This window comes from Pelmatolapia mariae, linkage group LG7 (genome assembly GCF_036321145.2).
Source record: "Pelmatolapia mariae isolate MD_Pm_ZW linkage group LG7, Pm_UMD_F_2, whole genome shotgun sequence".
Lineage (NCBI taxonomy): Eukaryota > Metazoa > Chordata > Actinopteri > Cichliformes > Cichlidae > Pelmatolapia > Pelmatolapia mariae.
This window is the reverse complement of record NC_086233.1, coordinates 35,928,563-36,000,651: the sequence shown is the minus strand read 5'-3', so window position 1 is coordinate 36,000,651 and position 72,089 is coordinate 35,928,563. Positions and strand designations below refer to the sequence as shown.

Sequence of the window (72,089 nt, the reverse complement as noted above, 5' to 3'; positions counted from 1 at the left end):
GCGCCGCAGGCGGCGCTATGGCTCCTCGTGGAGGACCTGCTGCTTCTCGCTGCTCCGCTGCAGAGGACGAATCTCATCTCTGGTTGCACGTGCTGAGGCCGTGGTGCTGAGGCCGCCATTGTGCCGGCACATCTTTGTCCTCTCTCGCTGATTACTTTCTTGATTTGCTTAAAAAAAAATGTGGGGATTCCTTTCCTTTTTTACCTTGAACTCTGCAGAGGAGCCTGCGGTTGAAACATTTCCACTTGAATTGATGGTGACCTGATTTATGGGCCTTATTGCGCCGTATAATTAATTTTATGCATATGACTTCCTTTACAATTACCGCGCGGGCCGATTGGAGAAGTTCACTGCGTATATGAAGCCATCAATAACTGCAGATTCATCAGGGGCGGGCTGAACATCTGCAGCAGATTTCCTGAGAAAGGGCAAACGCTTCAGGATGACTGAGCGCCCTAAAACAGCCGACAGAACAAACGCGAAGGAGATTTACAGACTCGGAGCACCCGCCGCTCGGCTTAAAACACCAAACGTCTGAGATTTGGATTCATTAACCTTCTATATACAGCTCGTTGTGACATCACATCAGCAGCAGCTGTGAGACAGACCAGCATGCTGAAAACACTGTTACACCAAAGATGCTGATTTTAATTATGACTGATTTTATTTGGAGGGCCGAAGCTGCCAATTCTGACAATTGTAAAAAGGAAAATATATGATGTACTAATAAAACTAATCGCACCATATACAAATAATAAATAAATAAATAAAATAAAAAGTTTAATTTCTGCTTTATTTTGTATGTTATCATTATGTATACATTTATTCCCCTAATAATTTAATAATTCCATTTTTACTTTTTAATTCATCGAATTTTTAGTTGATGCCTTGTGTTTCTTTTGCTCATTGTTTTTTGTTTGGTCATAAAATATTTTGAAGGACTCACTTCAAATGCAAAATTAAAAAGTTGGTGTAATCATCAAGTGAAATGTCAGATTTCAAGGTAATTAAGACTCACTCGACCCCGTGCCTGCTACAACAACAACAACAACAACAACAACCACAACAACAAAAAACCCCTCCCAACTCATTTGGATGCATTAAATGGTAATTAATATAATGTTTTAGTAATTTATTGTGTCATTTTTTAAGCCCTATTATTTTGCCACTTTTGGACCTCCTTAATGTTGACATAAAGAAATCTGGACTGGAATTGTGTATTTAACAATCTTCAAACATTCTTTTTTATTTATTGGGACTACATGAAGGTTAGTTTACACCGGAATTAGTTTGATATCGAACATCTGTGGAAAACGCCGCTCTCAGATTTTTGGAAGTTGTGGTTGGAGGTTTGAAGGTTTTTTGCATTTAAGCCCCCGTACACTGTCATTGAGAAGATGCCATAAGTTCATTACAAATTCACATTTTACAGCCACAGTCTGAAGACTGAACCTGGTTCCTGTGAACTTCAGTGTGATGAACCTATCAGAGTGTGACGTAGAGGATATTTCTGTTGATTCACAAGATGCATTCTGGGAAAGCTGGAAAAAGGTCTGATTTATGGCTACGTTTAGTGACCAGGATCATCTTTCAGGGTGTGATGGCAAAAGCATTTCAGATGGTTTCTTTAAATATATTAATGTTATTGCAGGCGATGGAAGTTTATCACCTGATTTAAATGATTAAAAGGTTGGTTAAAAGGTTTTAATTGTTGGGGAGTGAGCCAGACTTCCTGTTTTCTGAGTCACCTGAAGGTGAAATGAGTCACTGACAGGTACGCTCAGACCGCTGAGCGTCACAGCGACAGGTGACGCTGATGTGTCTGAGCGTTTCCTCTCAGGTGTCACTCAGGAGAAGCCTGCCTCGTGATTGGACGTGAGGGCCGGCAGCTCAGGTCCAATCCTGAGACACGCTGAGTAACAAGGTGACGAGCAGACAGATAGAGAGGTCAGGAATAATGAAGAGCGAGAGATCCACTCAGGTACAACACGAAGAAAAATACATCAGCTCCAAGTTTTCAGACCAAACACTCGATCATTGCTTTCATTTCTAGAAATCGGTTTATTTTTAGTTTATTTAGAGAAAAATCCCAAACCGGTGCTAATGTGCTTTTTGTGCATCAGATGTTTGTGATGAGGTGAGCTGTCAATGCTGCTGGCGTCACTCATTCCTGCACAAGGTGTCCTCAGGTGTGCTTTTTAACCCTTAACCTTGACCTTAAACCTGCCCACCTGCTGGAAGCAGGAAGAATGACAGCAATAATGAAAGTACCTGAAATAACCCCATAAAACACAGAGAGGAGGCTCATCCAGGAAGCTCATTGGCCAACGAGCGACAGTGTTCTTCAGTGTTACAGCTGGATCTAGCCCTCACCTTTCAGCTTGAGCCTTCATAGCGGGATTTCATGGGTGAGGAGTTTGCTTGACTGTTTGTGTCCTGCTTCCGAGCTTTGAAGCTTTAAGTTTTGTACTTTGTTTTCAGTTTCATGGAAAAAATGTGAAATAGTTGCAGAAAACATCTGTGTGTTTACGTACATGGACACTTTGTAAGTGGTTGGGTTTTTTGTCCATGTCCAAATATTTTTGTACTGCCTAAAGTAGAAATTATGCAGTACAGCCAAATATAAAAATCAAACATCTTAGCGGCTGAAGGAAGATATGCTGGCCAAGAACGTGAGGATGAGGGCTTGTGCACCCAGGGCGCTGTCTTACAGGAGCACCGTGCTGCAGGAGGAGCACAGCTCAGGTGTTGTCGCCGATCAAGGTATCAGCTATGAAATGAGACTGCCAGCGAGCTAAAGGTCAGGAGGGAAAAAAGTTACCTTGAGTGCACGCAGAGGCAGCAGTGGTTGTCCCGGATTAATCTGGGAATCCTTATCATGCATCTGTATGTGAATAAATCCGAGGAGCAGATACATTTCTCGATTAATTCAGCAGCACTGAGGGCATCTGCTGCCTTTCCACATGAGAGAGAGACAGAGGCGGCAGGAAACACAGCATCCACGCACCAGCGGCCAAAAAGATTAGAATATATGTGTGCATTTATATTACCTCCTTTACTGTCAGCTAAATTATTCATGTCATCCAAGATTCCATTCAGTCCCAGCGAGTTTCCTGCTGCAGGTCATTCTAATACAGAGCTCCTGTGCTCACATTAACATGTTCCTCTGCACAGTTTGTCATTGTTTCGCAGAAGCACAGGCTGATGTGCTGCTGAGTGGATAAGAGATTTCAATTATGTGGACTAAACATGATGATGTCAGGAGTCAGAGCAGGATTTACACTGCGTGGTGGAGCCGGAAACGTGCAGCCGAAGATAATCTGGGTTTATGTTGTTCGTGGAGGCCTTTTTCAACTGATTTAATACTTTAATGCACATTTAAATGCACGAAGTTAAGGATGTGAAGGGGTGTATTTAAGTCAAAGGTCAAGCTGAAAAATGAAGACTAAAGCTGCAGTTCCTCTAACGTCCAGCAGAGACTCCAGCAGTGAGTCAGTACCATAGGCTCCAATGTTAAAACTTTAACATGATGTGTTTTACACCCAAACCAGAGTTTTTCTGGAAGCAGTGCATCACAGAGTGTTTTCTTATAGGCTGTGGTGTTCCACAGGGCTCTATTATCCTCTACTACTATTCATATTTAAATTACATTCTAGTTTGTCAAAGCCCAAAACGGTTACCCCTTCATAAAAACTGTGTGGGGGGAGGATGTTTTTAGAGCTCACCTGTTTATTGTATTAAGGCTTAAAATTTAGATTATTGTGGCGTGACTGACAGATGGACTGTTGGAGGCTTTTAGAGCATTTTCAATGTGAAATTCTGAGAAAATTCTAAGCTCCCTAGTTTTAGCTGCTAATTTAGCATTTTTGCTAAAGTGACCACAGTTCTGTACCATTTGCATTGTAGGCGCTTGTGCCTGTTGCTGTATTCTGCAGAAAGATAGGCATCACCACTCACACAAAACCTCCACATCAGTGCTGGTACAGGAGGAGAAGCTTCATCTTTTCCATGCATTGCACGACCTCCTTCTGTATCATCTGTGAACCTCTGTAGCTTCTGGGCTGACACGATCATAAACTCATGTGTTGAATGTTGGTGGAGGTGGCTCCAGCAGAGCGGCACCCATGCAAGGTGGTTACATATATTGAGGGGTGTACAACAGGCTGAAACGGCACCAAAGTGAGTCTTGCTTTGTCTCACACAGTGTCACTTGTGAAGGCGAGATTGGCGTTAGGGTTGTTTAGACATTAATCTCCTAAGACCCAAACTCTTTCATGGCATGCATTTTTAATTTCTCTTTGCTATTGGGCTGATTGGGACCTGATGAATGTAAAAACAAAGAATTACGTGATTTTGTTTTTTACCTGATTTTTGTTTCTGAGAAAAATGAGATCCACATATGAGGACGTTCGTTTAAAATTTCGATAGAACAGTGGCAGTGATAATGTCCTCGTAAGTGAATATCAGACCCTTGTAGGACAAAATTTAGTTTTTTGGTCTAGACAACCCAAAATGTAATGTCCACATATGTGGACGCCAGATCCTAGGAGGTTAAAGAAAGTCCTGCCATGTTTGTTGATGGCTGAGTAGTCAGAAGAAGAGATTCTGTGTGCTGATGGCGTGGACCAGAGGTAGCATTTCCTCTGGGGATCAGATTTGATGCTGATCTATGGACAGCAGAGACTCACCTGGACGTACGTGAAAGCTCTTGGACGCTCAGCTGAGCGTCGATGAAACGCCGCCGCCACCACAGAAGAGCTTCCTGTGAAACAGGAACAGATGGCCTGAGCAAAACAGCTCATTTGGACCCCAACAAAGAGCCACCAATGATTTAATGATCATTTCTCATTCAGCCATTATTTCTATGGGCAGATAATCAACTGACACACAATCTTTCATTTGTTGCGAGGCTCGTGCACGGGCAGAAGGAGCTCGCAGGAGCGTCTCCTCCTTCCCGCCGTGAACGATGATGCTGATTAGAAGCTGTTTTTATGACGCACCTCTTTCAATTAAAGGCCTCGTAATGAATGCGTCCCCTGACAGGTGTTTTTGTTGTCGCCGCTCTGATTTACATGGCAGACTAATTTGGTGGAGAGGCTGATATAAAGCAGGTCCCCCCCCCAACCACCCACCTCCACCCCGCCTCTGTGTAAAGTCCTGCTCCGAATGTGTTCCCATGTAAACACACAACAACGCGCAGGTGATGCAGCGCCGGGCTAATGAGTTGTGCAGGTGAAGCTGCTGCAAGAGGCGCAGCAGACCTGAGGTGCAGGTTAATTAATGAAGTGGCGGGGGCTTCCTGGCGCCCCGGGCAGAGGGTCGCAGCACCGACAGATGCCCCATTACAATGTTAATGATCACAGGGCGCGGGTCACGTAATCATATTCAAAGCTTTTCTACAGATAACAATCAGGAGCGCACACGCCGCTGATGGCCTCGCTGATGAGGAGCTGCTTCAGAGCATATGTGGCCAACCCTGCCCAGCCCCACCCGCTCTCTCCCACCTCCACCATCGCTGGCTGAATGGCTGAGGTCCCGGAGGACCGATCAATGCGATCAGGGCCCGATAAGATCTGCTGGCGGCATGTGCTTCGCACTCTCAGCGGGGATCCATCAGCAGCTCTGCAGGTCCCCAACACCCCCAACACCTCCACCCACAGCTCACAGCGACACTATTCAACATGTTAGAGCTCAAACTGAAGCATCAATACCTGCAGGATTAAAAACACTTTCAGGTAAAAACTTCTCCACCCTCAATAAACACTAAGCAGTGAAATAGATAAAATTGTTTATTTATTCAAATAATTATGGGCATAAAAGTTTCATAACTTATATTTTTGTTTTTGTATTCATTTATTTATTCAGGGAAGGCTTGGAGAGTGTGTGGAGCATTTATTTGTTATTTTCTCATTTTTATATATTTTATGTTGGTGCTTCTTGGCATTATAAGTTCATTTATTGTAATCTGAATTTCATGTATTATTTAAATTTGAGGATTATTGCGTATTTGTGTTAATTTGTTGTTTCAGTCATTATTATATACAATATATATTTACTATAACATTAATTTTATAGTTTTTTTTATTTGGTTGATTGAAAATGTAAACTGGCCCCATGTTTTATAACAGTGCATACAAAACATTTAATTGAATTTATTAATTTTTATTTGTATTTAATTGTGTGTTATCCACTGATTTCATGTTTGTTGCATCCTTAAAGTTTTAATTATTTATTTTAAATTATTTATTTATTGTACTTTAAATATTTAAAGAAAGAAGAAGAATAGACTAGACTAGAATAGAATAGAATAGAACCTTATTAATCCCTTGGGGACGTCCCCTCAGGGAAATTATGATTCCAGTTCACATTAAATACAAATAAGAAAAAAATACCAAGCAGAAATAAAAGATTAAGAACAAAAATATTAGCAGCAGTGAGAATTTAAGAGATGATAATTAAAGGAAGTGTAAAGACATCGCAAATATAATGAGCGAATGAATACATCTGTTATCTGCTGCTTTGTTTCAGCGACTCCTGACCAATCAGAGCCTCTTGCTTGCCGACAACATTTCTTCCTGCTTGTTTCTCTGTGTTAATTAATATGAATCCACCTCTCGGCCTCTGTGTTCCTTCAAGTCGCACTGTTTGAATTAAAGCTCGAGCAGCGCTTGGAGCTTCAGCCACAGGTGCTCTGAGCGCTGCCTCCAGCCTCACAGCTTTCAGGACACAGGAGCTGTGCTCCACTGCCGATTCGTGGAGGGTTTCTGCTGCTGAAGGTCCGGATCTGTCACAGATGAGGGAGGATTCAGCCCTCCTCCCTCTGTAATCTGGGCCTACACTGGAGCCTTTTCACTCCAGTGGAGGACATTTCCATTAGTCGAATGCAGAAGTGAGGACCAGAGGAGGACGTCTTCCAACTGTAAAATAACTCATCTCGAGCATGCGGCTGCGTCAGAGGGGGCGGGGCGAGCATTGGCCCGTGATGTGCAAAAAATTAAGAGAGGCCAGGAGGCAAAGCGGGTGAAATTTATTTTTCAACCTCTGTCAGGAAGGTGCATTAATCTAAGAACGGGGTGCGAGTCCTCCGTCGACGGCCACTCCCCAGCTCCCTCATCCCAAACATTAAATATCACCTGCCGTGATTAATCCCAACTTAATTAAATCCATCAGCCAGACAATGGCCAGCCAATGAGCTATGTAATCATTCACGTAGTAAATTAAAAGAAGGGAAGGCTCCTCGGCACGCTCCTCCTGACAGAGATGGAGAGCGTGGAGCAGGAGGTCCCTGAAACTCAGCTGCAGGAGGAGCACGAGGATAACGCACGTATCAATTACAGCCGCCGCCATTAGTCACAGAAAATTAATCGCCAACTGTTTTGATGATTGAGTCGTCATTTTGGTCATTTTCTGAGGAGGACAGTCAGACGCTAGACGGTTTCCTGCATCATGTGATGGGAACGTGAAGATCTCCGGAGCTGTTTCAGAGCAAGTCTGAAGGAGGACGTGCAGGACGATGAGTCGAAGGTGGAATGGTTTCAAAGGAGGCGTACACCAAAACCACGAAAGGTGAACTTAAATTAGTTGCTTCAGTTTACTACAGGTTTAATTAACTTTTTTTTAAAACTGCTAAATCTCATGCTTGAGGATTTGATCTTTGGCTCTTTTGGGGTTGGAGGCCGAGAGCAGAATGACCTTCAGTTCTGAAGAAAGATTTGATGTGAGCGGTGTTCCTGCGTGTACAGAGGAGAAACTTTCTGTTTGCTGCTTTCAACCTATCAGATTTCAGGATTCAATGCTTTTCTTCATCATGTGACCTGCAGATCTTTGAGGTCTGTGGGTTGGATCTGAGCTTTGATGTTACACTGAGCTCAGTTTATTTGATAAAAAAAAAAACTGCAGGGACGGGAAGCCGGACTTTGAGCCAGGCACACATAAACACCTGAACTCACCTTTACGGCTCCAGCACTCTGATGTTCATATCAAAAATCAGAGAAATACAAATCCATCTGTAATCTTCTCAGGTTACCATAGTGACGTACCCCACCATCGTAACCCTGAAAAATCCGGCCTCTGGGTGGAAATACAGATACACAGTCTGTGATCTGAGGAGGTCACGGGAAGTGTGTAACACACACACACACACACACACACACACACACACACACACACACACACACACACACACACACACGGGCTGTGTAATGGGCAAACAGCAGCCACAGCTGGGATGTTAATGCCAGCAAACAGGATTATCCTCAGAAAGGATTTCTCTGCTAAGCATTTCCTCTTAATTAGATTTCTCAATCTCAGGGATGAATTGCCTTTTAGCGGCGAGCGCTGCCACTCAGGGAGCTGTTAGCTCCTTATAACTGAATTAAATGCATAATTAGTGATACAATTACATTAGCACAGGGGCTTTTGTATTTGTGTGAGTGAAGGAGATGGAGGTGGAGGGTGGAGGGTGGGGAGAAGAGTTGACATGTGATCCATGAGGGAGAATGTGCAGCTCAGGAAGCTGCCAACAGGTGAACTGTGAGGAGACCACATGGTGCATGCTGACAGGCGCCTCATATTCACTGTAACGGCCCACAGGATTCAACAGAGCAGAAAAATCTACGGTAACTGCTCCGAATTCAAACATCCAGGCTCAAACAAGAGAGATGGTGATGACTGATGGGGTCACAGGGTCAGCATCAGAACCTGCAGTTCCTCTAATGTCCAGCAGAGGCAGCAGTGAGTCACTCCCCATAGACCACAGTGTTAAAACTTTAAAGCAGAAAAAACACGTTAACAGCCTGATGCACAAACTCAATGTAAAAACTAAACTGGATATAAAGGTGGGATAAGTGGTATAAGTAAAACCTTTACACCACATCTGAAACATCTGGACATTTGACATGATGTCAAAAGAGTTTTTCTGGAAGCAGTAACCATCAAAGATCACTGTGAGCCACAAAAACCAGAGCAGGGCATCGCAGAGTGTTTTCTTACAGGTCGAGGTGTTCCACAGGGCTCTTTCATCGATCCTCTACTTTTACTGAAATTATATTCTTGTTTGTCAAAGTCCAAAATGTTTCCTCCCTAATAACACCTGTACAGGCAGAGAATGTTTTTATGACTCATCTGTTTAAATTGTAAGGCTTAAAGTTTGCATTATTAATGTGGCCTCTTTTACTGACAGATGGATGGTGACATCGGTGGCTGAAGCTGCTAGCTTCACCTGAACTAGACCTCTGACCGTGTTTGTGCTGTTGGAGCCATTTTTAATGACATCATGTGACCAATACTATGGCTGCTGTGAGGTTAATGTCCTAACAAGAGAAATTAGTGTTACCGAGCACTAATTACCATGTATCTGTGTCTGTATGGATACAGACTGATGTCTAAGTGCACCCTCCCTCCAGTTTAAATATGGTCATCTCTGGTGGCAACAAAAACATCTGCTTCACGCTACACAACCAACAGCTGATGTCACAGGTGCTACGCCAGCCTTAGCATCTCTTTTCTTTTGCTGCTGTTTTGTGGTGAAAGTTTCAAAAACACCTGAAGACGGTCTGAAACAGGAACTTAAAGCACATGGTTCATAAAATCTCGCTGCTCAGTAATGACTGACGCTCTGAAGGTTGGTGACATCAGGAATGACGCTCTTTGGTGTTCTAGCAGAGAAACAAACATGTAGGCTGACCTGCACGTGCTCTGTTTGTGCTGAAAAACAGGAAGAAACAGCTTCTCCAGTGGGAGCTGCAGAAGGACCATGTGACCTCAGGTAGAGCTGCAGAAGTGACATCATCAACCAACAAGCACCAAAAACACCACAGTGATGAACTCTGAGCAGATTTATAGACCAATGAACGTCATGTCATGATTTCCACCGCCTTCAGGCTCCGCCCCCTTGTGCCTCATTGAGCGGTCCTCCTCAGTGTTTACAATCCCTCTCACTGACTGAGCAACACACTACATGTGCTCAGGTCTTCAAGAGGATCCGTCCCTGGGGTCACTGCGAGCCAAAGGTGGGTCATCAGACCCCTCTCCACCTCCCACCACACGCCATCTAGCTTGTGAGCGATATATTCATTACCCATCAGCTCTTGATTAAAGATCCGGCGTCCATGACTGTCCCCGTGACATCTCCCTCTGTGGCCCCAACCCTTCCCCCCCACCAAGGCCCCACGCTGCCACGGTCATGTGACGGAGGATATTAATGGCCGCGCTCTCTCCACCACTTGACATGTTGCTCCAGCTGTCAGTCTGCTGCCGCCGCCGTATGAGTCTCTGGCTGGGAGAGTGCCAGCGGCGCGCTGACCCATCCGTCACTGTCAGCGAGCGGCCGGTGATGAATGGTCCACGGATGCGCGGCAAGGATGGAGGGGCGAGGTGCAAGCGGGGCGTGTGCTCGGGCGCGTGCACTGCACAGGAGCTGTGATGATGAATTCAACGGGAATCTGAGTAGGAGCCTCAGGGGTTAATGTGAGCACTACAGGAGCGGTCATGTGACAGGCTGAGGCTGGATATCACATTCATACACTTCTCATTTGTTTCCTTGGGTTTCATAAAGTTTCTGAGCGTGGTCACCGTGAAGGGCTTGGAGGAACAAGCAAGAGCGGGTTTCACCTCGAGGAAAAATATCCCAAATTTTCCCTGAAAAGTTGCTGAATAAATAAAACAGTCACCTCTGTGCAGCAATCGGCATGAAAAAGTGTTCCCACTGAAGCTGGATTTGTGGGCACAGAGTGGCAGAATGACTTTGAACATTTCTTATCATGGTGCAATAATAATCTGTATATAATAATAATCATGTCTGTGTGGCAAAAACCTCTTTAACAGTCACACGTTTAAACTCAGAACAGCAGACTGTATATAAAAGATGGATGTAGCTACATGCAGTGACATATTGCTGTTCAATTCAGTTTTATTTATATAACACAAAATCACAACAACAGTCGCCTCAAGGTGTTTTATACTTTAAGGTAAAAATCCTATAATAATACAACAGAGAAAACCCCTGCAATCAGACGACCCCCTATGAGCAAGAGCTTTAGTGACAGTGGGAAGCAAAAACTCCCTTTTAAGAGGAAGAAGCCTCCAGCAGAATCAAGCAACAGTCCCAGTATGATGTCATTCTCTTCCTTTTCTCTACGAAATCTGAACTCTGCTTTTACTTCAAAATGGTCCCTACAAGCCTGCGGTTCCTCTGAACAGAATTTTCAAAAAATATACTAGATTTCCCCTCTGCTGATTTTTTTTTAAGGAAACACATTTATTCCAGATAATTCAGAATTTGTTATTTCAATATTTGAGTTTTTCTTCTAAATTATGAGATTTACACCTGTACCTTTTATTAAAGTATTTAATATGAGAATTTTTTTTCCATTCAATTTTTCTGATGTTATAATCCCTGAATTATTATATTTTTCTACATATATTTATGTAAATGTATTTAAGAGGACAATATTCATTTTTATGATAATTTAACTTGTAATTGTAAGCAGAATATTTTGTTTTTTAAAGCTAATTTAAAATCTCTAAGACTGTCCGGTCTTAGATGAGTGCTCCAGTGGTGGGAGAATAATTATATTTTTTAAACACACATTTAAAATTTTTTTGATAAATTGAGTTTTTTTCTGAAAGATTTATGATTTTATAATCTGTGAGACCTTGTGGGAAATTTCAGGTTCCTGCTTGTGAATTTATGACAATAATTTAAAAAGATACTCAGAGGTTTTGCTTTTTTTAACATGAATGTACATATTTAATATCAGATGTTTTTTTAACCTTTATGACTTTCTAATCCCTCAAATAATCCAGGTGTTCTGTATATAGTATATCTATTTACTACTTTAAGGGAAATTCATGGTGTTGGAGGTTTCTGTGTGAAAAATGCCTCTATTTTAAGACAAAAATGTTCTAATTTAATCAAAGAGTGTCTCTGATCTCTCCTCTGACGTCTACTGCTGGATGAAACCATCAATGACAGTAATGAAAGTGATTCTCCCTCAGTTTTGGGTCTGAACAGGCCAATGTGATCTCCTCTCTTTGAGCTGGAGCTTCGGTGCTAAAGAAGCATTAATGTTTAATTGACTTTCACCTCTCCTTGTCCACTGAGCTGATGTATGCAAAGCAGGAGGCAACTGTGCAACTGTCCACAACAAACACACGTCTTTAAGAGCCGAGATGATCCTTTAATCCAATTCCACACGGCAATCAAAGATGCATGAATCAGGCCCATTATGAGCGGACCTATGGCTGCGCCGGGCCTCCCTGCATGTCATTATTGGGGGGCTGTGCCTAACAAAGCTGCTCTTAATGAGATTCCACAAAGCTCCAAATCAGGACCGCCCACCCCCCCTCACTAATTCGCTTAAAAATCATTCATTCCCAAAGATCGAGGAGCAAGGAGAGCGTTTGTCCTCCCCACAACTTCAGCTTCAACCTTCACAGGCAGGAGGCCCCCGTCCTCGAGCAGGAATATCATTATCTATGTGTGTGTGTGTGTGTGGGGGGGGGGGGGTTGATTAACTCTAATGTCCTCAGTGTCCCTAAATGCAGATCTGGCAGCAGGAGGGGCTCCGGAGGATAACTCATCCCACGCAAAGCTAATAAAATCAAATAATGCACGGCTAATGCTAGCAGCCTTTATGAATAGGAAAATAAATATGATATTCAATTACGAGTTTATACACACACACACACACACACAGAATTCAATTTCTATCCATCTCTTCTACGAGGGTCGATCGGGCGCCTTTTCTGAGCTAAACAGAGAAATGAGAATATAAAATGGCATCAGTCACACGGAGCGTCATAACGCGGCGCGCTGTCAGCCGACGCACGCCGCCCAAGGTGTTCACACGCACATCCACATGCTTTAAATTACCTCGGAGCGACCGGCTGTCAGCCAGTCGATACATCTCCCTCAGGTGAGTGTGCCACCAAGAAGGATGAACATATTGTAGCTCATGTCTTTCTCGAGCCATCCGTTATGATTGGGAAATTACAAATTGGAAGTTGGAGCGCAGAGAGAGCGAGCAGAGGCAGATCCATCAAAGTGAAGCGTCGCTGCTTTCGCTACAAATTATTTCACTTATCTAAGATGAAGTCCCGCAAACATTCATAAAGATTCACGTCTGTTTGCTGGATATTTCACATTTTCCAGAAGTGTTTTCTCTCTAATGTTCCCGCCATTTATTGAAGTGAAGTACCAACATGCCGAACATGTTCAATAAATCCAGTTTGTTCCAGATTCTTTGATCGTTCTCAGAATTTCTTTATTATCGGCTCACACGAGTCTTTTCTTAAAGGTGGCAGCGTTTAAATCATGGCGCATTTACACAAACCCAACCAAGACTCGCTCTTTGCAATGTGCTTACACTCTCAGCCACTTTATTAGGTACACCTGTTTAACTGTAAATATGTAATCAGCCAATCACATGGCAGAAGCTCTGTGTGGCTGAGCATTGCATGGTTCATGATCTGCTGCGATTTTACCACCAACCATCTTTTGAGCTCACAGAGTAAACATCCAGCCAGCAGCAGCTCTGTAGGAGGAAACGTCCTGCTGAGGTTGGAGGTCAGAGGAGAAAAGACAGACTGCTGCAAGCTGATAGGAAGGTAGTCATTACATCCAAGGTCTACAGAAGACCATCTCTAAACAGGCTACAGCAGCAGAAGACCACACAGATGGCAGGATCAGAGTCTGGATAAACACAAAAGCACAGATCTATCCTGCCTGCATCAGCATTTCAGGCCACTGAGCATCGTTTAAACTCCACAGCCTGCCCGAGTGTTGTTGCTGACCAGGCACTTATGACCTCAGTGCACCATCTTCTCCTGTCACAGAGATTGAGTTCACTCCACAGTCACAGTCTCAGTCCACTAAGTCACCTTTAGGATGTACCTGACACACCTGCAGCAGCTTATGATGATGTCATATTGATGTTGTGACATCACTGATTTCTGAGGAATGTTTCCAGCAGCGCTGCAGAAAAGGAGCGCAACCCAGAAGGAACAAGGTGTACCTAATAAAATGTCCTGTTAGTGTATAAAAATTGAATAGACTGTAAATAGAAGCAGCGTCTTTATCTTTATATAGGAGTTTTGGAGCTTGCTGCCTGCCTCTGACCTCGAGTCATCAGTCTAGCCTCAGTCATGTGGCTAGACTTAATATTAAACCTTTCCACCGGAGAGCACATCAGAGCCCGCAGGAATCAAACCGAAGTAAAGCTCTGATGTGAAACATTAACAGAGTCGAGTCAGCGCCAACGAGCTCAGAGGTCATATTCGGGCTGCTGATGTTCCTGTTACTGTGTGGGACTCAGGAATGTGAGCAGACTGAAGTCTCTGAGCTCTGTGAGGGAATCCAGATTACAGTGACGTGTTTATTATTATACATTTTTTAATTAAGTAAGAGCTTTTTACTTCAGTTATAAGTTTGTGTGAACTCAGAATAAAAAACAGCACAACTAGCATCTCATAACATGAGCAGTGAGTTTTAAAGTGAAGGTAACTTATTAATGTTATTAAGGTAGAAACTAAAAAACAGCAAACTAGTAATAATCTGGTTGATTTGCATTTGAGTTCAGCTCAGTCCACAGAATGAAGGTTTCATCTCAATCAGATGTTTGCATCTCTGCCAGTTATCTTTCTGTCAGTTGTGCATTTGACAAGTTAACATGGTCACCTGAGCTGAGAAGCTCAGAGATGATTGGTGGAGGTGGATGAGGGTCAGGCTGCGGTGTATCATGTGACCTCTCTGAGAGCGTCTCTGCTGTCACACATGCTGAGAGCTTCATGAAGCAACAGATGGGACTTCCTCCTCCTCACACCAGCCGGATTAGACCAACATCAGGTGTTTTGAAAGCTGCTGGACATCAAGGCGTTTGACTCAGACACACCCGGGCGGTCTGGGCGTGCTCCGTGGAAGAAAGGCGGTGAGAGGCTGCGGTGTCGCGGAGATCAGACCACCTGTCAGAGCCGGCCTGACGGGGTTCGTGGGCGGCGTGGTTCTTAACTAAAGCGCCGACTTTCTTTAACTAAACTCTCCCATCTGTTGAGCGGCCATTGTCTGTTCAGTAATGCAGCTGCAGGGCTCCTCCTCCTCCTCTTATTCAAATACTGTTACTAACCACTGATTTATTCATTGGCTTTACACAGTCCACTATCCCACCCCCTCACACACAGACACAATCCCCCCACCCCTCCCCACCCCCCACCCCCAAACGCCCCTAAACACTCCACAGTCGTCCTTTTACTGCCCGACACGTCTCATCCTGCCCTTTATTCCTGTCCACTCAGACCTCCCAGCACCCAGCTGTCACTCCAGACTCGCCTTCCGCGCTCTTCACTGCAAAACCCACACCCTCAGACTCCGGCCACAGCACCGTGTCATAATCTCCTATCAATAATTCATTTGATTCAGCAAAGAATCAGCTTTAAGAGCAAGAGATAACCCCTGAGATCCTCAGTGGAGCAAAAAAAAATTTACATTTAAGTAACAATTAAATATTTTTAAAATACATTTTTAACCTTAGAAGATGAACTGGTTTCATAACATAAAATAAATCTGAAAACTTTATGGTACCTACATGTTTTCTTCAGCAAGAAAAAATTCATGATTTGAAGCTTTTTAAAAATTCAATCAGTGTCCGAAACACGTCCCCACTAAGCTGTGCAGGCTAATTTAGCCGCTTATTAGCAAATGCCAACTAGGGCTGGGCCATATTATACCGTTCACGGTAATACCGGTATAATGTTAGGCAACGATAGGAAAATAAAATATTGCGATAGAATATGGGTCAATGCGCAGTGCCTTTTTCATACGCACATGGCCGATTGTTGAGTGAAACGGATGAACCAGAATTAGCTTGTAAAAATGGTGCCACTTCAGTGATGTGGAACTGGTTTGGTGTTTGTCCGTCAGATACACAACAAAGCACATTTTTTTTGTAGAACACGCAAGCGGCCGTCGTTATTGCCGTATTTGTCGGACTAAGGTGCTCGTAAATCTGGGAGTAATCTGGGTCCTAAACTCCCTCCGCTTCAGGTCCCAAAGTCAAACAAACACTGCAGCATCACTAAGAGTTAAAAACTGTCTAAATTCTTTCATCTTTAATAAAATGATCAGCATTGCTGCTTTACCAGGTGTAACTATGAAGTTTAAGATCCAGGCATACATGAAAACAGAATTTATTACATTTAACGGAGTTAGAAGTTAGCAGGAAGCTAGCGGAAGTTAGCTCGCTAGTTTCGCAAGTTACCTAAGCATGATATAGCATGTTCTGACTGAGAGATTTCTGAAAAAATTCAAATGTACAGCTCTGCTATCACTTCCAACATAAATGAAGACAGGAAACTAAACAGCAGTGACGTTTGTAAGGTTACTGAAGTTGGGCTAGCTGGTATGTAATGATGTGCTACGTGATCGCTAGCGACACAGCTATGTTAGCATAACAAACAGTGAAGCTGGAGGAATCAAGGCTAACACTTTTCCACTCAATAAAAGTTAACGTGAAGTTTCCTGATGGTTAGAGACAAATGCAATCGCATAGCAGGATGCTGTAAACGGACCAAACTTTAGTCAGGAGAACAACTGAGATAATCCATCCACAATAGAAGGTTAGTCATTAATATAGTGCAACAACATGGGAATAGAGCAGCTGTGATAGAATACAGCATTAATGAATCAATGGTACAGAAGTGGAGGAAGCAAGAAGAATGAGTTGAATAAAGTTTGATTTATCTGACTGCTTTGTTTCGCTTAATGTGCCTTATAATCCCGTGCACCTTATGGTCCGAAAAATATGTATTTGACTTTTTTATTTGGCACACTGCAGTTTAATGTTGCAAAGCACCTCTTTTTAACTTCAGTGGATATTATACATGGTTATGCTCAGGATATGTCAGCCCATTTCTACTGGAAATGCCTTTTGGTTAAACTTTCAGCAAGGAATTTGCATTTGCACTGTTAAATTTTTATATAGCTTTAATGCACATAAAAAACAGCTTCTTGTTTAAGTGAAAATAAATGGATGGTGTTTTTTTGCGCTAGTAAAGTTGTGGAGTTGTATTTTGTCTCGCATCAATTATATCGTCAGTTATATCGTTATCGCAAATTTTCAAATATATATCGTGATAAATATTTTTGGCCATATCACCCTGCTCTAATGCCAACCCAAATTTCACCGACTGCAGCATTGATGCACCCACACTTTTATTCTATCTGTCAACTTATTTAACTCATTATAACTCAGGGCTATGTTGGAGAGAGCCCACTGTTCTACTGCAGGACTAACATGACACTCACGTTAATCCAGAATCACCGTTAACCTGCCCTGTGCACGTCTTTGGACTGTGGGAGGAGGAGAACCCGGAGAGGACCCACGCAGAGAGGAAGCAGATGGATTCAGAGCTTTCTCGCAGTGAGGTTGAAATGAATCCAATCCAGGGACCAAAAATAAATCCAATAAAAATACCAGAATTAAATATTTACTTAATTTATTTTCACTGACAGTTGTTAATCATGCTCACGTTAGTCCTTGCCCTGCTGTTAGTCTCGCTTTGAGTGCACCATCTCACACACAGGGAGGAGCAGACAGGACGGACAGGAGGAGAGAAATAATATTAATCAGACATTAAATTTGTGTGAGAAAACCTGCAGACTGCTGTCACTGTGAGCTTCCTCCAGGCTGTAACTCAGATACTTGAGCAAGCTTTTATGGCTCAGGTACGTGATGCCAGATAGAAACCGAATGTCAGATTGGTGCATCGAAGCCTAATAAAGTAGATCTGGTCCCTAAAATAAATAAATAATAATATCAACATAAAGTCTAAAAATACAGGTCCCACATGGACATGAACCTCAGTCTCCTTGTTGAAACTCCTGTTTGTTGTACTATACTCAGTATTTTTCAGTTATTTTTTTCTGTTTTGTTTCTTTTATTTTACATGTTTAATAAATCTGCCCTTTGACCTTCTGTGGACTTCGTGTCCATCTGAGGATGGGTCAGGTTAACCTCCTGATTAGATCTTTACTCTGGAAGGCAGGACAGGCATCTTGTCCCCCTGTGGGTGATCTGCTCCCTGCAGCCAGTCTCTTTGTGGCTGATTTCACGGCATATTCACCTCCATGTTAAGCCCTCAGTGAGCGTGAGGCTGACAGTCTGTCGTGGTCAGTATACTAGACAGATACCGCCACTTAACGCCGCCGACTGAGGGAAATATGGCCTCTTTTATGAAAGAGGATTTAAGTGATGAGTGAGCGTCATCGCCCATGAAGCTGTCAGCTGAAGAGTGGCGGTCGGTCGAGGTCAGACCCGAAACCATGGTGGGAATCAGCCATCAGAGTGGGCGGGGGGCGTGGGACAAAAAGCCCACCCAGTCTTTAGCTGGACTTTAATTCGAGGCTGATTTTTGTTATGCAGCTCCCCCACCAGCGAAACCAGCCTTCACCCTGCCGGGCAGAGCAGTTTTACAAGCCCCCCTGCAGCCCGTGAATAAAGGCTGATGGTGGCAAAGAGGCCCGGAGCTGCTGTCTGACTGCACACAGCATGTTGTAATAAAGTGGGCCATTCATTCTCAGCTCGCCGAGGAGGGGGGAGCGTTTCGGCTACACTGCGCATGTATGGAGCGCCGGCCTTGTCCAGCTGCTTTCACTTTAATTCATCTTCAGATTTGAGCTTTTCGGCCAACGTTTCCTGCCATGTCCTTTGTGGCGGCTGCGGCGGTGGGATGAGATGATGAGGCGGATGAGTGGCCACTCTTCTTCTGCTGCTCGAGTGGAGAGTCGGAGCACTCAAAGACACTCAGGCCACAAGGACGGATCAGCGGCAAAGCACACAGAAAATACACAAATGTGACTCACTGAAGAGTTTTAGAGATCAGCCACTGCCCGCTCTCCTGAGCGAGCTCTGAGTTTTGTTTCATCTTTGCTCTCCATCTGCTGCTCAGCTTCCTACTGATCCTCTAAACTTGGTGCTCCTGCAGGTAAAACTTCAAATCTGAGCTGCAGATTGTTTTCCTCACTAAATAACTGCTCATTTAAAAGGTTGGTAACACATACACACATGTTCCGGCTGCAGGCCCTTGGTTTTTTCTAATACAGGGTGGATAATCCTGGACAGGAGCAGGTTTACTGAGACCAGTGGACACCGACAGAGTCATGTGCTGACATATTTAATGTTTCCGTCATCACTGACTAATTATAGATGACCAAAGGTCATAATAAAACTGACTAATTTTAATCATTTCAGGCAAACTGTATATTTAATGTCACATATTCACATGAATCCCAGGAATTTCCAGCTTGGTGGGGGGATGCAGTCTCGTTGCTGTGTTTCCTTCCACATGATTACAGATTAGTTGTTACTCAATAGCAGTAAAAGACACTAAATTTGACCCATTGTTAAAGAATCCCGCCTAAAATTCCTGTATCCCCATTAACTAAAAGTTTGTTGCCTGATGAAGAAGCAAATCATTTACTAACATTAATAACAGAACACTGACGCACGGCAGTTCAGATCAACGAGAGGATCAATACGTTCTGATAACAGGACTAAATTCTTCTATCAGACAGAGACTGTTTGGACTCTTGGAGGTTTGGGCAGCTCACAGGTGGAGTGCAGGAAGGTCTGCTGAATTACAAACAGGTGTAAATGCACATATTGCTGTGTGAGGCTGCAGGTATTTATTAAAGTCAAATAAAAGAATCAAAATCACAGCCACCTCTGCACACCTGAAAGACTCACGAACAGACACTTTACTATGTTCTGTGTTACATCTTAGAGAAAAAGAAAAAAAGAAAACAAAATAGATGAAAGTCCATTTGTGATGTTGCACAGCTCTGTGTTCAACCAAACCAATAAAATGTTCATTAAAAAACAGGAAGCACTGAAACCTGCTCCCATCACTGTAAAAATCATTTTGCTGGCTGTAGTACATCCATGGTTTTTCTGGATCATGTTTTGGGAAACTATTCTTCCGTCACTCTGATGCTCCATGTTAAGTTCTGCTCATTGCAGTATCACTGAAGACCAGAAATATGTGGGAGTACGTGCTAAACTTGGTCTGAAGTTACAATGCCGAGACACATTTCTGGCACTGTGTTCAGCATGTAAATCACATCTGTATGCTTCATTTAAAAATTCTCTTCCTGGTATCTGGTACTCTGAAAGGTAAACTCTTACCGACACATGTACAATAACTAACTCTGTACACCCTCTCAGTTACACTCTGAAGTCTGGAAGTAAATGTGAAATGTAAACTCAGCCAATCACAGCAGCCTGTGGGTGTGACAACACCTGTTCATGTAAAGTTAAAGCTCTACAAATCAGCTGATGAACGCACACATACAGTTGTAGTGATTGCTGCGCCGTTGCAGCAACTTTTAAAGTGCAGTCAGTCAGTGAGGACGCTCTTCATTTCCTTAATTAGAACTTTTACTGGTGGAGGTAAATGTCTTTTTAATTCATTAGTAATATCTTTGTAATTAGTAACTATTAGGCTCATCAGTGGAGGACAACTTTCAGGTGGCTTATCAAAAGCAAATTAAACATCATCAACAGCCTAATGTGGCTTTGATGGGGCCGCGTGCCGAGTCTTAACTAATGACGGTGCGCTGCTCTCAGCCTGAGTGGCCCCATTAAATCAGCCTGCCCAACTTAATGTTCGGAGGTGTTAACAGATTGATTCGCTTAATCTGTTCAACTACATCAACAGTCAGCATGGGGTCGGCCACAGCCGCCATGTGTGTATGTGTGTGTGTTAACCAATTTCACAGTCCACAGTCACACACAGTTAAACTCTGCAGCAGTTTTTTTTTTTTTTTTGGGGGGGGGGGGGGCCTGGTGGCGTTGAGCAGAATGGCAGCAATCTTCAAGTTCATTCAGCGTGATTAAACCGGAGCGGGGACTTTTCTTCCCGGCTAATTATGTGGAAATTACAAAGACAATAAAGCATCTGCTCGTCTTTCTTTCCCCTTCACGTTTTCCTCAATATTGTGACAGGCTGATGTATTGTGGGTGAGTCCAGGCTCCTGGCACTCAGCCGCCTCAGAGCTGAGGTCAGCAGAGAGCAAATAGATGAATTTATAACTTTGGCTTTTCACGCCGGAGGAGCAGGATCATTGTCTGCCCCTCCTCCCTCTGCTGTTCCACCCCAGAGACCACCACTTATTCTGAGGACACCCATACTGAGACTAACACCCCCCTCCTTCAGTCTGTACAAAGCAGGGGAGAAAGAGTGTGACCCCCCCACCAACACCACCCGGGTTGGCAGGCCACCCTGGTAAAGGCGCCATGTTTTCTAATTCCTCTCTGCTTCCACACATTCAGCCACAGCGACAGCCCACAATGAGCAGGAAGTCTCGTTCAGCCACCGCTGGCTGACCTCAGATCACGCCTCTGAGTCCAACCACAGAGAGATAAAATACAGCCAGAGATCTTCTTAACCCAACCTGAGCCTCTTAAACTCAAATCTGTGGTCACGTTATCAGAAGGGTGAACTTCCTGTTCCTGAAACTCCGTCAGAGGCAGTTTGTTGTGCTACAAAGAAAAACATTTATTCATTCAAACGACAGGAATAAAGTCAAAAGAAGAAGAAATGTAAGTAAAGTTTATCTTTATAGAGAGACAGTCACCAGCCGAAGGAAAAGGCCAAGTGAACATGCACAAACCCCGCCCACACGCAGGTCTGAACAGGTGAGTTTTAAAGGAAGTCACAGAGCCAAAGACACGGTGGTCAGCTGCTCTACAGTTTTGGAGCTGAAGGCAGAATCATGAGAAGCATCCAATCTGGGGCCCGAGAGCCCGGCTCCGAGGTGGAGGCCATAATGCAGGTGGAGGCTTTGCTCAGTAAAATTAAGACGCAGATTTTAGCTGACAGGATACCAGTGCAAACAACTCTAACAGTGGTGCATTCACTCTGGGCCTGCCACACTTAACAATGCTTTTATTATATTTTTATTTATACTACTTTTACTCTGCATCATGCAGTACTTGGAAGAATCTGTCTAATATAGATTTTCTTTTTGTAAGATTCCTGTAGTTGGGTGGGGGTGGGGGGCTTTGTTGGACAGGGTGGGGGGTTTCTGAGAGTATGACGACCACCGCCTGCATGTTTGTCTTTCCAGCATTATGAAGGATAATTAGTTTGATATTTTGTCCGTCCTTCCCGGAGTTCCCTTCTCGCCTCGTATCCACCCGTCTCGTCCACCTGGCGTCCCGGCATGTGTCCCTCCACAGTTCCGCTGTGCCCGCCTTAATTAAATGTGCACTTCATTAATGTAAATTGGGGGGGTTTAATGCCCTTGTTGAAATTCTGAAGAAAGTGCAGTGGCCTCGCGAAATGCTCCGGCATCATTGCAAATGAGATTAGGGACCAAGAAAGGCAGTAAAATTAGAATGATAATGGTTGATATGGCTGCCTGACAGGCATGGCTATTCAGGGATCAATGGGATGTTGAATGCTCTGGCGGAGCCCACTTCTCAAAGGCCGGGGGACAAACGTCAGCCTACAGATGTGCCTTTTGGAAGCACTTGAAATTAGTTTAATTTGGTAAATGGTAGGGATTTAGAAGCTTTTAGCCCGACTGTAACAAGACAAGAATACATTGAAATGTTTTGCTCTTCTTTTATTAGCATAAAAGGGGGTCGGGCCAATTTGCATTCCCAACAAGTCCATTTTTTTCCCTCCATCTGATGCTTTTTCTCCTCTATTAGATTGCATTTGCATTCGCTCCTGTGCTGCTGCTCAGAATGAACACTGTTTTTTAACCCGCGCTAATCCTTTTAAAGGGGAGGGGACGGCTTGATTTTATTACAGCTAATCTAATCACAGACACCAATTATGGGGTAATTTTGATTAAAGTCCAATAACTCTAACGAGGATAAGAACATTCTCCTTCCTGATAAGACCTGTGCGCTCTGTGGCTGTCAGCTTTGGGCAAAATTATCATGTCTGACAAGTTCAGCAGCTAAAATATGTAAATGTCACCATCGCGTGCTTAAAATAACAGCCGAGTGAGGGAGAGGATGATGATGAAGCAGCTAAAACACACCGTGGCCTTTCATTCAGCCTACCGGCAGGCTGACATCATTGACCCAAAGGCTTTGTGGGTAAACAGATGAACCCGGTCCACTTCTAAAAAAGAGGGTGGGGATATTTGGAAAGAAAAGAGCGAGGAAGTGACTCCAGAGGAGCTGAAGATTAAAGCCGAGCAGCACAAACAGAGCAGACAAAGGATGGCGATCACACTGCGAGGGTTAAACGTTTCCGGTGTTTTAATCCCAAAAGGAAATCACAGAAACGGATACGAACAACACCCAGTCCATTTGTAAAAAGAACGTTTATAATTAACTCCAAAAATCACGTCTGACGAAGAGACCGAAGACCTCCCAAATTTAAAAGACAGCCAAAAATGAATGAATGAGAAATAAATAACTTAGAAGGTCAAAGCTGATAGTTATTAAACCCTTATGGACATATGCACAACATACACACACTACACACAATACATATAAATAAAATATTCATGTTCAGAAGTGAGATTTGATGTCATGACATCAGCATGTTGGAAAGACGAGCCCTTTCATATTAAAAGTGGATCACTACAGTCACAGGAAGAGGAGGAGGTCTAATACTGACTTAGGTATAAATCACTGTGACTGAAGTTTATTATTTCCAATGCTGCTGAGCTCATTTATGCCACATCTCACACTGACCAGTCAATGTGAATAAGAACGCGCTTATTTAAAATCTGACAACAAACTTCAGACTCTAGTCCATCGGTTCATGTTCATGATTATTACCAGCTAAAATATTAAAACACAATAAATGCTAAAGTGAAGGACACAAACATGTTTCTCCACACGTGGAAGCATGTTAAAGCAGAAGGAGGACTTTGTGTCTGCAGATGTGAGATTTGATCAGTAACATTGCATTTTTAACGGTACTGGAAATATGTGATTCCCATTACAAACCAACCCACCCTGGACAAAACAGGGAAGCAATTTGGAATGAACTCAAAGATGTCTTAAACACACGTGTAAGCGGGGTTGAACTAATTGATTTTAATTAATTACTTTCATATGTCCTTGGATTGACGCTGACCTCCAGTAAACGTGCTAATGAGCCCATCTCAGATGATCCAGGTTCAAACCAGAGTTACTGAGCGCTGACATTCCCGCCACGCTCTCATCTTTTAACCAGCTGAGGGGGCAGTGGCAGGAAGTAGGTCACTGCAAAGTGGCAACTGGCAGCCCTATAATTAATCAGCTTCCACTGTAATTAAGGTGTCCATCAACAAGCCAGGCAACAGTGATCGCTCCCTCCTCCTCCTCCATCCTCAGCCTCAGGAAATCAACCTGCAGGAATAACGATTTCACCTTTAACTGGCTCGGTAACAAATAAACACCACGTTACAGGCTGAAGGCATGGATCAGCTGATGGATCATTGGTCTGCAGAGGTGTTTGGAAAAGCGAGAGGCCCGCCAACAGAGTCACATTTAAACAGCAGACCGGAAAATGGGTTTAACCAGACACACGGTAGGTACCAGGAGGGGCATGAGGGTGACCAACAGGACGCTTGTTTAAGGTTCAGAGTGAAAGGCAAGGACTGGGTCAGCGCATGTGGACTGGAAAACATTCGAACCAGCAGCGCTGCAGTTATAAAGAAGTGGAGATGGTGAGGTGAAAGCCAAACTCTTCAGTTAGGTCTAAGAACCTCTGGGTTCTGGGTTAGCTTGTTCCTGTGGTCCACATCCTGGGAGGGATCAGCAGGAATGGAGGTTCATTTGTTGTTCATTTGGATGTTTCTCTGTGTGGAAACAAACCAAACCACAGGAAAACTGATTTGAAAGAGTAAATGAACTATAGGTGTGAAAACGCCCTTACAGGTCATGGCCGGGCGACCAGAGTAACTATGGGGAGGGTTAGGAGGGAAGTAGCCGGGGACTTCTAGCTTGCTGCACAAGTGTCAATATTAGAATGATGTCCATAACTTTTTAAATAAAAAGGTGAAATTTAATTTTTTTTTTTTAAATGTGCCACTAAAAGTTAAGGATACTAAATGTTATCAGTTGAAAGGAAATAATCGGTGGTAAAACTTGATCATCAGCCTTTTGTATCATGAGGTTTGTTGATTATCCACCTTTAGTTTTCCTAAGCCGGGTCCCCTTCGCTCAGCCCCCTCCCTCTCACCTGCTTGGGTGCTCTGTAACCTTGAAGCTCCACTGAGCGCGCTCTAAATCCTGCGATTCTTCAGCAAGGATGCTCGGCTCCCCCAGCCACGGATCAATGGTAAAAAGTGGGATTGGTCATTCTAAATCACGCAGCTGTGGTCGAAGAGAGCTCCTCCAAAAATCATTAAACAATCATGTATTCTCATTGATTTATTCTAAATACCTGAGGAGGGAGCAGATTAAAGCAGGGGAAGAGGCGGCTAATGCAGATGAAGCAGCTGAGGGGGTGGCGGGGTCCTCTGGGAGTGCTTTTGTCCTAATCAGAGGGAAACAATACTGCTGCAATTACCAGCCTAAGCAGGTCTATTAAGGCTCCTTCACTTGACATATTTATGTATTTCAGTTACAGCGGGCCACATTAAATGGAGTTTACTCAGGCGCTTTTACATTTGGCCAGTAAACAGCAGCTACACTGGGGGCAAGGCAAACCATCCATCCTGAGGTTCTGACGTCACAGGGTTCCATTTACAACATGAACCAGCGACTTTTTAAGACCTCCATACATGAAAATTAAGACCAAAGAAATTCTAAATGATGAATCCTGTTAGGTATAGTCTATGTTACGTTCTCCCCATGGTGGACTTTTCTGAAGCAGTCTAATTCCAGCAGTGAGTCAGTCCCCACAGACTCAAATATGCAACTTTACAGCCTCTAAAGGTCCAGTCTGGAGTATTTTACATTCAAATCAGAGTTTTTCTGGAAGCAGTAACCATCAGAGATCACAGTCAGTAACAAAACCAGAATGAGGCATCACAGAGTGTTCCAGTCCTCCAGTGTTTAGTCCATTTAGATCGCACTCTGGTTTGATTTCCCCCTTGGTGCGCTGCGTTTGTGCGGATGTGAACACAGTAATCACGTGAGTGATACCAAAACAACCACACTGAGACTTTTCGGAGAAGGTGATCTTGGTACGGTTCCAAATGAACTCCAGAGCGGCTTGTTTATGGTGTGAACGTGACCCTGACCCCGACCTGAACCAACAACCAGGTGTTTGTTAGAGCTAAAAATGGTATCGTAGCCACGTGTGCTTCATATTCTCAACAAAGCTGTTCACAGACTAGCAACTATCTGTGAAATGAATGTAAATTCTCTGTTTTCTCACACGTAACCTTCTTACTCTTGTTGCTCCCGCCCCGACACATCTGGCCAATGAGTGGACTGGACATTCTCACCTGATTTGTAGTGATGGACTTTGGCTCATTTGTTTTTCACTTGAATGTTTCTGTGTGAAAACAAACTGGAACCACAGGATAAAGCTATGAGTTTACAAACTCATCAACTTACTTGAAAGAGTAAATGAACTATCGGTGTGAAAACACCCTTACAGGTTGCGGCATTCCACAGGGCTCTATTATTGGTCTTCTACTTTTTATTCATACTTAATGATATTCTTGTTTACCAAAGCACAAAATATTTCATCCTTCTCAACAACTGCGAAGGTGAGAATGTTTCTATAACTCACCTGTTTAAATTGCAGGTGAGTTATAGAAACATGAAGGCTTGAAGTTTGCATTATTAGGGGCGTGGCAGGTGGCTGCAGCTGCCTTCTAGTCTTCACCTCAGCTTAATCAGAGTCCCTGAACTGGACCTTTGGATGATGCTTGTGCTGTTGAGGCATTTTTAATGAAATAATGCGACTATATGGCTGCTGTGAAGTTACTGTAGTAACAGACCGTCCAACGAAGTCTGAGCTCCAGTTTTGGTGAGTGAAATTCTAGGATTTTATTTGTTCGTTACTCAGTACTAATTAGCAGGTAATTAGTCCTAATGTTAAATGATAACTTGGTCACTTCTGGCTTGAAAAAAAGAGGAAGAAAGAGAAATATGAGGCTGTAAATAGTTTCATGACTTGCAGAGATTTTCCACCAAACCACTAAAGATATTCTTGACAGAGCATAAAGCTGTAATCTGTTTAATTCATCTAAAGCAGCCAAATGTCTCATAAAATATAGATTCATAGAAAATATCTGTTTCTATTCAAAGGCATCAGCATGAAGGGAGATCAGAGATCTGAAAGTATAAATTACAAAGATTTAAACGAGTCTCACATCTTGTTTCTTATGAGACTTTAAAGCCTTGAAAGTTATTCCCAGCAGAAAATATTAATCAGAGCAGATTAAGCGCTCGGCTCATTTGCTTAACATCTCCGAGGAGATGGCGGGAGAGAATATTTTAAATTACACATGTCTAACAAAGCTTTTACATCTCAGCTGAAACCCAGAGGCCTCCGACGTCTGAATGCTTAGCTGAAATCCTTGAGCAGAAATAATGAGTGAGGCGACGCAGTGGAGGGAGAGATGCACGACACTTTGAGGATTTGGAGAGATTAAACAGCTTCTGAATGCTGCAGTGCACTCTGAAGATTCCCAGAAACGGCGTTCAGGAGTCACTGTACGGCATATTGAGCTGTGAGCCTGGCATCCGTGGACAGCACTTTCATTCAGAGGCAGAATCCTTTCTTCAGCTAAGCAAAGAGTCATTGTAACTTCTGCTCCTGTTTAAACAGCTGCGAGTCAGCACACACTCCGCTCTCATTTGTCCTCTTTAACAATTCCTGCACATCTTCTCAGGAAAAGGACGGCAATCACATCATTTTATAAAGTCTTCATTTAGCCATGAAGCTGTGTAGCTGCAAAGACACAAAATCTGCCACACACGATTGGGTGGTGTGAACTTTTAAATAATTTCCACATATACTTTTAAATATGTAGAAAGCAAAACTGTATTAAACCTGTCCTGGCCTCCAGCAGGTATCGCTAGCACCACCTGCATGCCCCTGAATGTAGCGCACCGTCCTCATCCTGTGGCGACATAATTGGAGCTTCCTGGTTGCAAAAAAGAAGCAGAAGTGCCTTACACCTGCGTTCCATCTACAGGCCAGCAGATGGCGATAGCTGTGGTTGCAGAAATGGTTCTGGATCTACAGAATAAAATTTGATTTATGTAGCACCAAATCACAGCCACAGCCCTGTCAAAGCATTTGGTATTGTAACGTAAACACCCTACAATAAAACAGAAAAAACTCCAACAATCAGGTGAGCAAGCCCTTGGCAACAGTGGGAAGGAAAAACTTCCCTTTAACAGGAAAAAATGTCTAAAAACTGCTTTGTGACCTCTGGAAACATTTCCTGCTGAGTTGATACGCTCAGTTCAGTGGTTTCACAGTTAGACACGCCCCTTTTTTCACATCTATTTTCTTGAAACCAAGATGGTGACAGCAGAAACACTCATCTCCATGCTTCAAAACAGTATGTCAGATGACGTCACAGGAGATACACCCACCTTTTACACCGTCTGCAGGTGGGAAAAAACATCACGACTGTGACAGAGGAGGTTCACATCTGGCCTCCTGCTGCAGGTTTGGTCACAAAGAGACTCCAACAGGGCAGATGTTGGATGTTCAGCTGACTCCACATAGCTTTTTTTGCTTTGATTTAAATGTAAAACATGATTTAGAGTAAAACAGAAAGTCAGATAGGCCAGTCTGGATTCTGGTATTCTCCGCTGCACACACTGTATTATCATATCTTATCATGGGTTTGATTAACAGGAGTTCTGCCCCTTTTCTCATCTCACAGCTTGACTGTCAGAAAACACAAAGTCAATTCAAGTTTGATGAAAGCTCAGAGAAAGAAAAAACTATTGTTATCCACTGTGTGTGTGTGTGTGTGTGTGTGTGTGTGTGTGTGTGTGTGTGTGTGTGTGTGTGTGTGTGTGTGCTGTCAGTGCAGCTGCTTGAACAGTATCTTGATACAGCAGAGTTATGCTGCAGATCGACTGGGCACAAACTTGTTGAGTGGAGTCGGTCGATATTTCTTTAGCACAAACACAGAAAATGAAAGCACTTTTAAAGGCTGAGGCGACTGTTCTGCCACAGCAATCTGCATCCAATGCCGGATTGACTGCTCCACCGGCTTTAGTATGTGGGTAATCAATGAGGGTAGGGGTTGGGATGTAATGATTAACTCTATATGGGGGTTCCTTAGTCTGCCTGCAGGATGACAGGAGACATGCAGAAGCTAGCGAGGACAAAAGATTCATACCTGCACATTAAACACATTACTATATGGTACAGTTTGGCTTCAGTCACATCAGGATAAACCCGCTTTTAGTCCAATCATAAATCACATGCCTTAATGGGTTTGTTTGGTTCTGGGGTAGCTCTGGAATATTTGACCTTTAAGCAACTCCAGACTCTTTAGGAGAACCCCCTTCATAACACCTGCACAGAGGGACGAATGGTTTTATAACTCACCAAGAGCCAAGCCTGAAGTATTTTATATCCAAACCAGAGTTTGTCTGGAAGCAGTAGACATCAGCGATCACTGTGAGCAACAAAAACCAGAGCAGGGCATCACAGAGTGTCTTCTTACAGGTCGTGGTGTTCCACAAGGCCCTGTCGTCGATCCTCTATTCAGTCATGTTTACATTTTATTCTTTGTTGCCGCACCACAAAATGTTTCCGCCTTCATAACAACTGTTTGGGGTGAGAATGTTTTTAAGGCTCACCTGTAGGGATGGGAATTGATAAGAATTTAGCGATTATGATTCCCTATCAATTCTCATTGGATCATTGTAACCACCATCTTTAAGCAGCATATCAAAGTGCATGGACAAATGTTTGTGCATGGTGCATGTATCTCCTTTCTTTGTTGTGATCAGTGTAGGGGTCATTACTCAAAAAAAGTAAAGTACAACAGTTATTACACAAGTTACACTGAACACTTTTCTTAAAAGTAATGCAGTACGTTACTTAATTACACCCAGGAGAAACACACTCGTTATACTTTACTTTCATGCTACTTTGTAAAATGATCCGAAACACACTTTTTCATAATTACCAATCAACAATAAAAAACCTACAGACTACTGCCCCACACACCAACACAAATCCCTATCCTAATGAGGAAACACGTGATCTTTCTCTTAGTATTTACATATGAACACAAATCAAAGATGAAAAGAGCTTTGCTATGGTGGTTCTACTGTAGAAACATGAACATGTAGAAACGGAGGCTGCAGCCTTCACTTTGTTACCTGTTGACGTTCAGCAGCAGCTCACTTTATCGCGGTGCTGGTCTGGGGTCAGCATTCACTCTGCTCTAACATAGCTTTGGGTTCTTGGCTAGCTTAGCGTTAGCATGCTGTCTGTGCAGGTGCTTGTGAAGAGCTGAAGTTGTGTTAATAGTATAATGTAGTTGTTTCTGTCCTGGAGCAGTCTCCACTTCGCCATCCTCCATCCATCATCCTTTAATGCAATGAAAATAAAAGTAATGTCCATGTCCACGTTGGAGACTGTGCCACTGTTTTCCTCCGACACACGAACTGAAATCAGCTGATCGTAGAGAGCGTGCGCGAACCAATGAGCTGGATCGATAGGCAGGCGATTTTAAGGTATTAGACTTCTCGATTCCCATCCCTATTCACCTGTTTAAATTGTATTAAGGTTTAATGTTTGCATTATTAGGGGCGTGGCCTATTTGACTGACAGGTAAATGGTGACAAAGGTGGCTGTAGCAGCGAGCTACCTTCCTTCTAGAGCAGCGGTCCCCAACCCCCGGGCCTCGGACCGGTACCGGTCCGTGAGTCGTTTGGTACCGGGCCGCGAGAGTTGAGGCTCAGGTGTGAAATGTATGGTTTTCAGGGTTTTTATCGGTTTTCAGCGTTATTTTGTTATCGTTTTTATCGTTAACTCGGTTTTCCTGGGTCTTTTCACGTGTGTTATGAATAAATCTTCATTTTTTCGGTACCGGTACTAGTTTTATTTTGTTCTATTTATCCGCAACACCTTAAAGACCGGTCCGTGAAAATATTGTCGGGCATAAACCGGTCCGTGGCGCAAAAAAGGTTGGGGACCGCTGTTCTAGAGCATTTTGTCATGTGACCAACAACATGGCTGCTGCGAGGTTGCTGTACTAACACAGCGTTCAGGAAGGCTGAGCTCCGGTTTACTTGAGTGAAATTCGAAGAATTTATTTGATTGTTACTAATATGGTATCTGTGATGATCCAAACAGTCTGTGGCTCACATGCTGTTACACTTTTCATTACCACTTTAGATCTGAGCCCCTGCATCATATCTTAAATCTCAGGGAACAAACTTCAACATCATCTCTTTAACTCTTTATCTCTTTTAAAGCCACTTTCCAAAAAAAAGACTTTGAACTAAAGTTAAACCATTTCTTTATTTGTGTCTTTTCAGAAAGTAATTTTTTTTATTACATCCAGTTTGTTCTATGTTTGACTCAGTGAAACCTATTCTTAAATTGATGTTTCTGTCTGTCTGTTGGTGCATGGGTGTTCTCATCTCCCTCCTCACATCAGCTCATCTTCCTCACTAACAGCCTTTAATCCCAGCTGAAAACTCTCTCCTAGTTTTGTCAGCTTCAGTTTACGTGTCTCTTCCCCCAGTAAATCTCTCCTTCTCTTCTTCTACTTTTCATTATTAACATTTCTATATTTTTATGCTAATTTTTATTAATTCAAATTCATTCAATTAAATTTATTACTCTTATTGTTTTTATTGTTCTTAAATCAATTGTCTTTGATCATTGTTATGATCAAATGTAGATAATTTAGCACTCCACCCTCTCATCCAAATCAGGATCTGTAAGGACTCCATGGTGGTAAAAGTGAACACATTTAGGTCGTTGTGGTTGTGTTTGTATGGATTTGAGTAAAAAGAAAGGAAACTGCTTCAGATTTATGGAGAAGGAAGTGATGATGACGTTCAAAGACTTTCTGATGAGATCATTTTAGTTTTTTATGAGAGTTTTGGGGATGAACTGAATCTAAATGAGGCCATAGTTAAAAAAAAAGTCAAAGGTCACAGTGACACACATGGTGAGCACTGCTGCATGCTGGGTAACGGTATTTAACAGTGAGATGATGTCCGTGTGTCCGCCGGCTGTCAGGCAGCAGCATTAATGCGTCTCTGGTGTCCTCGTGTTGACAAAAGCTAACTGATGACAGCGACGCAGCATCAGCCATGTTGGAGGAAAAACACTGTTGACCCTGCTTAGATTGGATTTACCGCAAGGCTGGATCCAACCACTGGTAGACATGATGGATTATTGTAATGGCCACCCCGATGGCCTCTTTGTCATGTTTAAATGGCAATACATTTTAGCCAGAGGGGGCAGATTTAGCGACATGAAGCCGAGGAGGCGAATGATGTGTTTGAGGTGTAAATAAAAACGTGTCACGGGTTCACTTTGTGCTGACGAGCTGCAGGTGGGAGGACGTGTCTGCCTCTCAGCTCCCTGCGGGTTATTGCTATTGATTGGCTTTCATTATGTGCATTAATCTGCAGCCATTAAAAGCCATTATTATATCTGGCTGGAGCGTCGCCAGCTTTGAGTTACACCGACATCGCCGGCATTTTCTCATCATCCATCTTTCCGGCTGTGACCGCAATAACTGGGTTTCATTCTTTGACAACATGATAACATGTTTATAAAATTCATCATGCAGTGCAGACAGAAAGTCCTGTTGTCCACGTCTTTAACACCGACGCCTTAAAGGAGCCCGCAGAGCGCACGAACCCGAGCGTCGGTTCGTTCCAGCTCAGGTGCTGAACCCTGGATTCATTCCCATCATTGTCTCTGCAGTTCTCACAGAGAGGGCCACATTAAGAAATATCACAGATATTTAGGAATAATCAATCATATATGATCAATGAGGGGTTATTTGTCAGGAAGCAGTGCTCTGAGATAAACGGTGGTGAGAAACTGTGCAGTTGCAGCTGCTGATAGAGAACCAGAGCGCTCTTTTAGCTACCAGTGATTAAGTGTGTGATCTTTAAACTCGGAGGCCAGTCATTGCACTCTTATCACCAACCGGTTGTTCCCACGGAGACCCTGCTCAAAGCTTTCCTTTCACCCCTGCCACGCTGAAACCAGCAGACCAGTTTCCTCCTCCTGGATCCTGATTCATCACCAACAAACACCATGTGGCTTTCATGGCTTCTGCTTCCGCTTCCTCAGCCACCTGGTGACTATCCGACCAATCAGTGAGCTCATATTCATGAAAGTCGAGTGGATATAAAACATAACACTAACACATGATAAACTTGATAAATTCACACAGAAGCTGAGAGAGAAGCTGTGACATCAGTAACTTAATGAGACAGCACCTTGCAGGTGTGCAGTGTTTCACTGTATACGGTGAAACCAAACAAAGTGATATTTGAATCTACTTCACAAACACGCTGACGTGTGAATTTTTGTTATTTCCACTAACAATGCACCTAGTTTCATACTTACAGTTTCTCTGTGTTATTGTAGCGTCTTTACTTTACAGTGTAAATCACCTTCAGGCGACTGCTGCAGTGATTTGGTGCTGTACAAACAAAAGTGCATTTAACCTCTTTCAAACTGAACATCTGCTCTCACACATCATCGTCTGTTTTATATTTGATTAACGTCTATGAGGATGTTCTTTCAATTATCAAACTTCTCATAGAGGAGAAATGTATATTTTTCATAACGAAATTGAGATGAGAGCTTTTGCAGGGATGGACGATGAATGACATCACTTCCTCTTTGTGAGGTCACCTGAGGGCTGTATTTGGTGAACTGATGTGAAGACGTGAGTTAGCATAAATCTTAAAGTGTTTGAAGTAAAAACTGTATTTCCTTTAATATCTGATGTCCACATTTGCCATAAAGACAAAGGTTTGTGTTGTTTACTGAAAGTGATCCGAGCAGACTCGACTGTCTCAAAGCAAAGCAGGCGACATGTCACAGTTGCAGTTATTTTTAGTGCACTTCACAGCCGTAAAAACACTCGAGTTCTTCCCTCCACTGACTGAAAACTCTGATTTAAATGTTTGTGAGGTTTGGTCTCCTCAGATTCCTTCGGTTTGATGAGTTGGTCTCCTTGTGAGGCCTCCCTGAAGCTCAGGGAATCTCCTCTCCAAACACTCGCTCCTCCCTCCCCTCTCCACCGACCGGGTCGCAGGTTAATGACTTTGTGTTTTTCATCCAGCAGGCTCTCTGATAACAGGCCCGGCTCGCCCTCCCTCCACCCTCCTGCCATGTTTCCACGCTCAGAAGACGCTTGGTGTAGCAACAGGAAGTGAGGAATGTGACGCGGCGCCCGGGGCTTTGTGGGAGAGAACGGACTGAGAAGCACTAATATTTATTCATGATGGAGAGAAAGTCCGGGTTTGTTGGCACAAGCTACTTCATTTACATTCTCTTATAGACTGTTTGCCCCAGCGTGGGAGCTCTGTCTGTCTCCCAGCAGATGAACCTGTCCTGCTCACTCCTCCTTCCTGTCACGCTCTCATGTTGCCTCAACAGAAAACTCTTCAGAGCTCCTCACAGGAGCGGCTCCCTGCTTTCGTGACAGGTTAGTCACATAGAAAAGACGTGAACACAAACATGAAATGACCGGAAAAGAAAACCCGTGAAGATACAGCTCACCCAGACACGAATTCAGCCATCTGAGGGATTCCCACACGGCTCAGACAGAGCTGGAAGGATGAGGTGTGGTGCAGAAAATAAGAGAACAGAGCTTCTGCTGCACAACGTAGGTTCAGCCTTCTGTGGCCCCCTCTGGGTGATGGAGCCCACATTAAAGGTGGACTGGGCCGCAGTCAGGGGCGAAGCTCCTGGCAGTTTAATACCTGCTTGCTAAGACTGTCTTTAGATACGAGTAAATAGTATAAGGATGTTTTAGAGCTGCCTGGAGACCAGTGTCTCCTCTGACCTCAGGAACGTCCCTGCAGGACCTCTGCTAGGTGTTTTCCGGGTCATTTTCTTGAATGGGCTTAGAAGAACAATGAAAATCTCTAAAACTGCACATGTAGTCAGACTCTGTTCCCTCTGATCTGGTGCTTTGACCAAACAGAAAGCCTGAAAAATGAAGCCATGCAGAAACCAGTTGGTGATGTGGCTGTGTCCATCTGTGGTGTTCAGGCTATGGTGAAACCGTCCTGTCGCTTCCTGCAGACAGAATTCAGAAGCTCATCTGGAGCCTGAAGGCTTCATTACTGACCCAGAGCACCTTTCAGAGCTGACCAGCGTCTAAAGTGTGAATAAAAAACACACTTATTGTGTCTAATAAAAAAACAAGTGAGTGTTTATTCGGGCCGCCGTGTTAAATCTCCGTCACGTTTGCGCGGCAGGCTGCAGGTCTGAGAGGGGCTTTAGATAAAGCGGGCGGAGAGGGGGATAAACGAGGTGATGTGCAGGCAGCAGGCAGCGATGTGAAGAGTTGATTTGAGCGCTGTCTCCGGTGACAGACTGCTGTCTCCTCGGCGGTGAGCTTTAAATGGTTTCTCTGTCAGGCAGAATGGAGGGGATAAACTGCACTCTCCAATCCCCAGACCCATTTAGGGAGCAGATGAAAAGGCAGGAGGACAGCCTCTACATGTTCCCCCACTTTTATTCAGCGCCGAGCGGCTGATAAACAAAACAGCAAATATCCACTGCATTTTTTGACAGCCACTTTTCAGCTGCCACTCCACATAAAGACACGCCGCCGGCGCCGCTGTCAATCACAGGCGGCCCGGCGTGACGGCGGCTGCTTCGCGTCTCCTCGTGCTCCGATCACACCCTGACAGCCCGTTAATCTGAATCAGCAGCTGGAAATAATTATGGGAACAGTAGTCATTATTTAGAACATGATTAAAGGTTTCCGTGTCTATTGACTCGGGCCTCTGTGATTTATGCATTTGTTTAGTCAATAGTGTAGTTGAAATGATGTCATTAATTATGTATGGGGAGTCCAGGGGCCTCCTCCTCCTCCTCCTGTGCTGCTCACATCCTGACAGATGTAAGAACAGGAATCATCAGAGTTTGGGGAATTGCATAGTCCCACAATCCATCTCCAGCTCCATCTCTACACTCTTTATCTCCTTTTTATAGTCTCCCTCCTGCCTCCCACCCCTCCCCTCCCCCCTTCTTAGCTGCAGGTTTTCAGTCTGCTTCATCGTCAGCGTGAACAGAAACGTACCAAACATGCTAGTAAAGGTTTGTTAAGAAGGTAAAATGTCCATCAGATGGTCATAAATGCTGTAAAAGATGGACGTCACCCTCTTGTTTTGCACTTGCCGGTCCTCACAAATATTCATAAAATATTTATATTGAGTCCAAAGTTTCTGACATGTGCTCACAGCACGATCTCTTATATCAACATAAACCAGGATGATTCAGTCAGACTCGTGTTGTGTCTTTAAAATGAAACCAAAATCAGCTCCTCTGTGTTCGTATCCACACGTCCTTTAAGTGTTGTGCAGCGGTTATTTCAAGGATTTGTCATGAATGCTCTTTAAAGTGTAATGTCCACGTTAACACACAGAAACAGGAAGCGGCGCCTCTGACTGTACGGCTGCATTGCTCAGCGAGGGCCCGGGGGAAGGAGACTTAAACCCTCTGTGTGATGTCCGTCACAGCGCTGATAGATTGGAAGTGTGACATTAAAATGGAAATTACTCAGGGGAGACCTGACAGGGGAACGGGGGGCGACCTTTGACCTCTGGCTAAGACCACAGAGTGAAATCCCTCAGAGAGCCGGACTGACAGGATGGATGGAGAGGCGCTGAAGAGTGACGGGTGTGATTTTAATGACACTTCTCTGCTTCATACCTGCCTGTAGTCTTAAATCAGGGCCCAGAGTACCGCATGCTGCAGCCTGAGCCTTTTTTATTTGAAGGGTCCCATTAAGGCTCATAAATACTGCGCTCAGCCACGTCCCCCCAAACACCACCACCATTAAAGACATGCATTTATTTTGGTACATGGCTAAAAATGTATTAGAGACCGTAAAATTAAATTAGAGCCTGTGATGTGACTGTGGCTTAAGTTTAAGGAACCTGGAATTCAGGCTGAAAAACATTCTTTTTATTGTTATCTGATAACCTGCTGATATTTGTTATTATAATTAAATTAATTTCCACAGTTTGTTTTACGTCATCAAACCTCCAAATTTTCTGTAAATTAATCACATTAATCTGACTATGAACTTTTCTTCTTTCCACTTCAGGACAACTTATGTCAATCAATCAGATATCCCTGTTTTTCCTCGCTTGGCTCCACCCTTCGCTTATTCGGTAACCAACAGGTGGCGCTGCAGTGTTTACATCTGTGCTTTTTAGGGCTCATCAGAAGTACTGAAACACAAAAAAACACAAGAGGTCACGTCAGGCAGCCACAGCCAGTTACAGTAGATCAAACTCTCATATTTGAAGGTGTGTCCCTGAGGAATGTTCATATTATCCTTGAAAACAAGTAAATTATCAAAATACTTTATACAATCATTTATACAAGCAACTAACTCGACATTTTTAACCTTAACATGTTTTTTATTTCCACGTGTGGTGTCTTCATCAGTGACAACATCAGTAATAATTACTGAACCAATCGAAATAAAGCGTGGGTTACATGAGGGATCCGCCGCCGACCATGCCGACCAACACGCTCAGCTCAGAGGTTCAATAACTGACGGGTGATGTTACAGTCACTACATCCATATTTGGAGATGTTTGTTAATATTGCTTGAAAATGATTAAATTGATTAAACAATGATCAGAACTGTTTATAGTTATTGTTGTTATATTTGCTACAGTAGGTTGTGTTGTAGTTACAGGACAGTCGGGATCATCACACGTAATTTCCCTTTGCGATATCTTTATCATGACCTCAACAGTAATCACCACGATGTAAAGAAGTAAAGGTCACATGAGCCCGTCTGTGCTCAGTGGAGACCTCCTGTCTTCCACGCCATCATTTCTGGCTGTCAGCGTCAGCACTACAGAAGGGGGAGGGAGACCTCGGCGTGTAATGTTGATATTTCATAAACAAAATGATGTTTTCACATTGTGAGAGATGGCTGGTTCCAGTCACTGCTCCCCCCTCATGCCTGACTGTGGATATTAATGCGCTCCAGTAACTGTTAATTTCACTTTGGAGAAGTGATTTATGGGTAGATGGCGAGCAGCGGCAGAATCTAATTGAGATCAGAATGGCTGTTTCTCACAGAGCTGCGCCTGCACCTTCCAGATGGGGAGCCATGATTAATGCATAATGAGCAAATAATCCATGAAATTAATAAAAAACTATTCTTCAGCTCTTCATGGAGAGGAGAATAAATACAAATAGGAATCAAAGTGTTTGTGTCATTTCTCTCTCCTCGGCACACTTGAAGGGAGAGCAGCACAATCAATGGAGAGGAGCAGTGTAATCAATCTGAGATCGGACTGTTTGTCTGTACGAAACAATAAGGAGAGAGGAGGAGGAGGAGGTTTCTGCACCATTAAGGTCTTCATCCGACTGTCTGCAGCCCTCACAGCGTATGACAGGAAGGGGCAGGAATCTGAACAGGAAGCAGGTTTAAAAGGCTCTCGGATCAATAACGGGGGGACATCAGCTCAGCCTGGACTCTGCTGTCCCCCCGCCTGAGGAAACCTGCCGCTGATGACCGTTTTCGTCGTTAACCAATGAATCACTCTGTCCATAAAACAGCAGAAAATCAGGGTTTGTGCAGAGTTCACCTACATAAAACTGAGACTGAATAAAATAAAAATACACCTGCCGTACATTTACAGTAAACACAGAAAAGCCAACGACTATTAAATATTTATTATTTGGTATTGTCCGCGGCATGCAGGACCAGAGCCTCTGGACTAAGAACAATATCTGGACCTGGAATAGTTTGGGATTTTTTCACAATCACATCAAGATGATTTTTCACAGTTTTTCCTCATTTCAGTGTGTCATTGAAGTGTGTTTATAAAAATGTGACACCAAATGTTCAGTTTCACAGATTCTTTCCACAGATTCCTGGATTCAGATCATACACCGGCTTATTTTCATGCAAATCTGCCTGAACTTTTAAAGAATTCCAGCTAATGAACAGCTAAACACTCACATGACTTCAAAGGTAGTAAACACAGACCCAGGTAAAATGGCTGACAGGGTGGAGCATCCTCCTGAAACACAGTCTTATTGATTACGAGGTGTTTAATGTCTACAGACAACCCACAGTCACACACAACAAAATACATGACCAGCCTTTCTGTATATGGTGTAAAAGATGACATTAGGTTCTGTAAAACAGTAAAAATTCTTCTGTGCAGCATCCCTCTCTCTGGATGGGATCCTGGTTTATTCTTCTCAGTGATCCTTTCATTTCTATGTCCCAAGGACATCAGAGCGACTGTATCTACAATCTGTGGATAACCAAGCTGCACATCGCTCAGCTGACCCGGGTCCCAGTCCTCAGGCTCAGCTGGAGAGGCTGGTCATTGTAAGAGGGAGGCAGGAATACACCAACCTTGAATTTGTGTGTTTGTGTTGGACTCGAAGCAGATAAATGCCAAACTTCACTTTCCATTCCGAAGTCCCTAACAAGAAACCAGACTGGGCCCATGAAAAAGGCAAACCCCAAACTCCAACATTCAGGAGCTGCGGGAAATATTTTTAATTTTGCTAAAAAAAAAAAAAAAAGACACAGTCATCGGTTAATTTTCTTTTAATCAACTTCCTCGTGCTTGTTTGTCTTCCAGTTGGAGGAATAAGTGAAGTAAATGAACTGAATGATGAAAAGTGCCTTCATACATGCTCTAACTTTGCATACAAATAATTTGCAGCGAGAAGCAGAAAACACTCCACCTGAAACTGGCTCCATAATTCATTTTCTCATCTTCCGGCCAGTGAGGATTTATATCCCTGAACGAAGCTCTTGGTTTTGAACTCGGACATAAAAAAGATGTCAGCATGACTCTGAGATTTTAGTTTTTCCCTTTCCTGACGTTTATTGGACGACATGATTGAGCGGCAGAATAGAAACTGCTCCCTTTAAGCACGTGAAACTGCTCGGAACCCCTCGATCAGCAATAAATGGATAAACGTGATTTAGAGTCATCATTAGAATATCTCAGAGCTGGACGTTAGCCATCTAAGTGTGCTCGAGAAGACGGATACAGCGAGAAAAGGGAAGATGGTGAAAGAAGTGGCCTGTTTATCGATTGACAAAACTATTGAGCTTAAAACAGCAGCTGCTTCTCCGTCAGAAAGGATCCATAACACTAAATGCTGACACCTTTCTGCAGAATATCCTCCATTGATTTTTACATAAGAATCCATCTTTCTGCATTAGAACACAGCGCGGTGCTCGTTCAGAACAAAGACCAATCAGGCGCATTTATCATTATCTGATTTATGGTCATCATCGAGCCGCGGCCTGTCAGACGTGGCTGTGGGGTTAAAGTGCCTCTGTGGTAATGAACTATGTCTTTAATCCTGAGCTGATGGAGGGGCGGGTATTACATCACTGTATTTATTTGCCCAGCAGGACTCCCGCTGGCTCATGTGACCTGCTCACGCTTCACATAAGCTGAAACTGGCTCAAAGTCATGTGACAAGTGTAGCTCAGGCCAGTTGGTCTCAGCTTCAGCAGCTGTGTGGAAATATGGTTCATATGCCACTAAATTAAAACTGAATCAGCTTCTTTGGCGCTCCTAATGCTGTTTCAGGGAAAGCTGTTTCAATGCCCTGCAGTCTCGTAATCCTTGCTCTCATTCTCTGTCACTCCTTTCATTTATCACAATATCAGTACATATTGCAGAAACAGAAGTTTTATTTAGAGTTAAACATTAAAAGGCTGCACATTCTTGTGCAGGTGAACTGTACTTTTCTAAAGTATCTGAATATGTGACATGGTGTCAGCATCATAAAATTACTAAAGATAACCTTCAGTCTCACACAGAGAAAATGAAGTGTTGTAGTTTAATCAGCACCAGACATACTGTATATATTAATAATAAACTTAAATGGTGGATTTTTATGTTAAAAAACATGAGTCCACATGTATAATGAGTCTCTAAAGGTCTGGCCTGAAGCATTTTACATCCAAAACAGAGTTTGTCTGGATGCCGTAACCATCCGAGATCACTATGAGTGTTTCCTCACATGCCTTGGCTCTATTATCGATCCTCTACATTTTATCCATGTTCAAATTATATTTGTGGTCACACAGGTGGCTGTAGCGGCTAGCTGTCTGCTACCTTCACCTGAATTGGACCTCTTGACTCTGTTTGTGCTGTTGGAGCCTTATTAATGACAGCATCTGACCAATAATATGGCTGCTGTGAGGTTACTGTACTAAGAGACTGTACAGTTTTGGTGCACAATGAAATTCTAGGATTTTGATTGGATGTTCCTGTTAAACTTTCTGTCATCCAGGGCAGAAACTAAGAGCTGTTTAAATCTCTCAGAGTCCCCAGTGATCTCTATCTTTAGTCCAGTGCTCCCTTCCTCTGAAGCCTTGATTTGAAATACTTCCTATTTATGCACAAAGACATGCTGCATGTAGTCCAGGCCTTGAGTTCTTAATTCTCCTTAACTGTGCCTTCGATTTTTTTCAACTAGCACATGATTTTAAATACATAAAGAATCAGTATCTATAAGTTACTCGTACCTGTACCAAACAGCACCTGTATCTTTTACAGATACAAAGATTCTGGCTCTGACTATCACAGGATTTATTAGGTTATTGTACAGCCAAACAGCACTACAGCAGTGAAACACTCTATGTCACTGTGCACTCTGCTCCATCAGCTGTGACAGGTTTAATACATGGTTCATATCATTCATCTATAATGCTGCACTGCTGAGGCTTCAGCTCCTCCACATCTGTCCTCTCATTTAAATGCAGGAAATATTTAAAATGTGAAATTCCACGGAATAAAACAGGTACTACACACACTTCAAACAGAATTGATGCCAGTTTTTCCGACTTTCAGCTGCTCTCTTTGACACGAGGTCACCACAGCAGGCGGAGTTTTTATTCTGGATGTTCTTCCTAAAGCAACCATAAAGGGATTAGTGTCTCTTCCTGGGACTGACTCACCACTGCAGCATGAAGCAGAATGAAATCCAAACTGTCCTCAAACTAAAGCTCTTCACTCCTTCGTTGAGCTCTTAAAGCTTCATGAATCGATGTTTTCTTTCTCATGAATGTTTCTTATTTTCAAGTCACTCATAAAAGGGATTTTAATCTCACTGAGATGGCCTAAATAAGTTTAGTTTTTGGGTTTCGACTGATATAAAACAAGAGGAGTCCATTTCCTTCACAGCATCTGTGGAAAAACAAATGAGCAGTCCATAAAAGTCATGGACAGGACACAGAGTCAGGCCTCTTTATAGAAGGAATGATTGGTAAGAAGCTCATCAGCGATGTATAAATATGCTCATATTCTTCAATAAATGGATCTAGTCCACTCAGGGTCCTGCAGGCCCCCCTCTTGAAGCTGGATCCACAATGAAATGAAGTCCCACGGGAGGGCGGCGATTTCAATTTACTTAGAGAGCGTCTGGGCACTTCTCTCTCAATAAATACCTGCGGATTGGATTGGACACACTTAGAGTCATTGGCTGTAAATGAGAGACTCTGTGAGGTCACCAGACTTTATAGAGTCACTATAATCGGTGGGGAACACGTGAAGAGCGGCTCTCAGCTTCAGCATTTCCACCATACTGAATTATTCAGGCTGGACGACGGCTCAGGAATCACTGGAAGAAGAGTGAGCATCAGCACGCCGGTGTGCACCGGAAACATCTCCTTACATCAGTGTCTTCATTTGTGAGCACAGAGGGCTTCGAACCATTGATCATTTCCTAAAGAGGCTTTCAAGTGGAATATTTTCCACTTCTGTGCAGTTTTTATGAGACTCACATGAACAAAAACAAAGAAACGACGTCACTGGACCCATGCGTCTAATACTAAACTGAAAAATGACTTTAGCCCTTTAAAACCTGAACCATGAAATAACTGCCACAAATCTTTAATTTTTTGATAATGGAGTGTTTGTTGAACCTTGACACAAAATATACAAAAATATATATCAAATTTTAATCTGCATATTGGGGTTTTAATTTGAACCACATTTGCTACATAAGCAATATTTTGGCAATTTAGTCATTAAAAATGTGTCACGCAATTTATATCATCTTTTGAGGGTAAATAAATGTCACGCTGATGATGTAGAAGTCTCACAAACTCACAAAAAAACATGTATCAAATACGATACGCTTGGCTTTAAGGGGTTCTTGAGTCTTGAACACTCATCTCTTTGCTGCTCACAGCTTAAAACGCTGCTGTATTAGAAACATGAACTCAACACTACGGTTTTAGCAGGTTTACAGTGCCTCCTCTGTGTTTTCGTGCTGAGTTTAAGATTCTTTTACTGACTTTTAAGGTTTTGTATGGTTTGACGTGCAGCTATTTAACCAAGCTGCTAGTCAAACCATGTGACCTCAAAACAGCAGAGGTCTTGATTTAAGCTTAGAGGGGACCGGATTTTCGCTATTGCAGCTCCTGGCCTGGAATAACCTGCTGCTCCATATTTTTTAGTAAATGTAAAAAAAATTTAGCTTGTTTTTAGTCAACTTTACTGTATTTATTTTATTGATTTACTGTTTATCTTCTTTTGTTTTTTTAAACCAGCTTTGCTCTTATTAAAAATTGCCATAAAAATAAAATTAACAATGACATTATTTCCAGGTTTCAAAAGTTCCAGTTTGTCAGTTTCACTGTTCCTGTCCAGCAGGGGGCGACTCCTCTGAAGCCTGATTAGATAAAAGTCTGTGAGAAAAGTCCTGTTTGGCTGATCTGAGCTCAATAAACTGAGTTTATTTCGCTGTTTTCAGGCCCAACTGAATAAAACACAAAGTTTATTTTGGACTCCCTGTGAGTGTTCGATGACGTCTGATAAAAATATCGAAGTAGTAATGGTAAAAACCCATCCTGCAGTTCTGGGCAGAAGCTAAACTACCTCTTGTGGTCACGGGGAGATAACCAGCTGATAACATAAATAAATAAAATGAGCAGGATTTTTTTTCTGCTTCACTTTAATAAATCATAAAATGGTTCGTATTAACAGTTTCACTCTTTGCTGTGTTTCGGATCTGAGGTGTGTTTGGACTCGTGGGCTGACCCCGACATCCCGACACCCCGACACTGACTCCTATTGTCTCTTTGTTCTTTTGACCCCCCTTAGCTCCTCCCTCCGCCCTCTGACACCCCCCACAGGGGCCCCTTTGTAATCCCATAAAGTGGAAAAAAATCCTCATTTGTAACAATTTGTCTCCCAGCAGGGTGTGGTGTTAAAGCGTGCCTTTAACCAGCAGTTACCCATCATGCACCACTCCTACCACTACAGCTGCAGCTCTTTGGGCTCCTGAAACACAAAGAGACGGGTGAAGGCCCCCACCCCACCCATCCACTGCTGTTACCTCTTTATAGAATTAAAATAGACGTTTTATGAAGTTTACCTTTCATACACGTTGAAATCTTTGCAGGAAACCGCCTTACAGAGAATCTGTCTCTGCTCACCATTTCAGTGATGAAGGCTAAAAATATTATATTTTATATTCTGGACATTTATACTGTTTGAAGGATCACATCTAAAAAATGTATTATATTATGTAATCACAATTAAGAAATAGTAAATGTTATTGTTTATTGAGCTAACACCAAAGAAATAATACTAATACTACTACTATTAATAATAACAATAATAATAATTTTATTTATGAAGCATTTCTCCTGCTCTGACAGGGTGAGCATGAAGGCAGTGAGACATAAAGATGATTTGAGCTTCAGATCGCTGCAGCACAGACGAGCCTGTCGGTGCTGCTCTGCTGCTCTGAACTCAGAGCAGAAAAAAAAGGTTAAAAGTCACAAAGAATAAAGACGGATATATCAAGTGCACGGGGCAGGACTGCATTTGGAGGATTAGAAATTGGATTAGGGCATCATCTTAAGGACAGATGAGGAATTTATAATTTAATGATAAACAAATTCTAATGATAATGGCCCAGATGGAGATTCTTAAAGGAAACCATCATAGAATTAAATACTTAAAGATCGATCCATTTTCCTTTCAGAGGAGCCGCCATCAAACGGGGTTATCCTCCACACACACACACACACACACACACACACACACACACACACACACACACACACACACACACACACACACACAAACACACAGTAACAGGTCTGTGAAGCAGGGCTGCAGCTGAATTACAATCACATCTCTCTCCTGTTTAGAAATCCTGAGTTTCTTTTTAAAACCTGCGCTGAGCACGTCGGTATGACTGCACTCACAGGCCGTGGTTTCAGTTTATTATCATACATATTTGATTTTTTTTAGTCTTGTAAACCAGGTGACCCAATTATGAATACATACACTAACTGTTTAAATATTAGAGGGTGATTATCTGGACTTTTTGCCCCAAAGACTCACTACAGAAACAAAATGTGGATTGATTCGCTGACAAAAATGGGTCCAACAAATTTACTGTTTCCTGTATTTATTTTAATGACATACATGATCAGGCATTTTAATTAGTTTAAGTTTGGAAAAGCAGGTTTAAAGGCAGTAAATGCGTGAAACGTTAAAGCTCCTTTTAGATCCAAAAACACTCTACATCAGTGCCGTGACTTTTACAGACAGCCTCCCCGCTCACTCTCTGAGTTTTTTTTGCTGTCTGTGGAAGGCTTTCAGTCCGCTGTTTACCTCAGCTGTCAATGCTGAGTGAAAAGCAGCCATGTCTGTTTACTCTGGAGGAGGCTGTAAAAGTTTGTGAAAGGAGTCAGATATGACTCAAAGACTCAGTGAAGCTCACTTCTCAGCCATACTGAGGAGAGCTGTTATAGGCTGAACTTTTCTGTTGGGAAGTATTACTATTAGCTGCTGTTAGCCACTGTTAGCAGCTGTTAGCCTCTGTTAGCTGCTGTTAACGTTTTGCATAATGTGAATGAATCTTTGTGGAAAATATAAAGAAACACTGCAAAATATTGGGCAATGTTTGAGCTAAATATTTATATCTACATGTAAACAGGCATTCACATTAACATGGACAGAAGTTTATGTTTAATGAAAAGAGTGTAGCTCGCTGTTCTGTGAGGAACCGGCGACCGGACACGGACAGACTCTTCTCTGAGCTGCTGTTACCGGGCAGACTTATTGAGCGAGTTTCCACACATGTACGTGTTTCTGTCTCTGTGTTTATTGACCCTGAAGAATATTTTTTAGTGTAAGCAAGCGGCTGAAGAGAGAAGAGAGTTGGGTGGCACAGTGGTGCAGTGGTTAGAAATCTGTGACAGTAAGAAGGGTCTGGGGTTAAATCTGCTGAGTCTCCTCTGAAGAGGAGGCGAGGGGGAGATGTTTTCAGTGAAAGTTAGATGTCCAGGGACAGTGTTTGGTTTTATTCGACTCTCAGTGCTCTTTTAGAAACCAAAGATCAGTGAGTCTTTTGAGTCAATTATCAGGAAACGTTAGAAAAGAGCCAGAATTCAAACTCCTCAAACTGATCTGATGTGTAATACGTTCAGCTGTGAGTGCAGAAACTTTATTCTGATTCAAAACCATTTCATCTTTTTAGCATTTTTCTATTGTATTTTTTACTTAAACTGTGGCTTTTCAGTGGTTCTAGTACTGAATTCTGGTACATGGACATCCCAAAAATAATGATTCAAAACTGTGTGTGTGTGAGGAGGTTATTTTAGTTGCATATTTCCTAAATAAAGTCCGGCTTCAGCTTAATGAAGCGGAGCAGGAAGTGCTCCCTCACACAGACGGAGGAGCACAGCGTCCTCCTGGCGCTGATCCTAATCGCTCCATGGGAGGACTTGTCAGTAACAGCGCTTGGAGCGTTTACCTCATCGTGTGTGAGCGGAATCGGGATGTTGGGAGGCCTTGTTGCAGTCAGCAGGTTGTGATCCGCATGCTTGTGAGAGCTGAGCTGCTGCTTTCTCCGACTCTGGAGGCAACAGGGTTAACCCGAGGAGCTCGGGGTGACATAACTAAAGAGGCATTAACGCCCAGTTGTGACATCACTAAACAAACGCGGGGCCTTGGCGAGCATGGGAAAACAGCATTGTGGTGCTGCAGTGAATTGAAGTGAGAAAACAAGGAGCACAATCCGAGCCTTGTGCTGAGCGGCCCGTCCCGGCCTCCATCTGCACCGAGCTGACAACTTTCTGTCATGTCGACCAACTTTCCCAGGCGGGACCTGCGGCGTGAATGGACTGATCTCATAAATCAGAGTGCCGGGGTCGTGTTGACTCTGCTCCTGTGTGCTCTCAGCCGGACGTCCAGCTTTCTGCAGCGTGAGGAAACCAGCACGCCATCGATCAGCCCAAAGATCCTCCAGATGGTCCGAACCGGAGCCCGAGGAGAGAATCACAATAAGTGTTCATCAAAAACGATGACACAGCTCGAGCTGCGCGACTGTTTCATGGGGAAAGCACTTAAAATAAGAACCGTGACTCATTTATAATCTAACAGAGCAGATTTCAGTTTGGGGAAAACGTCCACGAGAACCAAATGAGGATTCATATGACTGTTCCTGCAGATTTACACGCAGGGGAAAGGAGCCTCGTGCTGTTTCTCCTCTGCAAATATTTGATTTGCAAAGTACTTTGTGACAATAAATACTGCAGTAATGAACATGAGCTGCCTCCCCAGTGAGCCTCCCATCCTTAAAAATAACTAACTGTAAATGCGCTGCTTCACATACAGTCCAATCATGACCAACTGAGATCAGAGAGCAACAGTCCAGATGTTTCCAGAGGTTTTTGCTTTATTGAATTTAATTATTTCACTCACCGAATCATTTTATGTTTGTTATTGTTATTGAGCTGGTGCCACGTACAGAGTTACTCTGTATTAACTGCGTTTCTGTAAGGTGTTCCCATTAATCTGCTCCAGTGCTCGGCGTTCATGTTAAACATGAGCAGAGTTTCTAATAATGAGCTCACTGTAAACAGTAACCCCTGTGAGCCCAGACTCAGTGTGCTCAGTTTATCACAGTTTTTTCTACTCTTGGCTCTGTATGATGTCATAGTATGATATCTGTATATATATATATATATATGTATCTGATATCTGTATGATATCCCTTATATAGTTATCTCAGGCACAGAAGCCCCACCCCTTCTGTTTATAAGGGGAGGTAGTCAGACAGAGGAAGGACTGAGGGGCTTTAAAGTGTGACTCCAGTGAGATCTACTGTAAAGGTCTGGGTCAGTCCCGTGCCTCAGTCTCCAGCTCTGTGAGAGCCCGCTGATGAGAGAGTGCTCACAGCAGTTAAATGATTTGTAAGGCGTCTCATTCGTCGCTCTGTGAGGGCTGCAATGATTACGTTCATCCATTAAAAGTTGACGCTTTGCTGCACAGAAGCCCTGCCATTAATGCAGCAGGTTTGGAGGAAACCATCGATGTCCTTGTGTATTGATAGAAGTGTCCACGACGCTGTGAGCTCAGCGTCAGCCCAGACTCACTCTTCCAGGCCGAGGCGGGAGCGTGAACTCCAGCCAGCCTCGTCTGCCCGGCGCTAATATCCAAAATGCTTCTTATGACCTACTTATGAAGTCAGCCGCAGAGAGACTATTGATCCGAACGCCAAATCATCGGATGTGTCTGCGCCGAACTCCAGGGCCGAGAGATGAGGAGCAGCTTAAGTGCATGGGGGTCTGAACCTTCTCTTACTTTCCTTATGCCCAGACGCTCCCCTGGATCAAAGATCAGAGGTCCTTAACCCGGCCAAGGTCACCCCACAGGGTTAATTCAATTTCTAGATAACGCAGCTTCTTCCCCAAAAACAGGAAATCCTTTTAAACTGAGGCTGATTTTGAGCGGCGGCGAGGGAGGAAGCTAATCAAATGAGCGTCTGATTTAACTGCCAAAGTATTTTCCTCTGCGTATTTAATCAATACTTAAGACTCATAATAGCCCCGGTCAGCGGCGGAGGGATTTCCATAATCGATGAGAAGAGGTTCTCAAGTTCAGCAGGTTATTGTGCTCTCCCTCCCTCCTCATTTTTCATAGAGTTATTTATTGTCAGGGTGTCTGTCAGAGCCGAGAAATAGTGCCGCAGCTTGCTGTCGTTTCCCGACCGAAGCTCAAGGTGAAGCCATTGTGGACCCACCGTGTGAGGACACCCAGACATCCAGATAAGCTGCTGGACTGTTAATGACAACTTTTAGTTGGTAATAATCACATATCTGAGGCTTTAGAGGTGCAGCATTCCCACCGTTGCGGTCTTATTAAATTAAAGATAAATTAAACATAAAAACCAAATAATTTAACTCCCTGTGTGACTCTTATATGAAAAGATGAAACTAGCTTCCATCATGGGCCTAAAAAAACGGCAGTTCCTCTAATGCCCAGCAGGGGCTCCAGCAGTGAGTCAGCCCCCATAGACTTCCATGTTAAGACTTACAGCAGAAACAAACATGTTTACAGTCTGATACACAAACTGCTCTGTTCTCTATGGATAATTCCCCCCGTCTTATGAAATTCATAACAGTTTTTTTGAGACCCTCCTTAGTTTACATTGAATTGTGGTATACTTCAGTTTTAGTAAAGCATCAGGATATAGTAGGGTTTTTACTGAGTAAAACACCTTGAGACGGCTGTTGCTGTGATTTTGTGCTTTACAAGTAAAGTGAAATTGAAGTAAATAAAATTGACATAGTGTGAAAATACTAAAGTTTCACACAAAGAAAATGTGTTGTGGTGCAATCAGCATCAGACTTACTGTATATAATATTAATATAACGAGTAAAATAATAGAGCAGTGAAAATAGTGGAACGGTTTGTATCAAGTAACATTGGTACAAACCAGAATCTTCACTAAAATTAAATCACCACCAAAGCCAAAGTGACTGGCCCAAACATGGTTTCTTCTTCTGACCATGCGCCAAATAAATTTCATTACATTTCATTACAGTTTCTTTACATTTTTGTTGAAGAAAACCAGCAAATCTTCACACCTGAGATACTGGAAGAAGCAAAAGTTCATCAAACTCATTGAAGCTACCTCACAGACTTATAAATCACAGATCCTGCAGTCACAACTGGATTTAAATCTTAATTAAATCTTGATTCTCGGTCCATTCTTGAAAGATGAATATAATAAGCCGCTGGACTGTTAATGACAGAAACTCAACAGAATGTGTTCTGGAGGCCTTGCTCACACAGGAGCGTCCCCACAAGCTTGACTTCTTCACTTTCTTTCCATACTTGACCCGTTTTGTGCTGAGCACAGCTCGCCGTGTGCCCGCTTTGGATTTTATTTCATTTTGTTTGATTTTTACGAGAGCTTGTAAAAGACATTTTGATACCCCGAGCTGTTAAAGTGTAAAGAGCCTCCAGAAAAACAGGCCATCACCGGCCTGCCAATAAAAAATGAAAACCCATTTAAGCCAATGGAGGTGCAGCAGCGTGTCGGCGGTCAGTCAATAAACCAAACAACGGGCTGGGTGGGTCGGATTCGCCTGAGCAAGCGTCCGAGGGAGAAGACAAGGTCACCGAAGGAACCGGACAAAAGCTTCGACACACAAATAACAACAAATCTAAATATCAATACGATCCTGCATACTCACAGTTACCTGCCCAGGTGACAGCTGTGACCTCAGAATCGACTCAAAGAGTCTCTGTAAATTCACACAAATGAAGAAGAAGAATCACTGAGAGCTGAGACAGTCTGCTTACAGAAACATGATAATCATCAGTGCAGCTGCACAGCTCTCCATCTAGGACGTTAATGACACTGGAGAATACACCTCACCGACAGGTGACGTGTATAAAAGAAGCAGTCATGATAAGCAGTGTATACATGTGATTGATAAATGCAGAAAGTGAAGTTTGAGAGTTTCGAGAAGCTCAGTTAAACATTTTCCTTCTAAGGACCGTCTCACTCTGTGAACTTTTGGGGGACAGCTCGTTTCTCTGAGGTGGGTCTCTATGGTCCTGTAGCAAGTACCTACAGGCCACGCCCACAAAGATACACAACTTAAAACCATGTTCAAGCATAGCAGGTGTGTTGGTGGGAACAACAGTTAGCGCCATGAGTTTGAGATCGTTCGGTTGATTTTGGCTGAAAGTTGCTTTCTGTCAGAGAGACTGCTGCTGCTCCACTCTCTGTGCAGGAGGAGGCGCTAACACGCACACCTCTCACCTCTAAGTTTAACCATCACAAACCCGAGTCTAAACCTAAGCCTAAAACCAAGTCCTAACTGATATTTAATATTAGTTCGGGCTTCCATTGAGAAAAAATGGTTTGTATCTGAATCATTAAAAGCAAGAAAAACTTTATGAAAACTTAAGAGAACACAAAACATTCTAATCTAATCTAAAACTGACTTCTAAGGTCATCGACTGAAAGATTTGAGGGAATCTGTTATTCTTTACACCATGATTTTCTGCACTTTTAACACTTTAAACCAATTCATTATTAACAGAATACACCTTTAAGCTTTTCTGAACATGACTTCACTTCATCTTAGAGAAATACATCCAGCATGTGTCTGGTTATATTCCGTGTCAGATTTTTCTTCTTCCTGACAACAGAAGTCAGGAAGAAGTCATGAAGCTCATCACGATACATCAAACCAGCCACTGGAAGACAGCGACAGCAACACGGCCAACAGAGAAACAGATGATATCTCCAGCATCATGATTTTATTATGGAAAGGAAGAATTTGAAGATATTTGTTTGGAATTTCTAACCCTCACACACCCAGAGTTTAAAGCTTATTTAAATTTAGTTCAGTGTGGTTTCTGTCCTGGTCAGGGAAGACTGGAGCCACTCTTAATCATTCTGAGGTATGTGAGAGTCAGCTGAACAGGACCCAACAGTTCATGTAGTGGACTTGGAGAAGGTCGGTCATGAGTTTTTATGAACTTACTCTTAAGTTCTTTCTCCTCAACACTGAAAGGAAACAGTTGAGTGGTTCTGTTATCTGACCAGGATGCTTCCTGGGTGCCTCTGGCCTATGACGAAGATCCAGAACATGCTGGAGAGATTACTTTTGCAGCTCTAAACCGAAATCCAAGAATCAACAAAAATAATACAACAAAAATAAATTTTTATTTCGCAACAAACGTGTTTGTAGTGATGTCCATGTGAAATCACTTTGAGGACAAATCAGAGGCAGGAGTGGCCCTTGAACGAAGCGAGAGCTGGATGCTTTTAGAGATGTGGCCCCTGAAGACATGATGATGGTCGCGGCGCCTGAGTCTGCAAAGAAAAGATTCTCCTCTCCAACATCACTTCTTTATCTATGGAACGTAACGTGCCGCCGAGATGAGATAACGCTTCCTGTGACTTCATTTTTCTTCGCCATGCGTCATGTTAATGCGGTTCCCCTCAGACGCGCTCAGTGAAAACCTCGTTGATGGTCACATGTGTCAAACGCTCGCCGCGGTGACTGAGAGCTCCTCTCTGTAATGGAGTGACGGACACCCCCACAAACACATTTGGGTAATATGATGGGCGCTCCTGTTTATCATGTGATGCTTTCAGTGCAGGAGGAGGAGGAGGAAGCACATTGTGTGCACAGTTCACTCGCTGCATTTGTCAAAACAGAGATGTGCGTGGAGGCTAATGGTCCCAGAGAAATTAATGAGTCCATAAAACAGAAAAATCCGGCGTCCACACAAGCATGGCGGATCCTCTGACTTTGATAAACCGTTAAATGACAGACAGTCATCAGAGCCTGAATCACCTCTTCATCGCTGCAAGGTGAGTCTGCAGCGACACGCCTCTGTGGCGGGAATTCAACCCGCCAAATTAAAGCACGGAGCTCTTCACAATGAAACAAACCAACAGATAGCGTGACCATCCACGCATCTCACGTATTCATGACCTTCAAAGAACTTTAAGTAAAAGCTGCACCATGTCAAATGATTTCAACACTTCTGTGCTGCAGGGTTACCCCAGGTCTGTGGTGGTCCCTGCCATGCCAATGAATATTTAATAAATGTATCCTACTGTAGGAGCTGAATGTGATTATTGTTTATTGATCTTTGGTAAATATATTGCAGCTGTGGTTCTGCAGGTCAGTCTTTGAACGAGTGAATGTGACTTATATAAAGTGACAGTCTAGTTTTCATTTTCAAAGTTTTTCTTTTAATTTTTCTACTTTTCTCCAACCGTTGTGGTTTAGTGTTGAGCGTGTGCGGCTCCATGTTAAAATAAATAACTGTAAACAATAAAAGCAGACCGATTCAGCGCTGCAGCTAACGGACTAACAGCAAGTGTGAATCTGTGTGAATGTCGGGTAGAAAAAGTGCTTGTATGGGTGAATGAGGCATGTTGTATAAAGCACTGTGAGTGCTTAAGTAGAAAAGGGCTATATAAGAATCAGCTTTAGCTTTAGTGCTAGCGGAATGCGCTGGAAAAACACATCGCCACTTTTTTTGATGCAGTGAGGAAACGGACCAATCAAATTTAAGATAACGTGGTTAACATTCAGACATCACAAAAGTGTTTCCAAAGCTGCCAGTGTCATATTTAAACTGCGCTCATGTATTCACAGCATTAACTCGTGCACATATTTGGGCGTTTTCACCCCCGGAGTTTGTCCACTCTGCTCTGAATCAGGTGATGAGTTTGTAAATTTTGAGCTTTTTTTTTCTTTTTACGTAGAAAAAATCAGCCTGCTGATTGGTCAGATGTGTCTGAGAGAAAAAAACACAGGAAGCAGGTTCAGTATTACTGCCCACATCTGTTTGCATTAAAGAGAAAACTCAGCTCATTTTTGGAGGTGTGATATTAAAAGAAGGACAGCGCCGGGTTTTTAAGTCACATGAAGATGACCTTTATTTGACCTGACAGAAAGTAACAACGTGGAGACGACTGCTGGGATCTTTCTGTTTCTGTTTTTGTATCCTTGTTTGTCCTCTAACTCGGTCATCAGGTTTAAGGCTCTTAAAATGACTTGGTTAGTTTTAGATGCTGAACTGATCACTAAGTTTGTTGGGGTCTGCTACACCTTATCCCGTACTCACCTGCGGCTTTGATAAAAAAAAAAATCTTCCTTCCTCTGAGACATCATTAAAGCGTGACTCAGACGGCATGTTCCTGCTGCACAAATAGCGTGTCTGCATTAACGGGCCCACAGCTCGTCACACGTCTGTTTATCACCGCATGAATCCATCTCCATTGTTTTAATTTCATTAAAGGCCCGATGCACTTTATTACCTTTTTAGTGTCTGCAGTATTTATGAGTGAGAAACACTCTGTGATGGTACTAATGCCAGCTGAGGAGCGGCTGGAGGTGGTGGTGGTGGTGGTGGGGGGTTATACCAGGGAGCCCCCTCCCAAATGAATGTATAATCAGGCTTTGATTCCCAGGCCTGCGTCAGGCAGCTTGGGCACCATCTATTACCGTGGTGCCATTTCCTAAGTGTTTGCTCCCCAGCCCGACCCTGCCACTTTATCTGTTGGTTTTTATTTTCAGAGTGCATGCTGTCCATATGTTACCCTAATAGTTGCAATAATTCTTGTGCAACAGGGCTCGTGTTTTATTAGTCCTGAGCAGGAAGAGAGCGGCGAGAATGCATTTTAATAAAAAGCCCTGTAGCAGCACGCTAATGGGCTGACACAGGGGTATTTGCATAGAGATGAATTACGGCGGGCCGCCTTGACGTGACTTTTAAAATATGATTGAGGAGGTTATTATTGCTGCACTATGATACGTGTTAACAGGTTATTTTAGCGTGGCTAGTGCTAATAAAATTCCCAACAAAAGACTCGGGTGATGAGGGCAGGCTTTTTCATTGCCAGAGTCTACTGAAGGTGCTCATTTTGTCATTACTTAGCCCAGTCACCCCCCCCCCCCCAGTCCCACAGAGGGGAAATAACAGGCGGCGTTTCATCGCTGTCCATCCTTCAGGAAGGCCATGACCGACCACAGCCTCATAATTAATCACAATAGTTTGTCTCCATTTTATTCAGAAACAGTGAAAGGTTCAGTCTGCTTCAGGTCAGTATCAGATCCTCCACAGCCGCTTACACCCCCCCCCCATAAGATGAGGTTTCTCTGATTGGCCGAATGAATGTAAATGTAAACAGTGAAGGTCATAGACGAGACTTGTGAAGGCTTAACAGCCAACACACCTGATCAGAGTGCAACAAACTCCGTCATATTTAAGTTATTCTATTATTTAACATGATTACTGATTAGCCAAAACAACATGTATTCAACCTAAAAAGTAACAGCATCTTTATGAGGGAGAATTTTAAATATCATTCAAATAAATAAATAAAAACTATAATCTTGAGGTGAGTCTAGGCGCAGAGTAGTGCCTGTTTGTGTCTGATTCAAAAGTGCAAACACCACTTCCTGCTGACCAGGCTCCACTGCAGGATGAGGGTTCAGGGTCAGGGTTAGGCCTAACCCAAGGAAGGCTGAGGACTGTGAATCACAGAAGATCTGCACAGGTGACTGCCTGCTATCACTTCCATTGCTAGATTCTTAGCTCTCGAGGGGCTTTCCTTCGCCTCATAGATCATGTTGAATTCAGGCTTTGTTTTTGGTCATCTTGGCAGGAAGTAAAATAAACTATGACTGACACTGGATTTTGGGGGAGCAGTAACAATGCAATTCTGTAAAGGAAATTAAATACAAGCTTCACAGTAAAAATGAGTGCAAAAAGAACATAAATATTTTCTGACATATCTTCACAATCTTTAGAAGCCAAAATCATAATCACTGAGCCCTTACCCATGCCTATTGTATTTATTTTCAAAATTTTCTGCACTGATAAATAAGGACCAGCAGACAGAAACTGAAAGCTCAGAAACCTGAAAAGGTCAGCAGGCTAACAGATCAGGCTAACAGCTGGGAAGCAAACATAATGAAGTAAAATCAGAAAATATTTACCTGTGAAATGTGGCAAGGTAGGAGTATGAGAAGAAAAAAACCCACTGAAATAACAAGAATAATAAAAAAAAGTAAGTATAAAACTATGTATCATCTGTAAATAGAAGCATCCACACAGTCTGAGACGAGGTCTGCTACTTTTCAGCTGAGGTAATCCAGACTGTACACATGTGCCCTGGAAATGTTTGATTTCTGATCAAAGCCCAAAACATAATTTTTATTTAATAGCATAACAAATATATAAGACCTATAATAAAACATAATTTGCAAATCCGACACTAATTTTATTTTAATAGTGTTATACGTTTAAATATCATATTCAGCTGTGAGAGCAGCGTAGTTCCACTCTATCAGCAGGTAACACAAAAGCAGTTATGAGGTGAAGAAGATGGATACAATTCCCTGGATTATAACACCACATGGCTGGCAGAAATACATTAATGTGATGGGATGGACAAACACATATTTTAATCTTTAAATATTTTTAAATATTTATTTAAATCTTTATTTTATAATCTTATTGCTTCTTTTGCATTAAGAGAGAAACTTTCATATTACAACAAATAATTTGACTTTTACAGTAAAAGCAGTGTAAAAACTGTAATTTTAAAAAACATTTTATGTCATTGAAAACAATAACAGTTGAATTCTGTCTCCATGATAACCTTCTTTAGTTTTGAACTCACTTCCAGTTTGTTTGCAGGTGAGGACACCTGTCCATGCAGAGGAGCTTCTACAGGAGCTGAAGCTCCATTAAAGAGGTTATCAGTGAGCGAGATCAGTGGCCCGGGCTGATAACAGATCACCTCCTCCATCATAGGTGCTCCTGCTGGAGGAGCACCTGCTTTAACACCTCCTCCTCCTCCTCTTCACAGTCAGGTTAATGATTTCAGAGGCTGTCATTAAGCTGCTGTAGCACACACACCAGTTAGCAGTGAGAGTATTTCCACTCTGACGGTGGCTCTCAGAGAGCAGAGGAACGCTGCAGGAATCACAGCTGCACAATGTTTCCACTCAACCATGAATGTGCTTAAAGGGGGACTGCTCAGAGCGCCACCATCGCCACCACAGCTCATAATGGAGGATCCCAGGGCGCTCCTTATCACACGGCTCCAGGCGGCATTCAGGGAGATAAGGCTGCCATGTGTGGGAGCTGCGGCCCCCGGGACACATGTCCTTGTGTGTAATCTCTTGTAGTACACAGTCAACTGAGAGCCCGTCAATGGGCTCTTTATAAAGGTCGGCATATGCATTAGTCACGCATACAGACACGGAAAGATCAGGTGGAAGTCAACAGGTGAGCTGCAACAGGTTTGAGTTGGTTTCTGCCCGCTGCTTCTCGTTTTACAGAGAAAACACGATCAGTGTCGCCTTCTGTCACCGGAACATCTGTTTTTGTTTGAGTAGCTAAATAAGGAATTTAAAAACAAAACAAAAAAAAAACCCGAGCACAAAAATGATTCTTTGAAGCAGGGAGGGGATAAAAATCCAGGCGTGCAGGAGAAACCCTGAAGCAAATGTTCCACAGTCCCGGAGATCCAAAGCTGGAAACATGAGGAACAACATGAACAGTCTGTTCTAAGTGTTTCTCTGGCCTTCAACTCAACGTGAGAACAAACTGGAGGTCATGTGATGCACACACAGCAGTATGGCAGGTGATTGGCTGTAAGAGTCACATGGTAATTTAATTCTGACGGAAAATGTTTCTGTTTTTTATGAACTTCTAACAGGCGTGACTCTGAAGGCTATAACCAGCATCTGGTTGGAAAGTTTATCACAGCCAGGCGCTGCAGAATCCAGCATAATCTTCAGATTTTCAACTTTCTGCCTGTCCTTAAACTAACCACATGCTGCATGTTTCCTTCATGAGAACACAAACTCTCAGCACAGTGATTTTGACCCCACTCTAACATTTGCCCTTTAGCCCGCATCACTTTTATGTCATTCAAACACTTTTATGTCACACTGCAATTTCAAAATTCCAATATTGCGGTATTTTAAAAACAATAACACCGGACACATAAGAAATTAATAAATAAAACAAATCAGCCAATTGGCACTGGAGCCAATTATTCCATTTATTATTTTACTAATAAGGTTAGGGCATCTTTCTATTGTTATATGTTGTATTACAGATATGTTGAAGGTGTTTAAGTGATGCAGCTATCAGAGATTACTGTGGGTAAAAAAACAGAATGGGGCATTGTGGCGTTCCACAGGGCGCTATCATAGATCCTCTTTAAATTATATTCTTGTTTTTCAAAGCACAAAATATTTCTTCCTTCATGATGCCTGTACAGAGGAGAATGATTTTATAGCTCAGCTTTTAAAATTGTTTTAAGGCTTAAAGTTTGCATAATTAGAGGCATGGCCTCTGATTGACAAGGGACTCTAGCTGCTAACTGTTTACTAGCTTCATTTGGAGCCTTTTGGAGCATTTTTAATTACATCATGTGGCCAATAATATGGCTGCTGTGAGGTTACTGTAACAGACTGTCCAAGAAGATGGAGCTCCAGGGTTGCTGAGTGAATTCAAGGATTTTAATTGGATATTGTTCCACAGCTGGAGTCCACAGACGCCTTCAAACATCACTGTTATCTCACCGCTGCTAATGAGTCAGAACACTCAGTGAGGTCAGAATATCTCAGAAATATCCTCCAAGCTTTGATTAGGGGACCTCAGGGTAATCTTTTACTGTCTCAGAGTAGGAAAAGGTTCATATTTGCATGGATTCCACTAGATTCAAAGATTAATTTCAGAAGGCAGGCTGTGTTTTCATAAATACAGACAGAAATTAGATTAAATATTTATTTTACTGTTCGGTTTTGAGGCAGATTTGTCCAACTGAGTTTCATGTGCATAATTTAATGAGAAATGCACGAACCAAAGAGCCATCTCACATCAGTTTGAGACGCTCAACCTTTACTGTTTGAAGCAGACGACTGCTGGCTGTGATGGTTATTTAATAAAACTAAATACACCCTAACGCTAAAGCAAAACACGGCTTAGAGGCGGCTTCACAGTCCGGAACTTCAGAGCTGTGCCCTACGTAAAAAAAACACAAAAAAAGCAAACCTGACCCACCTGTTGTTTATGAGGGGCCACCAACGAGAAGAAAGCTGAAAGAGCTTGTTTGAGGGCCTGTAGAGAGGCTCAGTTAGAGGTAAAGAAGGATTATTTTGAGCTGTGAATCATGCAAAGCTGCTCTGGAAGGCTCCAAGAAAAAACAAAGATGGAGCAGAAATATGAACAAAGATTTGATTTTGTTCATATTCAATGCATCAATAAATCACTGCATTTATCATCTCTGTTAGATTAGCACACTGAAGCCGGATGCTTCACCTGATCGCACGCACAGGTCACATGTCTGCCCATTGACTGCTGATTAATCGGCTCATTGTTGCAGCTCTCATGTGCCTGTTCGGGGTCCTGCCCCTCGTGTTGGGAACCTCAGCAATGCTCATCATCTCCCCTGTAACACACGTCGGAGCCTCCACTGATGGTCTTCCTCATTAACCAACCAATCAGCAGGCCTCAGACCTAGCCCTGCAGACACTGCTGTGTATGCAGAAACGTCTGATATGTTTAATTCTCCAGGTTTTAAATATCATCAGCTGGATTTATTCATCTGTTAATCTTCTCTAGCTAACCAAAACATAAATTAAAACAGTGAAACCTGGACCGTAAATCCAGACAATTATCAAAGAAAAGTGAAAAATTTTTAAATCTGAAACTTAAACTAAAAATGTTTTTGCTTAAACTCTATTTTCATAAACTCAAAGATTAAATTTGCTGGATGTGATACACTCCAAAAAGTTTATTTCTGTGCCTCCATTTTTTTCTGCGGCTTTATTTTGATTAAATTACATAGTAATTACTTTTAAAATAAAATTTACTTTTAAATGTTTGTTTTTAAATTTTGATTACATTTGATTTTAATTTAATTTTAAAATACATCTTAATTTTAATTGTTTAAAAAAATTATGTTAATTGTTTTAAACTGCTGATGTAGCAGCTGCTGGATAGAAGTGAGTGCCTTGTTTCTCTGCGTTCCTGTTAGATTACGTTTAAAGTGCAGGAACATGTGAGAGTGTAGATTTTAGATCTGCCTGTAAAAGTCATGTTTCAGAAGCTGATGTTGATGCGGCCAGCAGAGATCTGAAACAGCCGATAAAAAAGGAGAAAATCCTTAACACCCTGCAGGAAACCATGTAAGGAGTTAATGAATGAAATGATCACAGATCAGAGAAAAATCCAGAGCGGCTCAGTTACATGTTACAGCAGTAATCTGACTATGTACACAGACAAGCTGTCTTTAAATACAGAACAAGTTTCAGCACAGAGGAGTGTTTTGTTTACATTTATTTCATGATTCCTGACGAGTCTCTTCCATCTCTGTCCAGATGCAAAAACAAACAAAATTATTTTATTTTATTTGTTATCAGTTTTAATATAAAATTTCTGGAATTTTTTGAGGAAAGGTTGGCTTGCAGTGAGCTTCAGGAGGAAAGCTCGATGATGAAGGATGAAGATGAGGAACTGTGTTCAGGAAATCCAAACATCTGCTGAGGAAAACATGTTTGAGCCTCCGGCAGCTTCTTCATCCATGGAAATGTCTCCAAGCCTCGTCCTCTGTGACACCAACCAGAAAAACCATTAAAACCCATCAAAACCATTAAAAGTGTCTCTGGCTGTGATGATGGAGGATGAAGGAGGAGGATGAGCCCCTGACAGCAGCTGGGGTCGATGTGAAGGTGTTAGAAGGCTGGCAGCTTCCCCGTCCATCAGGCTGCTGACTGATTTCTCCTCATGTGTCGTGTTTGTACAACAAAAAGTTAAAAGATGATCTTCTAACAGGGGAAAAAAACTGCATGAAAATGACTGAAACATAAAATCATTCATCACTAAACAGCTGCAAACTAATCAATAAATCAATCGATCGGTTGGTTCGTCCAGCTTTATTACAAATACTCAATTTTTTTACATTTCAGTCTTTTATTTTCTCTTCTGTTTTGTCTCGTTTGGTCCATTAAAAATTGAACATTTTTCTTCCTGTTGAGAAGCCTCACAGAGGTGCCTAACACATGGGGCTGGACCCCTGTGGGGCCTCAGATACTCAGTGAAGGCCTGAAGTGCCACAGGTCCGAGTCAGGGCCGAATGAAGCTCCTCTGGGGTCTGAAATGTGACTCTGGGCCCCTCTGAGCCTCGCAGTAGGCCGAGCAGAACGCCACAAATGGAGGGATGAGAGCCGGTCAGCTGACAGGAAATCAATCCGCAGCAAATTTAATAAATAAAAGATGAAGATGTTTTTGTTTTTTTGGTTTAAAAATAAAAAGCGGGTGAAGACTAAATATTTTATGCTCTGTTAGTTTCATAAAATGCACGGAAAAAAAGAACATTTGGAATTGTTCATTAAAAATAATAATTAATAACTTTTCTCTGCTGGAAAATTATAGATTAAAAAATGTAGTCCTTTTTTCTGTTATTCATCAGTTTCATTTTTGTAATTATTCATATCAGTTATTAAAGTAATGCTTGGTGCTGTGAAGGGTTCATGTAACCAAGCATTACTTTTATAATACTATCAAATAACAAAATCAGAAGCTCCACATAAGTGAGCTGATGTTCAGAGAACATCTGGATCCTTCAGCCAGGATGAGCCCAGCTGTGAGGAGGAGTCCGCGGGAGGAGCCCGGGATGAGGTCCTCTCCGGCCTCTCTAGCTCGTTTTAAAGGGAGAGAGGAAGTGGAGCTCTGAGAGATGCTCATAGCCACCGATTCATCAAAACAAAGAAAAACGAGACAAACATCACTTCGGGACTTCTTCGTTTGTCTGGCTTATTCATTTATACTCAGCTGAGCACAAACAGCTGGAGCTGCACGAGGTCACGGCTTGAGCTGGACTCTAAATTTATAGGCTACCTCAGAAAAATGTTTAAACCATTTCCATCAAAGAGTCAATTAATGGATTAATTCACCTCATTAATTACTGAAAGTCACACATTTTAAAACGATAAAAAAAATGTAAATAGAATAAAAGTGCATAAAAAAAATCATCTGAACGTTCAGCCGGCCAGGAGCACCGAAACAACAGCGCTGTGGACACAATGACAGCAGAAAGCATAATAATAATAATAATAATAATAATAATAATAATAATAATAATAATAATAATACATAAAATTATTATTATTAAAGATTTCAGCTTCGATGGATTCAGACATTTAAAATTTAGAAACACGGAAGTTCAGATCTCGCTCTCTTTGGCTTTCACAAATTATAATTTTAACAATAAATGAATGCTGCTCTGTGATAGGCTGACGGGGATTAAAAAAAACCGGTTCTTATGCTTTATTATTTTTGCCTCATTTTTGCCACAGTTTTTCGTGTCTCATCAGTTTTTCTCTGTTTCTGTTTGACACAGGAATTTATTATTCATCATAATTCGTCTGGATCAGCTGATGTCTGAGTCTGTCCTCAGATCTGCTGTGTGTCTCACGTTTCACATTTAATTGAAAAATAAAAATTCAGAAGCACAAAAAAGGAAAAATGTCATTTGTTTCTTTACCTTGAGGAGAGAAAAATAAAAATTATTATAAATTATAAAATAAATAAAGTTTTATAAATTTAGTCACGTGATAAAGAGTCATTAAAACGATTAAATTAATGTTTAGCATTAAAAATGAAAAACCAGCTGAATATGGGGAAAAGAAATCAGCGATCAAATGTCAGGAAGAATCCTCCGAGCTACAGCTCGGACTTTATTTTTAACTACTTTTAAATATTATTTTCATATTTTCAGCGGCAGTTTAAAACGGAGTTCCTGTTGACTGAAATGTATCCCCATTTTCTGCGTTTTACGTGTAAAAATGTGCGAAAATATAATTTAGACTGAGAAGAAGAGAGCACAGAGCTGCGCATTAAAAACATGCCGGAGACGAAAAAAACAAAACAAAACTGAAAAACAGGGTTTAAAGTCATTAACGTTCATATCCGCTCTTTAATTATTGTCCTAAATGTATGAAATATTTTCAGAAAAACAAAAAATTCGACCCTGCGTTAGAATCACAGAATTAAAATTCATCAGCTGAGCGCTGATCAGGAAACAGAACTCGGATTTAATTTAGCGGTGGCGAGGGTGGTGTTACCGCTGAGGGTGGTGTTACCGGGGAGCGCGGACTGGTCGGGACTGAAGCCGGGACAGAGCAGCGTGCAGCCGGGTGTGACTGCGCACAAACACCGACAGCCAAAGGAGAGAAAAAGCCCCCCCAAACTACAAAATCGTCCATGTTTTCTGCGTGATTTCAGCCGGGTTTAAAAAGGAAATCCAGAATCCGCCTCAGATGAAGCCGAGCATCAGCGACACAAAGCAAACACCTGCAGTTCTTTTTTTATTCAATAAAAGTGCATTACATGAGCCTGCGGGGTACACAACTGCGCAGGCGCAACTCACAACCCAGAACATATAAATAAAATGTGTGCGAGCAGAAAAAAAACAATAATAAAAAAATTTAAATGTTTGCGCCGTTTGTGTCTGTACACGTGCTGCGTTCATGGTCTCCTCCTGAGAGGCCTTCAAGGAGCCGCAGCGGGGTGGTGTTGGTGGTGGGAAAGGGGTGGGGGTTAAACCCAAATGAAAAGTAGAAAAACATTAAATTTAAATATTCACATTTCTGTTCACTCACTCATATTTACAGTCCGCTCCGGCCCGCAGGTAAAAACCAGTCTGTCATTCAGGTGAGCTCACGTGACTTCAGCTGAGTTCGGACTTCCGGTCCGGTTAGGAGCTGTCCGTGTCGGGCGCGTGCAGCAGCAGCGCGGAGCTCACGGGCTTGTGTTTCTTGAGCAGCTGTGTGATTTTCTCGTCGTCGGAGTTCGGGTCCAGCGGCTTGTTGTACTCGTCGTCCTCGTCTTCGTTGTCCGAAGTGCCCTTGAGCCGCTCCGTCTCAGAGTCCTGCTTCTTCTTGGCGGAAGCCATCTCTGCCGCGTGCTTCTTCCGCCACTTCGTCCTCCGGTTCTGGAACCACACCTGCGGCGGCGGCACACAGAGAAGCCCACTCACATTTCTGCCGATTTAGCTTTTATTATTTAAAGCTAAGACAGGAAACAGCCCCAGTTTTCACATTTAAATTCCTACAGAAACTACAGAAACCAATACAGGCGACTAAACGGCAGCTTATTAAATATGAGAAACAGTAAAACTTTATTTATAAAGGCAGATTTATGTCACAGGTTAAGTCATCATTCCTTCTATAATTAATTTTCCTCTTTTGAACTCAGATTTAATTAAAAATACGAATTCTGACCCGATGCATGTAAAAGGTTAAAATTGTGAGCTAAAGCTCAAAAATAATAACTTACCTAAACCTAAAAATAAAATATAACTTATAAGATAAACAACTTAAAACAACGTACACATGATTGTAAAAAAATGTTTTTGCTTTAAATTAATTAAATAATTTTATTGTGATAGAGGAAAATTAAAACCTGAATTTTAGCTGAAAAATGTGGATTCAAGCCCGCTTTACAAAAGTGCGAAAGGAAAAACCCCTGATATAATTATTGATGAATTCTCTGCGATTTACCCACAAACACAGTGAAAGTCCCGTCTGTGGAAGCAGGCGGGTAAGCAGCAGCACATATTGAAATAGGGGTGTCCGTTACCTTGACCTGGCTCTCGGTCATGCCCAGGGAGTAGGCCAGCCGGGCTCTCTCGGGGCCCGCCAGATATTTCGTTTGTTCGAAAGTTTTTTCCAGGGCGAAGATCTGCTGCCCGGAGAACGTGGGCCGCGTGTGCTTCCGTTTGCCGTCTTTGTCCAATAAGACAGAGCTCTGATCTGAAACGAGAAGCCGACACAGACATTCAGTACACACAGCCCATAGCCTGCTTCTATTCTGTTCTATTATTTTATTGTACGTCATGTTTCTGGGATCTAACACTTGTTTTCCACTCACGGGGCGAGCACGCGAACCTAGCGTCCCTCCAGTGGGGGCTCTGCATCACACCCGGCCAGAAGATGGGCGTCCTGCCTGGCAGGTCCGCCAGGGGCTTCGGGTACCGGGCCACGGCCACGGCGGCCGCGGAGGGGCTGAAGTAGAGCCCGGGGGGAGGCGGCGGGCTGAGGCTGCTGAACCTGGGCAGACCCGTCAGGATCCCCGCGGAGGAGGAGGCGGAGGCCCCGGCGGAGTTGGCGCAGGGCCGGTTCAGGATGTCGTTAATTCCGTGCGGGGTGGCGGAGGAGCACTGCTGCGGGGAGCCGAGCCCGGATGACGGGCCGGTGGAGCTCTTGATGCCCGGGGAGGCTGCGGCCATGCCGCCCGGGTTCGGGGAGGTGGTAGCCGGTGAGGTAGAGGAGGCGGGGCCACCGGAGGAGAGCGGGTAGGCCGGGTACAGCGGGGTCTTCATCTCGGTCATGCTGTGCAGAGCAGCCAGGGGGGGCGTGCTGAGGAGGAAGGCGCTCTGACGAGACCCGTCCATCGGACCCGCCGCTAACATCCCCCCGGGGGGCGGGCCGGGCTCTGCGGGCAGGGGCGCGCACTAACGCCGCTCTGAGCCCATCCCGGGCCGCTCTGCGCTCTAATCCCACCACGGTCCTCTCTGCAGACAGCCTGAGTCCAGCTCCGAGTCCCGGATAGGCACCAGGCGCACGCGCTGCTTCCGCCCGCGAGTTGCGTGAGATAATAACAGCTGATCATCCGCGCGAGACTATCAGCCCCAAGTTAGAGAGGAGGGAGAGCAGGGGGGCTGGGAGGAGGGCTGGGGACGGGCAGGGGTGGTCTCTCCGGATTGGTTGACCTGGGGGTGACGTAGACGTTCCGGGTTCAGGAGGGCCTCGTGATTGGCTGAACAGAAATGAGATGAGTGATGGGAAATAAAAAAATACGAAGAAAGAGAAATACGAGAATTTAAAGGTCAGAGACAAAAGTATGATTTAAATAATCAGAGGAGCAAAACCAGGCCGGTTATTAAAACAAAATAAAATGAGGTAAAAAGAAATGAAATAAAGTAAAATAGTGGAAATTAAAATGCGTGAAAAAAAATTTAAACACACTCTGCTTTTATGATTGAAATAATAAACATGATTTCAGTCCCGCTTTACTGTTTAATAAAATATAGTAAAATTTGTCTTAATAAATGAAAATATTTTTTAATTATTTTAAATCTAAACAGACAAACACTAGCCAGCAGGGGGCGCTGCAATAGCAACGCTTACATTTCGGAAAAATCACCAAGAACATTAAATTCATTTTATAATAATTATCCATGTGACTCTGATTTCATGGAAAGGAAAAAGGAAAGTGCTGCTTGATGGTTTGATGCCACTTTGTAGAATAGAATAGAAGAATAGAAGAATCCTTTAATTGTCCCACAAGGGGAAATTTGGTTATAACTGCAACAAAAAAAAGAAGAAGAAGAAGAAAAGAAATGCATATACAAACAAACAAACAAACAACAGTGTTTCCAGAACTGTTTTTTGGTTGATTCAAATTAATGCGTTAAACTTAATTCTTACATTTTTAGGTTAATTATTGTATAAGCTTTGAGTTTATTTATAATAACATTTACTAAATTAAATCTGTACAAACTGTTTAACTTAAAATTAATTAGAGCGCTCTTACTTTGATATAAAATATTAAATGTGTCTGACTTCTCCTGAATTCTTAAAACAAACAGTTTAATATAACGCTTCATTGTTACGCTGACACTGCTTTTATGCAAGAAATAAAGCTGACCTTTGTTTATTTATTATTTATTAACTTTAGTTTGTCTGTAATTGAATAAGTTGCTGTTACTTTCAGTTAACGTAAGAATGGTGAGTTAAAGATGATCGGTCACACAGCTTCACATTTAGAAATAAAAGTTTAGCAAATTTTATTAAAGATAAAGTCAGTAAATGTTTAAGGGTCAAGATTTCTTTTAAAGTTCAGAGGTCTCAGATTGTGTTGCGCTCATGTGCCCTGTACACCGCACGGATAAATGAGCACTGGTTTAACAGTTTAACATCCGGCAGGTCACTGAGGACCAAATCTAATTTTGTGGGGCAAATCTTAGTTGCTGGGAGAGTTTATCCATAACAACACACACAGACCAGAAGATTAATCAAACTAAAGGTTTAAAGGACAGGCTGGATTTTATTTAATTTCTATTTTTAAAAAGTTCTTATAAATGTAAATGGAAGCTAAAGTGTATTTTTAAAACTGCAAAATGAAGTTAATTAGTTTTTTTTCCAGAGGAACATTTGAACATTATCATTTTAAACAATAAAGATTATTAACAGAGCACACACAGAAAAAAACAAAAACAACAACAACTGTAAAAATACAGTATAAACAGTTTCAAAATGAAATAATTTTTTATGTTATTATTATTATTTAAAAAATTATTTTCCATATCTTCTGTTTTTTTTAACCACACGTTAAATTTTTCCATTTTACAGAAACCTCCATTCCTTTTTTTCCCTTTTTTTTTTTTTTTTTTTTTACAGTGTAATTCATGCATGAAATGAACGAACAAATAAATTCTGAGAGTGGCAGCCTCGACCTTCGGGCTGTGGATCAGACCTGAGAGGAACGTGTTTGTGTTTCAGCTCTAAACTAAAAAAAATATGAGATAAAAACCCTGCAGGTCAAACATGAGCTCAGCCTCTGTAAACATCTGGACGGTTAGTCACAAAGATCTGAGTCAATTCCTGTCTTAAGTTCTCCGCTTTAATTTAATCTCTTTAAACTTTTAAATGATTTTTTAAATTCTCCACTCATGACCGCTCAAAATTTCCTGGTGACCCTTTACGGGGACTCGAGCCCTGGGTTTGGAACTCATTTCAGGCTTTTATTTTGAAGGAAATGTTGGAAATTTGAAAAGCTGCAGCATAAAAAAGTGCAGCAGGTCCTTCTGGAGGATCATGAAAAGACGTTTTTTTTTACACTCATTTACTGCTGATTTTCTATTTCTTCGCTTCATCATCCACAAACAATTAATAATCAATAATAATGATGTTCACCTCTAATATAATTACTGAGGTGAAAATATGATCATTTATAATATATTATTAATATATTAGCTTTCTTTTTTTTTTTGAATACCTGTTGTTGTCGTTGAAACAAAATAAACCCCTCCCCCTGGCAGATGTGGGGCAGATTTTCCTGTTTGTTCCTCTAACATGTAAATGTGACAGAGCCAGAAACAAATGAGTCACAGAAAACAGTAACAGGAAGTGATGTCACACCCAGCCCTGGATTTGACCTCTCAGGCTACACAGCAGCCTGCAGACTCGACTCAGGAAAAATGATTCTTTATTAGTTTTTAATTAATAAATTAATTAAATCTAGCAGGTCTTCGGTGATAAATAAGAATAAAAAACTAATAAAGTAAAAAATCTGTTTTATTGCTTCCATTTTCCTAAACTTCAAACCTCTGCTCCTGTATAAAGCTGGATGGAGTGATGACATCACAGCTGATCATTAACACAAAACATGGAAAATATGAAGCACTGCTTGATTTATACAACACTGATTTCAGGTTACTTTAGTTTAGATGTAATAGATTACTTTGAGTACTTTTGAGTTCACCCAGTGTTACCACAGTACAGAGACATAATACTGCTGCTAATAACAGTAATTAAATAATGTTTTGAAAATCCTTTAAATCAACAAACGATTTTGTTTTTAAATCTTTGAGAAAATGTGTTATTGATTACAATAAACTACTAATAATTAATATTAATATTTCAGACTCGATGCATTTATGTAAATAAAACATTTAACTCGACAGACCTCAGATTGATTCTGTTTATAAGTTTATTGATTTTGTATTTTTGATAAGAGAATTGTTGGAGAGAAATAATAAAGTAATCTGGAGCAGCTGGACAGATTAAATTATGGTGTTGTGTTATGATGATGATCAGGAAGATGCTTCAATCTGCTGAAAGAGACTGAAACACAAAATCAGCAGTGCGCAGGCGCCCCCCTCTGGTCAGACTGTGTCAGCACACAGGGTTAATTTTATACACGAGCCTTGTAATCAGCTTAATGAGGCTACCTGTATGAAAATCCTACAGTGTTGAAGACATATGTGTGAATCCTGGAAACATGAAGTCAGCCGAGTTCACGACCAGCAGCTGCAGTTTAGTGTTTATGAGTTTATGAACGTGTCACAGAAACACTGATAGAGACTGGACGGAGCCTTCTCTTTGACTTCACTGAGCTCAACTTTACACTCGCACAAAGATTTAATCCCACAGTGAAACTAAATAAATACCTTTGAAGAGTTGTTTGCATTATTTTATAACAAATCACAGTGATCAGGATTAACGCGTCCAGCTGTGTCACTGTTTCTCAGACTGTGGGACCTACAGGATTTCAATTCAGTTTTATTTATATATCATCAAATCACAGCAACATAACTAAGGGAGGATTCAGGATCCCCTGGCTTACCAAACAGAACATTTGAAGCCTAATCTTAAAAGTAGAGATAGTGTCTGTCTCCCGAATCCAAACTGGAAGCTGGTTCCATAGAAGAGGGGCCTGAAAACTGAAGGCTCTGCCTCCCATTCTACTTTTAAATACTCTAGGAACAACAAGTAAGCCTGCAGTGCGAGAGCGAAGTGCTCTAATAGGGTGATATGGTACTATAAGGTCACTAAGATAAGATGGGGCCTGATTATTTAAGACCTTGTATGTGAGGAGCAGGATTTTAAATTCTGTATTTAACAGGGAGCCAATGAAGGGAAGCCAATATAGGAGAAATCTGCTCTCTCTTTCTAGTCCCTGTCAGTACTCTTGCTGCAGCATTTTGGATTAACTGAAGGCTTTTCAGGGAGTTTTTAGGAGAATCCTGATAATAATGAGTTATAGTAGTTCAGCCTAGAAGTAATAAATGCATGAACTAGTTTTTCAGCGTCACTCTGAGACAGGATATTTCTAATTTTAAAGATATTGTGCAAATGGAAGAAAGAAGTCCAACATATTTGTTAAATATGTATATTGAAGGACATATCCTGGTCAAAAATCACTCCAAGGTTCCTCACAGTGTTACTGGAGGTCAAAGCAATGTCATCCAGAGTAAGAATCTGTGTAGCAGTGAAAATGTATGCTATACCTAAGGGATAGCATACAATGATATTGCCTAAGGGAAGCATGTATAATGTAAACAGAACTGGTTCTAGTACTGAACCCTGTGGAACTCCATAATTAACCTAAGTGTGTGAAGAAGACTCTCCATTTACATGAACAAATTGGAGTCTATTAGATAGATATGATACAAACCACTGCAGCACAGTACCTGTAATACCTACAGCATGCTCTAATCGTTCTAATATTATGGTCAACAGTAACGAACGCTGCACTGAGGTCTAGTAGGACAAGCACAGAGACGAGTCCACTGTCAGAGGCCATAAGAATATCATTTGTAACCTTCACTAAAGCTGTTTCTGTGCTGTGATGGGCTCTGAAACCTGACTGAAACTCTTTAAATAAATCATTCCTCTGCAGATGATCTGTTAGCTGTTTGACAACTACTCTTTCAAGAATTTTTGAGATGAAAGGAAGGTTGGAGATTGGCCTACAATTACCTAAGTCGCTGGGTCAAGAGATGGATTTTTAAGTAACGGTTTAAGGCCTGTGGTACACAGCCGATTATAAGAGATGTGTTGATCATATTAAAGATCCATCCATCCATCTATCCATTTTCTTCCGCTTATCCGGGGCCGGGTCGCGGGGGCAGCAACCCAAGCAGAGAAGCCCAGATCTCTCTCTCCCCAGCCACCTCCTCTAGCTTGTCCGGGGGAACACCAAGGCGTTCACAGGCCAGCCGAGAGATAAAATCTCTCCAGCGTGTCCTGGGTCTGCCCCGGGTCCTCCCGGTGGGAAATGCCCGGAACACCTCACCCAGGAGGCGCCCAGGAGGCATCCTTGTCAGATGCCTGAACCACCTCAACTTGCTCCTTTCGATGTGGAGGAGCAGCGGTTCTACTCTGAGCCCCTCTCGAATGGCTGAACCTCTCACCCTATCTCTGAGGGAGAGGCCAGCCACCCTTCTTTCAGTCACTACCCACAGCCTGTGACCATAGGTAAGGGTAGGTATCGACCGGTAAATTGAGAGCTTCGCTTTTACACTCAGCTCTCTCTGTACCACAACAGACCGGTGCAGCGTGCGCATCACTGCAGCTGCAGCACCAATCTGTCTGTCGATCTCCCGCTCTCTTCTCCCGTCACTCGTGAACAAGACCCCGAGATACTTGAACTCCTCAACTTGGGGCATAAACTCGTCCCTGACCTGGAGTGGGCACTCCACCCTTTTCTGGCTGAGGACATTGGTCTCAGATTTGGAGGTGCTGATTCTCATTCCCACCGCTTCACACTCAGCTGCGAACCATTCCAAGGCGAGCTGGAGGCCAGAAAGCTGGAGGCTTCAATTAAAGACTGAAGCATTAATTAATGGCAGGACTTCTTTGAGCAGTGTTGTAGGAATGGGGTCTAAAAGCAGTGTTGGGGACTAACAAAATACATGTACCGGCGTTACGTATTTAAAATACAACATATGAGTAACTGTATTCCATTACAGTTACCATTTAAAAAGGTGGTATTCAGAATACAGTTACTTTGTTGGAATAAATAGATTACACTGCGTTTTTGTTAGGCTGTCCCCTATTTTTGCTAATTCCACGCCGGTGGAAACCCAAACAAAACACGCATTAAGAGGCCCTAATGCCTGTGTCTCAATCTCGTGGCCCATGTCACCCCTATTTGGAGCCCGCATAATGACGTGAAGAAATATTTTTTTTAATTATTATTCAAAAAAATTATTTAATATGAAGGCAATAGGCAGAGTGTTACAGGCATAGCCCTAAAGAATGTATCCTCATGGGCAGTGTAGTCCGTGCTGCAGGGAGAATGGACTGCTTTACCTGTTATGTGTCTGTGAGCAAGAGGGAGGGAGAAAAAGGAGAGTCGAAAAGTACGAGTTGTCACCGACCAGAAACGGGAGGTGGAAGCATGTAAATATAATAATAACCACTGCAGCCAAAAAGAGTGCCTCGTCAGTAAGTGATTAAGCTATTAAGACTCGACTGTACACTGTGTTCGTGTTCAGAGATGGGCAGTAATGCGTTACTTGTAACGCGTTACTGTAATCTGATTACTTTTTTCAAGTAACGAGTAATGTAAGGG

General features: G+C 42.5%; 1 protein-coding gene and 1 long non-coding RNA gene across 3 annotated transcripts; both read right to left on the bottom strand.

The window, feature by feature from the left end:
• Positions 1 to 37,193: 37,193 nt before the first annotated feature.
• On the bottom strand, positions 37,194 to 57,498 carry LOC134632223 (uncharacterized). Of its 2 annotated transcripts, none has more exons than XR_010094484.1 (3): positions 56,608 to 57,498; positions 55,922 to 55,965; positions 37,194 to 37,346 (listed from the first exon to the last, which is right to left on the bottom strand). It is a non-coding gene; the product is annotated as an uncharacterized LOC134632223 (long non-coding RNA). The 2 variants fall into 2 exon arrangements; XR_010094483.1 differs by lacking the exon at positions 37,194 to 37,346 and adding an exon at positions 50,627 to 50,686.
• A 5,977-nt stretch (positions 57,499 to 63,475) lies between these two features.
• nkx6.1 (NK6 homeobox 1) lies at positions 63,476 to 65,736 on the bottom strand. Its single transcript, XM_063480879.1, has 3 exons — positions 64,878 to 65,736; positions 64,587 to 64,759; positions 63,476 to 63,951 (listed from the first exon to the last, which is right to left on the bottom strand). Exons 1-3 carry the CDS (start codon positions 65,416 to 65,418, stop codon positions 63,703 to 63,705), a joined length of 963 nt encoding a protein of 320 aa, XP_063336949.1. The 5' UTR covers positions 65,419 to 65,736; the 3' UTR covers positions 63,476 to 63,702.
• Between the last annotated feature and the right edge of the window lie 6,353 nt (positions 65,737 to 72,089).

What these genes read in the sequence shown, in the direction of transcription:
- nkx6.1 (XM_063480879.1), bottom strand. Translation starts at nt 65,418, where the DNA reads ATGTTAGCGGCGGGTCCGATGGACGGGTCTCGTCAGAGCGCCTTCCTC. An exon ending in TAGGTTCGCGTGCTCGCCCC is followed by an intron (nt 64,760 to 64,877) that starts GTGAGTGGAAAA and finishes TTCTCGTTTCAG; the next exon opens with ATCAGAGCTCTGTCTTATTG. An exon ending in TGACCGAGAGCCAGGTCAAG is followed by an intron (nt 63,952 to 64,586) that starts GTAACGGACACC and finishes CCGCCGCCGCAG; the next exon opens with GTGTGGTTCCAGAACCGGAG.